The sequence below is a fragment of the Mauremys mutica genome, chromosome 1, assembly GCF_020497125.1.
Source record: "Mauremys mutica isolate MM-2020 ecotype Southern chromosome 1, ASM2049712v1, whole genome shotgun sequence".
NCBI classification, from domain to species: domain Eukaryota; kingdom Metazoa; phylum Chordata; order Testudines; family Geoemydidae; genus Mauremys; species Mauremys mutica.
In genome coordinates, this window is record NC_059072.1 from 360,283,020 (window position 1) to 360,354,312 (window position 71,293).

Below are 71,293 nucleotides of genomic sequence, written 5' to 3' on the forward strand. Positions count from 1 at the left end.
TGGACTGTGTGACCAGAAACGCCCACTAAGTAACCCTCAGTGCCTTTGTTTGAGGGTGCTCAGCTTGAGAGACAGCCAGCAGCACCAGCTCCTGGGATTTTATTGGGAGATTCGCACTATTTCCTGTCTCTCTTATAGCCCCAACTTCTGGGATCCAGAGACTGCGGAGGAATCTCAGGTTTTTATTTTCTTAAAAGAGTTTATTTTAAAAAGTGACTTTCAGAAAAGCTAGAATCTCTGTACCACGTGCACCACAAAGGCTCAGAAACCAAAGGCACATGAAAACAAACCCCACATTAGTGTATTTTTAAATCTCATTATTTTAATCCAATCTCATTGCTTTCTTTGTGGGGGGTGACTCATACTTGTTGAACCGCGCTGGGCGATACCGCATACCTAGTTGAAGAGATCTAAAGGGCAACTACCAAAAGTCACAAAAAATAAAAGCAATTATTTTTCAAAGTACATCAGAAGCAGGAAGCCTGCCAACAATCAGTGGGGCACTGACGACTGAGGAGCTAAAGCAGCACTCAAGGAAAATGAGGCTGTTGCAGAGAAGCTAAATGAATTCTTTGCATTGATCCTCACTGCAGAGGATGTGAGGGAGATTCCCACACCTGAGCCATTCTTTTTAGGTGACAGATCTGAAGAACTCTCCCACATTCAGGTGTCAGTAGAGGAGGTTTAGGAACAAATAGATAAATTATAAAGTAAAAAGTCACGAGGACCAGATGGTATCACCCAAGATTTCTGAAGAAACTCAAATGTGAAATTGCAGAGCTACTAACTGTGATATGTAAATTATCACTGAAATCAGCCTCTTTGTCAGATGACTGGCAGATAGCTAATGAGATGCTGATTTTTTAAAAAAGGCTTTAGATGTGATCCTGGCAATACAGGCCAGTAAGCCAAACTTCAATACCAGGCAAATTGGTTAAAACTATAGTAAAGAACAAAGTTTTCAGATACATAGATGAACACCCTTTTTTGGGCATGATTCAACATCGCTTGTCAAAGGGAAATCATGAATCACCAATATATTAGAATTCCTTTGGGGGCCAACAAACGTGGGCAAGGGTGATCCATTGGATATAGTTTATCTGAACTTTCAGAAAGCTTTTGACAAGGTCCCTAACCAAAGGCTCTTAAGCAAAGTAAGCAATCACGGGATAAGAAGGATTGGTAACTGGTTAAAAGATAAGAAACAAAGGGTAGGAATAAATGATCAGTTTTTAGAATCAGAGGGGGAGCCGTGTTAGTCTGGATCTGTAAAAGCAGCAAAGAGTCTTGTGGCACCTAATAGACTAACAGACGTTTTGGAGCATGAGCTTTTGTGGGTGAATACCCACTTCGTCGGATGCATGTATTCACCCACGAAAGCTCATGCTCCAAAACATCTGTTAGTCTATAAGGTGCCACAAGACTCTTTGCTGCTTTTACAGTTTTTAGAAGCGAGAGAGGTAAGTAGTGTTGTCCCACAGAGATGTGTACTGGGATCAGTGCTGTTCAACATATTCATAAATGATCTGGAAAAATAGGTAAACCGTGAGGTGGCAATATTTGCTGATGAGACAAAACTACTCAGTATACTTAAGTCCAAAGCAGATTACGAAGAGTTACAAAGAGATATCACAAAACTGGGTGACGGGGCAAGAAAATGGCAGATGATATTCAGTGTTGATAAGTGAAAAGAAATGCACATTGGAAAACTTAATCCCAACTATACATAGAAAATGATGGGATTTAAATTAGTTGGTACCACTCAAGAAAGAGATCTTGGAGTCACTGATGATAGTTCTCTGAAAACATCCACTCAATGTGTTGCAGCAGTCAAAAAGGCGAACAGAATGTTGGGAATCATTAAGAAAGGGATAGAGAGTAAGAAGGAAACATCATTTTGCCTCTATATAAATCCAAGGTAGGCCCAAATCTTGAATCCTGTGTACAGATGTGGTCCTCCCATCACAAAAAAAGATATATTGGAATTGGAAAAAGTTCAGAAAAGGGCTATAAAAATTATTAGGGGTATGGAATGGCTGCCATATGAGGAGAGGTTAATAAAACTGAGACATTTCAGCTTGGAAAAGATGACTAAGGGGCGATATGATGGAGATCTACAAAACCATGAGTGGTGTGGAGGAAGTGAATAAGGAAGTGCTATTTACCCCTTCACAAGAACCACGGGTCACAAAATGAAGTTAAAGGCAGCAGATTTAACACAAATTATAGGAAGTGTTTTTTCACACAACACACAGAAAGCCTCTGGAACTCATTGCCAAGGGATGTTGTGAAGGTCAAAAGTATAGCTGATGCAAAAAAATCAGATAAGTTGATGGAGGAGAGGTCCTTCAATAGGTATTAGACAAGATGGTTTTGAATGCAGCTCCATTCTCCGGGTGTCTCTAAATTTTGTATTGCCAGAAGCTGGGAGCAGACAACAGGGGATGGATCACTCGATAATTGCCCTGTTTTGTTTATTCCCACTGAAGTATCTGCGCTGCCCCCTGTCAGAAGACAGGACACTGGGCTAGATGGACCATTATTGAAATATGGCCATTTTTATGTGCTTAAATTATTCTCCTGATGGATGGGATGCTGTAGACAAGCCTTTTCCAAGGCTTCCCTCTGCTACAGAGATGGCATAGCTACCCTGCCAGATGTCCAGGGCAGGCTCAGTGTGGGAGGCTGATGGGAAGGCTGGAGTTGCCACTTAGGGGAGTGGTCCTGTCGTATGAGGGAAAGAAGCTCATAGGTTGAGCTAGAGCTGTGCTGGAAAACAGAGAGATTCCCCCCAACCCATCAAAAATGTTGACCCAAATTGAAATGTTTCCTTTTCATCCATTTTTTGGGGTGAGTTTTCATAGAAAATGGATCATTTTTTGCTAAAAGCAGCAAAGAATCCTGTGGCACCTTATAGACTAACAGACGTTTTGCAGCATGAGCTTTCGTTGGTGAATACCCACTTCTTCAGATGCTGACAGCTCGGTTGCCATGATTCTGCCCAGCTGCAGCTGCCTGGATGCCCAAGAGAAATTGGAAGCTTTTCATCTGCCTCTTCCTCATAATGTAAATGAATGTTGCACTGACGGAGTCTATGGCTGCACTCTGGGTATGGAAAGGTCGAAACCTCCTCACCAGCATATGCCTGGCGTATTGTGTCCATCCACTTGTATACACAGCCTTCACCCTCTGTGCAGGCCTCTCCACCCTGTACAACAGAGCCTTGTGGAAGCTCCCTTCCCTGGCCTGCACCCGGGCTTTGTAATGCAGGAAAGGGGGCTGTTGGGGAAAAATCTGGACCTATATTATTATTATATATTTTTTTTATTTCAACAAGATCACAGCTGTGACAGCATCATCGATACCACTTGGATGCACCCGAGGTAGCCATGTGACTAATCAGAACCATCGAAATAGTGATGACGAACCCAGACTCCAGTAATAGAGCCTGCAGGAGAGCTGGGCTGCAGTCCAATTAGGTAGGATCACCACACATCCCCTGTGATTTGGCCTCCTGCAGTTTGCCTTGGCCGTGTTGGGGTTAAAGTTAGTGCACATTATGCCAAGCAGCTGAGGTTCCCTGATGGCCAAGTGGCCCCCAAGGGAATGTGCAGACATGCTTCATAAAGACAGTTCCCTCCCTATCTGAACAGACACTGCCTGCTGCCTGTGCAACCTCTCCGATGACTCCTTGTCCTTTAGGGTGAAGCCTTCTCAAGTCAGCGGCTGCACATCTAGCAGTAATTGGGTACATTGGCAGGTTTCACTATCTCTAAAATGCAAAGTGAAGGGGAAAGGCTGAAAGCTGTTTCCATTTGCAGATATTCTGTGTAGTAGCAGAGGACTCAGATGGGCTGTTGGGGTGACTCAGTGACAGGGCTGGAGGGCAGGCAGTGCTAGGTAGCTTGGGAACCCCTCCCCTACATCTGCCTGGGCCCCACAGTGCGTTATTCAAGCTTTACGGAAAACTGACTTTCAAAGAGAGCTTGGAGTGATAAATCCCCAATGCCCCGAGTCAGGATTTATCAAGGGGTACCATTTCTCGAAGTGCAGAGTGCTATGGGTCCGATCCTGCCAGAGGCTGAGGGAGGGGAGACCCCACAGAATATCAGTGACTAGTTCACAAATTGCCTCAGGTTTATTTAATACTGGAAATTTAATCAGCAAATGCTTTTTCAGCGATTTTATTCTCTGGCTTGATTGTGAACACAGGAATTCAGAGCTGCCGTGGTCTATAGTAATGGGTCTGACAGGGCGTATGTTAATTTCCTGACTGGATGAGGGGTCCTCCTCAGAGCTACAGCGCTGCCGGGATCTCTGCCCCCTCTCTGGTCTCCGAGTGCCTCATGTCACACATAAGACCCTGCCTCTCATGGGGTGGAATCCCACGACCCTCCCACCCTCAGACTGGGCCCTGGGCTACTGCACACTGCCGGTCGATTGTGCTTGCCCAGCAGTTCGCAGTGGGTTTGGCACCTGAGGTTCTTCCCTCTGGGATTCTGTGACTAGTGGTGAGACGAGTGACCAGTCAGCCTCCTTGAACCAAAATACTGGATAATCTGAACAGTAGAAATAATGTGTAACATTAGAGAATAAGAGGGTTTTCAAAGAAGAGTCTGTACACGTCTCTGATCTCCAAACCCTCCCACTCTGACGAGGACCCAGGTAGTTCGAGGGCCTTCAGATTTCCCCGGTGCTGTCTGTGCCTGTCAGTCTGAAGAGCTTCCCATCCACAGCTTTTCCACTTCTGGAAAGCCTCTGAGTGCTGCCAAAACAAGCTGTGTGATGTGGCTGGATCTCAGAAATAGGCTTTTCCCAACTTGTAGCTCCAGTGTTGTCTCTCCACCTGCCTGAAGTGCTGACTGAGCGATGGCTTTATTGAGCTGTTGCTTCCCTTCTTGCTTGTTTTTCAGCGTCTTGCTACTAAACTAAGATAAGCCATGAAAGTTTCACCCAATAGAGCCATAACATAAACATCCCAATAGTTAACCAATGTAGCTCTACAGCAAACATCCCAAGAACTGGGTTGAACATTATGGCAGCTCAGCTCCATGTCTGTCCCACTGCCATTCCCGGAGGCTAAGCATTTTATAAATACTGAAGCTAGACTGTGAGAGAGAGAGATTTCAATAGATTACTTTCCTGTGTGAAATGAAGTTCCATGTCCATGAATACTCATGCATATGACTTTGAAATCCGCTTTCTGAAAACCCTCATCATAGCTGAATAACAAGTGCTGGAGTTACTATGTACTAGAGAGCGAGAGCTCAGGGAATTAATATTTTCTATACTGATCCCAATGCCTGTTACCACTCCAGATACAGGCTACAGACTGACAGAACAGAACCTGAGGAGAACCAGTCACCTATTAACCCAGGGACAGAGGAGCTACTAGACTTTGGTTTGCTGACAAGTGACTGAATGAGGGGTGAGACGTTGGGATCTTTTCTGTTTCTGAAGAAATCCTGATCACAGACGTTACATTGTAAGTTCCACTGTAACCTGAGAAATCATCTCTGAAAGCAGATCAGAGGGGAAAGGATGGGTTGACATGTGCATACCAAAGTACAGATATGTAAATGTTATGCCGAATCGTTTCATTGTAATACAAATATTATAAACCAAACTTTCATGACATGCCTGTATGTTGAAAGCCAGTAGGAGAGTTGTTGGAATCTCTACAGGAAGAAGCAGTGGTAACTTTACTGCTTAATGGCTTTTGCTTTGGAAATATCTCAGAAGCACTCCACATATTGTTGGCAAAGGGTTTATGCTATGAAATCATTTTCAGTGAATAGTTGTATGATACTGTCTCTTAGTAACAGACAAGAAGCTGTTTCTAACGCTTACATTCCTGGTCATGCATTCAATCACTCTTAAAGACTTGTGCAAGTCTTTGCAAAAATTCCTGGGAGAACAGAACCATTGGTGCAGGGCCGTCCTTAGGATTTATGGAGCCCCCTATGCAGTTTTGTTAAACTGGTACCCCTATGCCTGACGGCAGCCTGGCTCGCATGTGTTTTTTAGATAAGATGGGTCTTTTGAAGGATTTATTGAAAAAACTGTATGTCTGAAGGTTCAAGCATTTAAGGCTAAAGATGAATCCTCAGCTTGTGCATCTAAAAATCTATGCAAGGATTTTTTAGTGATCTGATTATATAATCCTCAAGAACACACTAATGAAATATTTTTAAAGCAAATTTTAAACTAAGGTCCTGTAGACTAATATGTTCTGATTAAATACTACAGTAACACACAACAGGTTTTGTCAGTAAACTCAGAACCAGACAGTCTATGGCAAATGCCTGTTAAATGGCTTAATTACCCCTTGAATGGCTCTTTAACAGTTTCAGTGTTGAGCTAGTAGGGCTGCCAGGTTGGAGGCTTTTTCACTTTTAAGTACTAGATCCCAACCAGAGGAAGACTCACCAGGCTGCAGCTGTGGTGGGAGTCTGCAGGAAGGGTCAGAACAGGGATAGGAAGAGGCAGAAATGTGGACACTAAGACCCAGGGGTGCCCCAAATTTTCCAGTGCTGCTTATGCTTAAAAACAGCCCTGCTCTGCTGTGTGTTTCAGCAAAGAGTCGAGCTGAGGTATAGGAAAGGGGAGTGTAATAGTGGTTGAATGTAACTTGGGCCCATCACCTCTTACAGGAGCATTGCTCAAGTAAATTACACACTCAACTGGATATTAGTACAAACACTAGGTTTGCACTATTCTCCCATTTGTGATGCCGTCCCCTACCCTGGCCAGTTGAAGTAACTCTCTGTGTTACCTTGTAACTTGCCAAATATCAACAAAGACCTGCATGGGGAGAGGATATAGGTCCTGTGAGGATGAAGAGAAACCTATAGGATGAGCAAACTCTCTGGAGTCAGTCTACTTTGACCAAGGAAGCACTTACGCTTCTCTTGGAGGGATTCTTGGGGGTCAGAGTGTATCACTGGGAGCATCTGGTAAGGGAAAGTAAATAAAGCCCAGTTCTGACTGAATTTACACATGTAGAGCTGTAGTGATGCCGTTAAAGTCAATATTATTCAATTAAGAAAATGGCAATAAGAATTTATCTCATGTACTGCAAGGCAGTGGAGAAAATTATATATATATATATATATATATATATATATATATAGCTTCACTCCAGGACACATAGGTACAGAACCATTTTCACCATGAACTGGCCATGTGTTTAGACTTCTTTCATGATACAATGGGCCACACTCAGAATTGGAGGGCCAGAAAGGGTGTCTGTGGGAAGGTCATAATTGCAAAATCACACCGTGCTCAAGTAGGCTGCAGAATTCCCGACCACAAGATATCAAGGGGGCCAAGAGTTTAGCAGGATTCAAAGAGGGACGGGATGTTTATATGGGCAACCAGAAAATCCAATTATAGTAGTGAGGATTGTTTTTAAAAGTCTTGGAAGGGCTCTAAACCTTCCTCATTTACACCACTACATATGTTTATCTAGTGACTGTCATGGAGATATTTTCCCTGGGAGCAGGATATCTCACAGCTGTCTATTTCAGGGCTTCTTCCAACCTTCTTCTGCAGCATCTGGAACTGGTCACTGGATACTGGGCTAGATGGAATGTAGGTCTGATCCAGTCTTGCAGTGCCTATCTTCCTGTTGTTGGTGTAAATCCAAGACTATGTTTTTGCTGATTTTCCTTGAGCTCCCGGGAGTCTCTAAACTTGCACCGAAAGCAGAAAGGTATCTTTTTAAATATCATTTAGTCTCCTGTTTTTTTCCCTTTCAGGAAGGAAAGTTCAAAACTCCTCAGACCTGCCCAGTACATTATGTCATCTGTCAATGACACCAAATTCAACTCTGCAGTGTTCCTGCTCACTGGGATACCTGGAAAGGAAGACGTACATCGCTGGATCTCTATCCCCTTCTGCTTAATATATGTTATTTCAATATTAGGAAATGCAGTCATTCTATTCATTATAAAAACAGATCGAACCCTTCATGAGCCCATGTACATTTTCCTTTCCATGTTGGCCGACACAGACCTTGGCATATCAATATCAACCATGCCGACGACACTGGGCATATTCTTGTTTAACTCTAGGGAGATCAGCCTCGATGCCTGTTTTGCCCAGCTGTTCTTCATCCACTTGCTTCAAGTAATGGAATCCTCCTTCCTCTTGTTGATGGCCTTTGACCGCTACATCGCAATCTGTAACCCACTGAGATATGCTTCCATCTTAACTCCACTGAGGTTAGCCAAAATGGGACTGCTGTGTGTGCTAAGAGGGGTGGTCGTAGTATTACCACTCCCTTTTCTGCTGAAGCGGTTCCAATACTGTCGAGCTAATGTTCTCTCCCATTCCTACTGCGTACATCAGGAAGTCATGAAGCTGGCTTGTTCAGATATCACAGTCAACAGAATCTATGGCTTGTCTATTAATCTCTTAACGGTGGGGTTGGATTCATTGCTCATCTTTCTCTCTTATGTGATGATCCTCAAAACTGTGCTGAGTGTCACATCCCACGCGGAGAGCCTCAGGGCCCTGAATACCTGCGTCTCCCACTTGTTCGCCGTACTGCTCTTCTACATACCAGAGATTGGCTTGTCTGTGATACACAGATTTGGGAATAGCTCTTCTCACTTGCTTCAGATTCTCCTGGGCTACGTCTACCTGCTGGTCCCACCCCTGATGAACCCAATCGTGTACAGCGTGAAAAACAAACACCTTCGTGCGAGGATAATCAGGATGTTCATCAAGTGAAGGGTCAATTCATCGCCTGGCTCCAGTGCTGGTGACACGGGTCACCTATTGCATTCTAGACACTTAAATCCAAGACAACATGAGCTACTGATCTCCACTCTGTAGAGAGAGGGTCAGATGGGGTCTAAGGCCTGGAACAATGGGAGTGGGGCTGACCCCAAACACTGGTGAGGGAGGACAGTGCATGGGGAAAGGAGACCAAGGCAGGCAGCACCATTTATAAATTGACGGTGTTCATGGAGAGCCGGGAGACCAGTGGGATGTTGGCTAATAAAGGGCCATACTGGTGGCTGATCCAACCTCTGAATTCCTGTTGATGCTGTCAATAAAGAGAAGGGATGTGGATGTTGTTTCCCATTAAACCTGCCTGGGCACTGTCCTGTCTCTGGTTAAATATCCACGGGCCATGAAAAAAAGCTGCAGAGCTGTTGTGGAGTCACAGTTCTGGTATTTCCTGAGCGCTCTGGATGCTGCGTGATCCATGGAGGTGCAGCTACTGTGGACAGGGGCTATTCAAGGGGCACGAACACCCACCCTTCCCCTACGCCCTCAGCCAGGGGCTTGTGACTGAGTCCCAGGAGGAGCCATTCACGCAGCCCCCACTCCCCATTGATGAATCTGCACCCGTGCACCTGCTGAACCCACTTTCCACAGCGGCAGGGCAGAGCTGCGTGTGTGAGGGAGGATCTAACACACAGGAGTCCTGGCAAGAGACTCAGGCTCAGATTCCCTCCTCCTCCCCTCGGTTTATTCTTCCCCAGGAATGTCAAGGAGTGGAAGAGGGACAGTGAACGTTTCAGTGAGCCTCTGAGTAATGGCTGCTGTGACTCAGCAGAGCATGCATGGGCATGTGATCAGACCACATGACACTGAACTCCATTTTGGTACCTGTATTTCGCCACAAACTGGTCTGGGTACTTAGCTTAGAACAAAGGGTTCTTGCCATATGGAAAAACTTTATAAAGTGTTGAGTGACATCATCTGTTGACCTACCTCTCCTCATCTCCCCAAAAGAGGCACAGCTCTCTCTGATCCCAGCCCAGCCCACTGATTGTAGGTTAACCCCTTTCAAAAGGTAAAAGCAGGACACATGCAAGAGACCCATCCCATCTGTGACCCAACCCTTCTACTCTTCTTTCCCCTTGAGGCCCAACCCCCTGCTCCTCCAAGGCCCCTTCCTGTGCCCCACCTCGTCCTCCAAGACCCCACCACTTGCTCCTCCTCATTACCTGAGGCTCCAACCACTGTCCAGGCCAGAAGCCAGAGCCGGGCTATGATAAAAGCTTCCCAGGGAGCTAGAACCACTGTGAGGTGCCCCAGATACTCCACAGGGGATGGGTGGCCCAGTTATTTCTTCACCTGTCACTAGCTTGCCTACCCCATTCAGTAAGGGTCCCGTATTTTCCCTGACCTTTTTGCTAACATACCTGTAAAAACCCTTCTTGTTACCTTTCACATCCCTTGCTAGCTGCAACTCCAATGATGCCTTGGCCTTCCTGATTACACCTCTGCATTATCTAGCAATATTTTTATACTCGTCCCTAGCCATCTGTCCAAATTTCCACTTCTTGTAAGCTTCCTTTTTGAGTTTAAGCTCACTGAAGATTTCACTGTTAAGCAGAACTAGTTGCCTGCCATATTTGCTATCCTTTCTGCACTTCACAGTGGTTTGTTCCTGCACCGTCAATAAGGCTTCTTTAAAATACAGTCAGCCCTCCTGGATTCCTTGCCCCCTCATATTAGCTTCCCTGGGGATCCTGCCCATCATTTCCCTAAGGGAGTCAAAGTCTGCTTTTCTGAAGTCCAGGATCCGTATTTTGCTACTCTCCTTTCTTCCTTTTGTCAGGATACTGAACTCATCCATATTATGGTCACTGCTGCCTAGGTTGCCACCCACTTCTACTTCCTCTACCAATGCTTCCCTGTTTGTAAGCAGCAGATAGAGGGGAGAACAGCCCCTGGTTGGTTCCTCTGTCACTTGTACCAGGAAGTTGTCCCCAGCACACTCCAAAAACTTCCTGGATTGTCTGTGCATTGCTGCATTGCTCTCTCAGCAAATGTCAGGGTGATTGAAGTTTGGGCAGAGGGCAGGGCCTCAGGGGAAAAGGTGGAGCAGGGGATCCAACAAGCCTAAACCAGTGCAGACCTCAGCAAGGAGGTCGGGGAGGGGGAGCGGAGGACTTGTGAGTAAAGGAGGAAGTGGGGCTGGAGGGTATAGAGCCAACCTTCAAATACAAAATGCAGATAGCACAACAATAACCAGCAAATCATAACTTTTTCATAGACATCTTACATGTCACATGTTGTACAAGATTTGTTTCAAATATAGAACAGTGATTCCAAAGTGATCTCTAGATATATGGTCATATTTTGATCAGAGAACATCACAGAAGCTCTTACCATGGCCCAGCTCTGGTGTGGCCAGGAGGCAGAGCCCCAGGGGAAGTGGAAAGTCTGAAGCAATGCAGACACCAGCAACAAGAATGATAGAGTATTCATGAGTAAAGGAGAGTGGTCACGTTGGAGGGTAGGAGACCTTGTGCTTTGGAGAAGACTGAATAAATGCAACCCCGCAAAGGGGAATCTTGTTTTAAGTATCCCAGGCTGAGAGTAAGTCAATGCAAGGACTTTATAAGGAATGTAAGGGTGATGCAAGGTTACCTCAGTACCCAAATGGGCACTCTGGGGTGGTCCCTATCTTCACGGATTTGGCCAGAGTGGGCTGTGCTCCTGGAAGCTGTTACCAATGGGTGGAGGTCAGCCCAGCCCCTGAGGCTGCGGGAGAACAGGCCAGCAAATCAAACCACTGTAACTGGCTCCTTGCCATCCCCGCTGTCTGCAGGTTGGTACTGTTCTCTGGGCACTGCTCTGCGACTCAATAGATCTGGGTTTGATTTCCTTGCTGTGTGCCTGTGTGCAAGCCATGGGCTGTCTCTGAGCCTCTGCCCAGGTGGGTAGCAGCACTGCCCTACCTCACAGCAGTGGTGGGAGGATGAATACATTCAAGGTGCTCAGATACTCTGAGACCCCAAGATCAGGGCGAATCAGTGTCCCACAGAACAACAACTTTGACATTTGTCTATAAATGGCCTCTTACCACAGCCTCCTGTGACAGCTGCTTCTGGGAAGCCCCATGACTCCAGCACCTTGGTGTCTGTGGCAAATGTGGGGGTGCTCGGGGGTGACAGTGAGGGGTAGGTAGTGGATTTCTGAGGGGAGTGTTGGAGTGTCATGGGGTCAACGGGAGTTTCAGCACAATCACCAGAGCGGCGTTTGCAAGCCATAGAGGCTGAATTGGTCTAACCGACAAGCAATGGAGCAATGGCCATGGGAGACTCATCTTAGACAATCTGGCTGGGAGAAAGCAGTTTTAAGGCAAAAGTCAACTCCACAGCTTGGCCCTGAAACAAGGACACTGCTGAGCACTTTGGTTTCCAAAGTCTTCTTCCAAAAGAAAGGGGCAAACAGATGGGAAGATGCTCTCAGAGACACAGGGAAAATAAGCTGGGCCCCAAGAACTCCTTGGCTTCCCAGAAGTTTAAAAGTTGGGCCAGTTCTGTTTCTCTGTCTCCAGAGCAAAGCCTGTCTACCTTAGCTTGGAGTGACACGTGAGATAGATGAGCGTAGACGTATGGTAGCTGCCTGGTATTTTATAACCATTTTCTCTAAAGCTTTGTGCTGTTTGCTAATAAACCTCCTAGTTTTAAGGAGGGTGGGGGTGACTGTATAGCCCTGGTCACAAACTCCCTACAGAAGTGACTGAGGTGTCCAGTCAGAGCTGCTTGGTGATAAACTTTAATCATAGGTGGGATGTTGTTCCCAGCTCGAAAAGTGGGAGTATTGCGAGATTCGCCCCCAGGACATAAAAGGACCTAGTATAAAGTGACCATATATCCCAATTTTACTGTGACAATCCCAATTCTTCTTGGCCAGCGTCTGTCCTGGTTAAGTGCCTGTCAGCATTCAGAGGAGCAACTTGTTCAAGTTTCATCCAAGATAATGATCCACTCAAGCCTGTGGTTCCAAGTGGTGGCAGATGACATAACAAGGAGCAATGGTCTCAGGTACAAAACTGAAGACGCTAGACAGTGCTGATGGGAGATCGCAAATTCAAAGCAGACCTTAAAGAGTTACAAAGGCATCTCACAAAACTCAGTGACTGGGTGAATGACAGATGAATTTCGGTGTTGATAAATGCAAAGTAATGCACACTGGAAAACTTAATCCCCACTTTACATACAAAAGGATGTTTCCAAATTAGTTGTTACCACTCAGGAAAAAGATCTTGGAGTCATTGTGGATGGTCTCTGAAAACATCTGCTCAATGTGCAGCAGCAGTCAAAGAAAGCTAACAGAATATTGAGAACCATAGTCGGAGGATGTAATAGGTCAGGACAGGCTAAGACTCCAGTGGTGCAGCTGTGGATGCTGGCCACCAGTTGCGGGATTTACACAGGGAAGTTTTTGCTTATTATTATGCACATGCAGGTTCCAAGGTGGCCGAGGATGCAGTATGTGGTACTTAGCTTCCCAGGTTCAGGGAGATTACTGATGAATAGTGGAAGCTGTATAACACTTTCCACAGTGACAAGTTGTCACCCTCACGGTGCAGTCTGGGAGCTGTGGGAACTGCTGTGCCCCTCAATCCTCCAGCTGGGCTGGCCAATCATACACTGCTCTGCTGGTGACACAGCCAGCCTCTGCAAGCCTTGGTATCACCCAACACGACAGCAGTTAGTGCCATAAAACCAGCTGAGCTGCCTGAGTGCTTTACCTAAGCCTCTCAAAGAAAGCCAGGAGACAACAGCCAATTTCCCAGCTTCTCCACCTTGCTCCCTTTCTTGAGTATGAACCCCGAATTGTATCGTCTTGCTCAGCACTGGTGTCTGTACAGCGTAAGCTCATTAATAGAGGTCACTTTCCCCCTGCTGCGGGGAAGATATGCAACAGCCTTTGTACATAGACTTGAGATTTTCCCAGACACTGTACCCAAAACATGCTGGTAAAGATAAAGCATAAAAAAAATCTACAAAAAGATGGATTTTAAGAAATTATAAGTGATCGCAAACAGATCAAAGTAGATTACCTAGCAAATAAGCAAAAAAACATAAATTAAGCCTAACATACTAGATAGGCTGGAGGTGAATTACCAATTTCTCACCCTGACTGATGAAACAAGCAGTCCACCAAGTTTCCATACGCAGGCTAGAAATCCCTTTAGGCTGGGACCAGCACTTCCCTCCATTCAGTCTTTGTTCCTCAGGTGTTTCCAGGAGTTCTCTTGTCTGGGGAGTGAGGCCAAGAAATGGCCTCACACTCTGCGTTATATATTGGAAAAATACACATACCAAAATGGAGTTTCGTGTCATGTGGTTTGGTCACATGTCCTTGCATGCGCTGCTGAGTCATAGCAGCCATTATCCATAGGCTGCCTGGAGCATTCTCAGGAAGGGTCACCGGATGTGGGGATAAGCTGCCCCTCAGACCTACTGTTTCCCTTAATGTCCCATTACTCTGAATAGGCCCCTCACAACCAGCTGTCTTGACAGGAAGCATTTTGCCCAGGTGTAGCTACATTTGAAATACAGATACATAGTCAATATTCATGACTTCTGATACAAAAATGATTCATGCATAAATATAGTGTTATCATATTTCGCAAATCATAACATTTCCATAGGCACCTCACCAGACACATTTTGTACAACATGCATTATAATGATATCATAATCATATCATAATGATACCACTATGCTGAATACTGAAGGCAGTGTCATAACTGCTTCCTCAGCTGCTCTGGAACATGCATGGCACATTTAAAATGTTCAGGTTCTTCAGAAAGAGACATACTTTCCCCGTGGGGCAGATTGGGGTCTCAGGAGGGGAGGCACGGAAAGGCTGAGGGGGCTCTGTCCAGCCCAAGGCTCCTCCATCCACGAGGTGTAGGAGGGGAGATCAGGGCTACAGACATTGGTGGTGGGCAGGCCCTGGGTTCTCCAGGATGGGGAGGTTCAGTGCTCCAGCCGTGGTGGGGGAGAGCTTCTGGCAGAAGGTGTGGGGCCAAGGGGACCTCCCTCCCCGAAGGGGGGCTCCACCCACCATTCATGTTGGGAACCATTAGGAAAGGAATAGATAATGAGAGAGAAAATCCCATATTGCCTCTGTATAAATCCATGGCACACCCACATCTTGAATGCTGTGTGCTGTTTTGATTCCCCCATTTCAAAATATATATATATACTGTATGTGAATTGGAAAAAGTACAGAGAAAGGGTAACAAAAATATTTACGGACATGGAGCAACTTCCAGATGAAGAGATTAAAAAGACTGGGACTGTTCATCTTGGAAAAGGGATGACAAAGTGGGGATATGATAGAGGTCTGTAAAATCATGAGCGGTGTGGAGAAAATGAATAAGGAAGTGTTATTTTCACCTACACAATAATCAGTGGTCACCCAATTAAGTTAATAGGCAGAAGGTTTAAAACACACAAAAGAAAGTACTTTATCATACAATGCACAGTCAGCCTGTGGACTCATTGCCAAGGGATGTTGTGAAGGCCAAACGTATAACTGGTCCAAAAAAGAATAACATAAGTTCATGGAGGAAAGGTCCATCAATTAGCCAAAATGGAGGAGACGGAGGGGATGGATCCCTTGATAATTCCATGTTCTCTTCATTCCCTCAGAAGTATCTGCACTGGGCAGGACAAACCATTTGTTCAACACAACAAGGCCGTTATTATATACTTTAATTGTTCCACTGATGGATGGGCTGCTGCTGACAGGCTATTTCCAGGGGCTCCCTCTCTTATAGAATGGCGTATCCACCCCAGCAGATGTCCAGGTGCTGCTCACTGTGGAAGGCTGATTGCAGGCTAGTGCTGCCAACTAGGGGTGTGGTCCAGTAGCACGAGGGACAGAGGCTCATGGTTTGACCCAGAGCTGGGCTGGAAAACAGAGAGATTTTCCCTCCACGAAAAATGTTGAGCAAACTAAAATGTTTCCTTTTCATCCATTTTTTGGGGTGAGTTTTCACAGAAAATGGATCATTTTTCTCTGAAAGCTCAGCTGACATGATGCTGCCCAGCTGCAGCTGCCTGCATCTCCAAGAGAAACTGGAGGCTTTTCATCTCTCACTTCTTCATAACATAAATGAAGGTGGCACTGACAGAGTCTCTGGCTGCACTCTGGGTCTGGAAAGGTCAAAATTTTCCGAACAGTCTCTGGCTGGGGTATTGTGCCCATCAGCTTCTCTAACCAGCCCTCCCATCTCTGTGCAGCTCCTCTGTAGCCCTGAGGATTAATCTGTTGGTCTGTATAAAATGTCTTTTTGATAAAAGTGTGTAGGCTGCATAGATTATAGAATTTTTATAAGCTGTAATGCAAGATACCGATAGACATCCAGGCCAGACAGTCTGGCCAATTTCCTGCGTGACGCCGAAAGCAACCTTTAAGACCCTTACTCAGAAAAGTAATAATAGAATACAAACCCACGTAAATGTCTGAGGACCTTTTGAATGTCTGCTAACCTTTCACCTAGATAGGGTGAAAAGTGGGGGATTTCTGCCCACAAATCTCACACGTACACCACAGACTGCGTACATATCTGTCACTCATACGCATATCTAGTTGGCCTATGAGGGATAGGTACCCTAACATTTCCGTGGGGGAAAGACAAATTTGGGCATAGGAGGAAGGATTTCTCCCTATAAAAAGGGTGACAATCCACCATTAGGCAGGCGATACATCTTTCTATCTTCCATCGCCTCACCCTGCCTACACCTACGAAAGCTGTCAAACTACTGATAAGTCGTGGGGTTATTTCTTTTCAAAGCTGTAAGTATAAAAAGGACTTTAATTTCTGCTTTACCTCTAAGCATTATAGGGTTAAAGCTCATAACCATTTTTCATCACTTCCTCTATCTATCAGAGGTATGAACACTCTAGTGCTACTGCACAGAGTGAATTTAGAACTGTGTATTATCATAGATTTATATCTCTTAAAGAACTGTGATATTTTGTAACTTTGTAATCTCAAACTGCTTTTAACATTTTGCATTTACTTCTTGTTTCATTGATTTTAAATAAAAGGTCTTGATTGACTAATTTTGTCTCAGTGGAATTTCCTGTCAGATACCCCAATCTCCCTGTATAAATTCTGTGAAGCCTCATTCAAGACGAAATTTATCTTCTGATCACACATATTGGCGAGCCATACCCATATTATTAATATCTATTAATTATTATTATATTGCTAATTAATTAGAAAATTAATTATTAAATAAAACTAAATTAAGTGGATAAATTCCACTGTCCCTACTAACCCACCCCAAATCAGGCTACACCTCCCACCCTGTACAAGGCCCCTTCAGCAGATCCCATGGGCAGTGGCTTCTGTGACAGGCCCTGGTAGCACATCTCTGATGAACCTGTGCTAGCAGGGAGCTGGAGAGGGTCTTAGAGCAGTTGTGGAGTTACAGAGATGGTGGGTGGGCCTAGGTACCAGTGAATCACTGAGATCTGTGCATAACTTTGGATCCTGGGTCCCTTTTCATTCCTCAGGGAGAAGAATCCACATCCTGGAACTATCCAAGGGAAATTTCCATGTACAGATCCATGTGGAATCTACACCCCTGGCCTGCACCCTGGGTTTGTGATGCAGAAAAGGGGGCTGCCAGGTAGAAAATGGGTCCTATATTATTCTATTATTTATTATTCTATTTTATTTTATTTTAGCAAAATCACAGCTGTGACAGCATCGCGGTAGCCATGTGACTAATTGGAACCATGCAAACAGATATGACAAGCCCCGAGTCCAGGAATAGAGCCTGTACCTCGGTTTCTGCTGCAGTCCAATTCGGTAGCATCACCTCTCGTCTCCTGTGATTTGGCCTCCTCCAGTTTGTCATTGGCTGTTATGGTGGTTAGAGCTGGTGCCAACTAAGCCAAGCAGCTGAGGTTCCCTGATGGCCAAATGGCCCCCAAGGGAATATGCAACATGCTTCATAAAGTCAATTGCCTCCCTGTCTGAACGGATACTGCCTGCTGCCTGTGCTACCTCTCTGATGGTTCCTTGTCCTTTACGGTGAAGACCTCTGGTGTCAGCGGCTCCCCTTCTAGGAGGAATTGGGTACGTTGACAGGTTTCACTATCTTTAAAATGCAAAGTGAAGGGGAAAGGCTGCGAGCTGTTTCCATTTGCAGATGTTCTGTGCAGAGGCAGAGGACTCAGGTCGGCTGTCGGGATGACTCAGTAATGGGGCTGGGGGCAGGCAGCGCTAGGTAGCTTGTGAACCCCTCCCCTACATCTGCCCATGCTCCACAGTGCGTTATTCAAGCTTTACGGAAAACTGACTTTCAAAGAGAGCTTGGAGTGATAAATCCCCAATGCCCCAAGTCAGGATTTCTCCAGGGGTCCCATTTCTAGAGGTGCCCTGTAGCTCTGAGGAGATTCTAGACCCCTAAGCCAGTCAGAAAATTAGCATATGCCCTATCAGACTTGTTATCACAGACCACAGAGGTGCCATGTGCTCTGGTCTCCAAAGTGCCAGATGTCAGGACTCAGACCCTGCCCTCCCATGGGGTGGAATCCTGCGATCCTCCCACCCTCAGACTGGGCCCTGCACTACCACACAGAGCGAGTCTATTGTGCTTGCCCAGGAATTCACAGTGGGTTCAGCACCTGTGGTTCTTCCCTTTGGGAGTCTGTGACTAGTGGTGAGATGAGAGACCAGCCAGCCTTCTTGAACCAAAATACTCTTAATCTGAACAGTAGAAATAATGTGTAACATGGGAGAATAAGAGGGTTTTCAAAGAAGAATCTGTACACATCTCTGACCCCCAAACCCTGCCACTCTGGTGGGGACCCAGGCAGGCCGGGGGCCTTCAGACATCCCTAGTGGTATCTGTGTGTGTCAGTCTGAGGAGCTTCTCAGCAGCAGCTGCCCCACCTCTGCACAGGCTACCAACACTGGTAAAACAAGCTGTGTAATGTGGCTGGAGCCCGGAAATAGGCTCTTCCCAGCTTGTAGCTCCAGTGTTGTCTCTCGACCTCCCTGAAGTGCTGACTGAGCGATGGCTTTTCTTGAGGTGTTGCTTCCCATACTGCTTGTTTCCCAGGATCCTGCTACTAAACTAAGATGAGCCGTGCAGGTTTCACCCAATACAGCCGTAACATAAACATCCCAATAGTTAACCCAATGTAGCTCTACAGCAAACATCCCAACAACTGGGTTTAACAGACACATTCATTATGGCAGCTCAGCTCCATGTCTGTCACAATGCTGTTTCTGGGTCCTAAGGATTTTATGAATACAGGGCAGAGACAGTCAAAGAGAGAGAGAGCAAGAGAGCATAATAGACGACTTTCCTGTGTGAAATGAAGTTCCAGTTCCATTAATACTCATGCATTTGACCTTGAAAGGCACTAACTGCATCATGCCTGAATAATAAGTGCTGAGGTTACTATGTACTAGAGAGTGAGAACTCAGGGAATGGCTATTTTCTACCCTGACCCCAATGCCTGTTACCACTCTGGATACAGGCTACAGACTGACAGAACAGAACCTGAGGAGAACCAGTCAGCTATTAACCCAGGGACAGAGGAGCTACTAGACTTTTCTTTGCTGACAAGCGACTGAATGAGGGCTGAGACACTGGGATCTTTTCAGGTTCTGAAGAAATCCCGATGAGAGATGCTACATTTTAAGTCCCACTGTAACCTGAGAAATCATCTCTGAAAGACGATCAGAGGGGAAAGAATGCGTTGACACGTGTGTGCTAAAGTACAGATGTGTAAATGTTATGGCAAAACTTTTCATTGTAATACAGATATTACAAACCAATATTTCATGACATTTTTGTATATTGAAAGCCGGCAGCAGAGTTGTTAGAATCTCTACAGGAAGGAGCAGTGGTAACATTACTGCTTAATGGCTTTTGCTTATGAAAGTATATCAGAAGTTCTCCACATACTATTTGCAAAGGATTTATGCTATGAAATCATTTCTAGTGACTAGTTGTATGATACTGTCTCTTGGTAACTGATCAGTAGCTGTTTCTAACACTTACATTTAGAGTCATGAACACAATCCCTCTGCAGTACCCGTGCAAGACTTTCCAAAAATTCCTGAGAGAACAGAACCGCTGCTCTATGTTTCCGCAAAGAGTAGAGCTGAGGTTTAGTAAAGGGGAGTATAATAGTGGTTCTATGTAACTTACACCCGTCACCTCTTACAGGAGCATTGCTCGGATAATTTGCAGACTCAGCTGGATATTAGTGTAAACCTAGTGTTTTCACTATTCACCCATTTGTAATACCATCCCCTTCCAGGCCTGGCTGAAGTAACTCTCTGTTAACTTTCCAGATATCTAAAAATGCCTCATGGTGAGAGGATGCAGGTCCTGTGAGGATGAAAAGAAGGCTGTAGGATGATCAGACTCTCTGGCTTCAGTCACCTTTGGCCAAGGAAACACTTCAGCTCTCTTGGAGGTATTCTTGGGGTCAGAGTATATCTCCAGGAGCATCTGGTAAGGGAAAATAAATAGAACCCGGTTCTGACTGAATTTACACACGTAGATCTGAAGTGACTCACTTGAAGTCAATATTATTGAATTAAGAAAATGGCAATAAGAATTTATCTCATGTACTGCAAAGAGGCAGTGGCATAATTTTGAAGTGTCAGGAGTGGAGAAATTTATATATAAATTTTATATATAAAATATTAAACACATTTATAAACATCTTCAGTCAAGGACACACAGATGCAAAGACCGTTTTCAACCGGCCATTTCTTTAGGTTCATGTCATCATACAATGGACCACACTCAGAAGTGGAAGGCCAGAATGGGTGTCTGTGGGAAGGTCACAATTGCAAAATCACACAGTGCTAAAGAGGTGCTGCGGAAATCCCAGGCACAAGGGATCGGGGGGGGGGGAAGAATTTAGCAAGATTCAAAGAGGAACGGAATGTTTATATGGGTAACTAGAAAATTCAATTACATTAGTGAGGATTCTTTTTAAAAAGTCTTGGGAGGGCTCTAAACCTTCCTGATTTATACCACAAAATATGCCTAACTTGTGGATGTCAGGGAGAAATTTTCCCTTGGAGCAAGTTATCTCATAGCTGCCTGTTTGGGGCTTCTTCCACCTACCTCTGCAGCATCTGGAACTGGCCACTGGATACTGGGCTAGATGGACTGCAGGTCTGATCCAGTCTGGCAGTGCCTGTCTTCCTATCAGTGGTGTATATCCAATACTATGTTTTTCCTAATCTTCCTTGAGCTCCTGGGAACCTCTAGACTTGTACTGAGAGAAGAAAGATGTTTCATTAAATATCATCTAGTCTCCTGTTTTTTTTCCTTTCAGGAAGGAAAGTTCAAAACACCTTGGATCTGCCCAGGACATTATGTCAGGTGTCAATGACACCAAATTCAACTCTGCAGTGTTTCTGCTCACCGGGATACCTGGGCAGGAAGACGTCCATCTCTGGATCTCTGTCCCATTCTGCCTAATGTATGTTATTTCAATAGTAGGAAATTCAGTCATTCTGTTCATTATAAAAACAGATCGAACCCTCCATGAGCCCATGTACATTTTCCTTTCCATGTTGGTCATCACAGACCTTGGCTTATCAGTATCCACCATGCCTACAACATTGGGGATATTATTATTTAACTCAAGGGAGATCAGCCTCAATGCCTGTTTCGCCCAGCTCTTCTTCATCGACTCTCTTTCATACATTGAATCTTCCGTTCTCTTCTTGATGGCCTTTGACCGCTTCATTGTGATCTCTAACCCACTAAGATATGCTTCCATCTTAACCCCAATGAGAATAGCTAAAATGGGACTGGTGGTTGTGCTAAGATCCGTGGTCCTAATATTCCCACTCCCCTTTCTCCTGAAACGGTTCCGATACTGTCGAGCCAATGTCCTGTCCCATTCCTACTGCCTGCACCAGGATGTCATGAAGATGGCTTGTTCTGACATCACAGTCAACATCATCTATGGCTTGTCTATTAAACTCTTAGCGGTGGGGTTGGACTTATTGCTCATCTTTGTCTCCTATGTGATGATCCTCAAAACTGTGCTGAGTGTCGCGTCCCACGCGGAGTGCCTCAGGGCCCTGAACACCTGTGTCTCCCACCTGTGCGCCATTGTGCTCTTCTACTTACCACATATCGGCTTGACTGTGATACACAGGTTTGGGAACAGCTCTTCTCACTTGCTTCAGATTTTCCTAGGCTACATCTACGTGCTGGTTCCACCCCTCATGAACCCAATCGTGTACAGCGTGAAAAGCAAACACCTTCGTGCGAGGATAATCAGGGTGTTCCTTAAGTGAACAGTGAGTTCATCAGCTAACTCCAGCACTGTTGACACGGGCCGTGTAAAACACACGCCCCCTATTCCATCCCGGACCCATACATCCAAGATGGAATGGGCTAAGGCCTGGAGCAATGGAAGAGGGGTTGGTGAGGGAGGCTACTGCACTGGTAGAAGGAAGGCAACAGCATTTACAAAGTGGATGTGTTTGTGGAGAGCTGGGGGGCCAGTGGGATTTTGGCCCATAAAGAGCTGTATCAGTGGCTTCTCTAACCTCAGAATTCCTGCCTATAGAGTCAATAAAGAGAAGGGATGTGGATGCTGTTTCCCATTACACCTGGCCTGTCACTGTCCCGTTTCTGGTTAAACATCCCTTCCTGAGCGCTCTGGGTGCTGCGTGATCCATTGGCGCTGCAGCAGCTGTGGACAGGGCTATTCAACAGGCTCTTTATTATAGTAGGGAAAGGTATAGTAAGAACGAGTATATGTATTAAGAGGGCATAAACTCTTACAGACACAAAGAAGGGGGTGTGATAAAAAAAGATTGAGAACCACCGATCTAGTCTGACTCCTGTATAGCACAGGCTGGAGAATTTCACCCAGTTACCCCTGTATTGAGCCCAATGACTTGTGTTTGACTAACGCATCACGTGTGTTCCTCTAAAGCGTCTCTTACAGGAATGCGTGCAGGCCTTGTCTGGAGGGATCAGGAGAGTCCACCACCTCACTTGGGAGTTTGTTCCACTGGTTAAGCACAGTTGTGTTTAAAAATGGGTGCCTCATTTCCAAATGTAATTTATCTGGCTTCAGTTTACAGCCAATGGTTCTTGTTATACCTTTCCCTACTATAATAAAGAGCCCGTTAGTAGCTGGTATTTCATCCCTGTGAAAGTGCTTGTTCACTGTCATAAAAAAACAATGAGAAGTACAGTGGCACCTTAAAGACTAACAGAATTATTTGGGCATAAGCTTTCGTGGGTAAAAAACCATTTCTTCAGATGCATGGAGTGAAAATTACAGAAACAAGCATAAATATACTGGCACATAAAGAGAAGGGAGTTACCTTACCAGTGGAGAACCAATGATGACAGGGCCAATTCAGTGAGGGTGGATATGGTCCAATCCCAATAATTGATGATGAGGTGTCAATACCAAGAGAGGGAAAATTGCTTTTGTAGTGAGCCAGCCACTCCCAGTCCCTACTCAAGCCGAAATTAAATGGGCACCAGGCCATAGGAATGGGTCTCAACCACACCCACCCCCGTAGCAGACTGTTTTCCACGGCTATAGAGGCATTAAAGAGACAGTATCCCATTTCCTGAGCAGTTTCTGTGACTTTACTCTTTCCCTCTGGGGTTTCAGCAAAAGATTCCCTGAATAGGCTCTTTATAACCACCTGTCCTGACTGGAAGCATTTTTTCCTAGTGGGTGTCACCCAGTGTAAGTACATTTGAAATACAGATACATAGTAAATATTCATAACTTCAGATACAAAAAGGACACATGCACACAAATAGGATCATCATATTCTGCAAACCATAATTTTTCCACAGACACCTCACAAGACATGTTTTGTACAAGATGCATCATAACTATATCATAATCATATGGGGGTAGCATCACAACCACCTCCTCAGCTGCCCTGGAACCTGCATGGCACATATAAACAACTGAGGTTCTTTAGGAAGAGACAAGCTTTTCCCATGGTGTGGCTTGAGGTCTCAGGAGAGGAGGCACGGAGCAGATTGGGGTGGGGGAGGCTCCAGATAGTCCAGGGCTCCTCTCACCATGGGGTGTGGGATTTGGGGGGATATGATAGAGGTCTTTAAGATCATGAGTGGAGTGGAGAAAGTGAATGAGGAAGTGTTATTTACTCCTTCACAAGAACCCAATGAAGTTAATGGGCAGCATGTTTAAAAAAAACAAAAGAAAATACTTTTTCACACAACGCACAGTCAGCCTTAGGAACTCATTAACAAGGAATGTTGTGAAATCCAAAAGTATAACGGGTCCAAAAAAAATTAGATAACTTCATGGATGATTGGTCCATCAATAGTTATTAGTCAAGATGGTCAGGGAAGCAGCCTCTAAAACCCTGACTGCCAGAATCTGGGAGGAGATGCAGGGAATGGATTGTCACAACCCAATGGCCCCCTCCCCTCAAGGTGTCCCCTGGGAAGGCAGATCAGCACTGTATATTGCTAACGCTGTTGCAAGCATCACAAAGCATTTTGGGGAGGGTCAAAGGTGTGCGAGTGGGGAGTGGAAGTTTCCTTTACAGGGTACGAGAGGCCGAGAAGGGGTGGGGGAAGAAGAAGAGACCAGAGAACGAGTTAATTCAACACTTCAGCCAGCCCAAGGTTGTAGCTCACAGCTGGTATTTGGCTGCGAGCCGAGAAAGTCGGGGGCTTGAAAGTTGCCCGAGCAGCCATGAGAAAAAATCCCACTGCACAGATGTGCACCTGCAAGACAGCAAGGCCAGCAAAGAAGAAAACAAAGCCCAGGGCTGCAGAATCTGAAAACACAGATGGGACGACAAGAGAGGGAGCGGGGCCAAGCCGGGGTGTTTGGGGAAAGGGAAAGAGACCACAGAAAGTGGCTTGGACTGGCACAAAGAGCACCAGGAACAGAGGTCGTGAAATGGAACATGCCCAAAGAATCCCAGGACTTAAAACCCTCCTGAGAGCTAGAGCAATTCGGAGAGCACAGTGGATCCTTGGACGGCCTGGGCCCAGGACAGCCCCCTCGTCCACCCTTCCTCCCCCTTCTTCTTATGTTGCACCCAAATTTGGCCAGTCTGGGCCGTGTGTGTGCGAGTATGAAAGTGGATTAGGGTTTGGGGCATTAACAGTTTTCTTCTTCCTCTGATTGATGTGGGAGTGTTTCCAGCACTCTCTGCTGTGATTTTATTATTTTATTAATAAAGCATTAAAATTTAGACACTTGGTGTGTTATGTCATCTCCTCCCCAAACGATCCTGAGGCATCAGCCTGATCAACTGATGCCACTGGCAGACTGGTAACAGAAATCTGCCGCAGGATCACTCGATAACTGCCCTGTTCTGTTAATTCCCTCTGAAGTACCTGCACTGGCCACTGTCAGAAGACAGGAAACTGGACTGGATGAAAAATTGGTCTGATCCAATATGTCCGTTCTTCGGCTTTTAAATTATTCCACTCATGTATGGTCTGCTAAAGACAAGCCTTTTCCAGGGGCTTCCTGTGTTATAGAAATGGCATAGCCACCTAACAGAGGTCCAGGGGTTGATCTCTTTGGGAGGCTGATGGGGGAGCTACTGCTGCCACCTAGGGGTGTAATCCTGCAATATGAGAGATAGAGGCTCATTGTTTGAGCCAGAGCTGGGCTGAAAAACAGAGAGTTTCCCCCCACCATGAAAAATTTTGACCCAAACGAAAATGTTTTATTTTCATTCATTATTTTTTTGGGGTGACTTTTCATAGAAAATGGATCACTTTTCTCTGAAAGCTCAGCTGCCATGATGCTGCCCAGCTGCAGCTGCCTGGATCCCCAAGAGAAATTGGAGGCTTTTGATCTGCCTCTCCCTCATAGCATAAATTGTGGTTGCACTGATAGAGTCTATGGCTGCACTCTCGGCATGAAACCTCCCGACCAGTCTATGGCTGAGGTATTGTGCCCGTTAGCTACTCTAACCAGCCCTCTAACCTAACCATCTCTGTGCAGCCCCCTCCACCCTGTACAATGCCCCTTCAGCAGATCATGCAGGCAGTGGTGTGATGTTATTGACAGAAACTGTGACCGTATAGATCATTGTTGCTACCACTGTTATACATTTGCAGCAAATATTGTACAAAGCTTGCCATGTGAAGTGTCTATGAAAAGGTTGTGATTTGCTGGTTATGATTATGCTCTCTGCATGCATGTATCATTTTGCATTTAAAGTTATAAGTATTAGCTCTATACTGTCTGTATTTCAAACTTGTGCTGTGCTTCTGGGTGATATCCCAGACAAGTTGGTATCAGCTCTGCCTAGCCTGCTGGATGGCCCATTAAGGACCATCAGCTGTACAACTGACCCATTGAGACAAGGCAGATAGACCCTGTGACTCAGCAAGGTATGCAGGGACAAGCCTATGGACAGAACTCTAAGGTTATTCCATTCCATGTGCTGGGTAGCTTGTCTTTGGAACAAAGAAAACAGAGGCTACATGGCAAGAGACTATAAAATGCTGCTGCATCTCCTCCATTTCATCTTCAATCCTGCTTCTTACTTCTGGAGGAAACTTGTTGCAAACTGAAGCTCTGAACAAAGGACTGAATGATCCATCCCATCTGTGGATGTTCCAGAGACTTGATTTGAACCTGAGTTTATTCCATAACTGCTACAACTCTGAACCAAGAACTTTGCCATTACTGAATGTAATTAATTCCATTTGACCCATTTTAACTCTCATTTTTATTTCTTTCTTTCTATAAATAAACCTGTAGATTTTAGATTCTAAAGGATTGGCAACAGCATGATTTGTGGGTAAGATCTGACTTGTATATTGGCTTGGTTTGATTCTTTGGGATTGGGAGAACCTTTTTTTTTTTTTTTACTGGGGTATTGGTTTTCATAACCATTCATCCCCACAAGGAGTGGTGCTGGTGGTGATACAGGGAAGCTGGAGTGTCTGAAAGAATTGCTTTTATGACTTCTGGTTAGCCAGTGGGATGAGTCCGAAGCCCTCTCTGTTTGGCCGGTTTGACGTGCCTTAGTAATAAAGGACTCCCAGCCTTGGGCTGTGACTGCCCTGCTCTAAGCAATTTGTCCTGAATTGACACTCTCAGTCGTGTCCCATAAAAGGCAGCATCATTACAAATTGCTATTGTGACAGGCCCTGGTAGCACATCTCTGATGAACTTGTGCTAGCAGGGAGCTGGAGAGGTTCCTAGACCAGTTGTGAAGGCCCAGAGATTATGGGTGGGGGGCCTAGCTATCAGTGGATCACTGAGAAATGTGCCTAACTAAGGGGATCCCTGGATCCTCAGTCCCCCTTTTCATTGTTCAAGGAAAAGGGAAGGGACCACCCCTCCTGGAATAATCAAAGGAAATTTCCATCTATGGAGTCTTGTGGAATCGCCCTTCTCTGGCCTGCACCTGGGTTTGTAATACAGGAAAGAAGGCTGCCGGGGGGAGAAATGTGGTTCTATATTCTTATTCTTCTTATTAATTTATTGCAGCAAGATCTAAATTAGCTGTTACTACTCAATAAAGAGATCTTGGAGTCATTGTGGATAGTTCTCTGAAAACATCCACTCAATGTGCTGCAGCAGTCAAAAAAGCAAACAGAATGCTGGGAATAATTAAGAAAGGGATAGATAATAGGACAGAAAATATCATGTTGCCTCTATATAAATCAATGGTCCCCCCACATCTTGAATATTGTGTGCAAATGTGGTCTCCCCATCTCAAAAAAGATATATTGGAATTGGAAAAGGTTCAGAAAAGGGCAACAAGAATGATTAGGATATGGAACAGCTTCCGTATGAGGAGAGTTTAGTAAGAGGAGTCCCTGAAACGTAAACCCTTATCAGAGGCCCTGTATGAGGCCTAAGGCCTGAACTAAAGTAATGGTCAGGACTTTGCCAACATAAAGCAAAGTGAAGCTGTGAGCCAGAGGCAGGCCCTGCTCACAGAAGCTGGCAAGGAAAGGGCTGATGCTGCAAAAAGAGACATACCTAAAAGGTACTGGACACAAGATATCAGAACATTCGCATACTCGTACACTCCACACAGATAACAAGGAACAGGCTGACCCATCCCAATGACAGGGCCAAAAGGGTAATATGATGGATAGAGTTGTTTTGTTCAAACCAACATGTACAATGTGAGAGGCGGCACCTTACTACGTAGAGGGCTTGTACCTTACTGCGTAGAGGGGTTGCACCTCAATACGTCAGGAGTGATGTGTAACTTGTTTGTACCTGTGTATAATAATGCATCCCTGAGTGGACGTCTTTGTCCAGCCTAGGGGGCAGTGGAGAGTCCTGCCACTGACTGAGCTGAGTCCATTGCCAGGGGGCACATATTCGTAGCATGTCCTGTAGAGTAGAGTCTACGGGAAACTATTACTGTGCTTCGTTTGACAATAAACCTGGCCCGGGTGACTTCGTACCTTACTAGAGTCTGTGGTCATTGGGGTTTCTCTCGAGGTCTGCTGTGCCAGAGATCTGCAGAGCCAGGGCAGCACACAGAGGGAACACACACACGCAGCTGATTGATATCAACATTGAACAGAGCAGAGCACCACACCGGGAGCATTGACGACAGAGAGATTAATAAGCCTGGGACTTTTCAGCTTGGAAAAGAGTCGGCTAAGGGGAGAAATGATTGAGGTCTATAAAATCATGACTGGTGTAAAGAAAGTAGATAAGGAAGTGTTGTTTACTATTTCTCGTAACACAAGAACTAGGGGTCACCAAATGAAATTAATAGGCAGCAGGTTTAAAACAAATAAAAGAAGTATTTCTTCACACAATGCACAGTCAGCCTGTGGAAATCCTTGCCAGAGGATGTTGTGAAGGCCAAGACTATAACAGGGTTCAAAAAAGAACTAGATAAGTTCATGGAGGACAGGTCCATCTATGGCTATTAGCCAGGATGGGCAGGGACAGTGTCCCTAGCCTCTGTTTGCCAGAAGCTGGGAATGAGTGACAGGGGATGAATCACATGATTATTACATGTTCTGTTCATTCCCTCTGGGGCACCTGGCACTGGCCACTGTTGTAAGACAGGTTACTGGGCTAGGTGGACCTTTGGTCTGACCCAGGAGGGCCATTCTTATTTTCTTATGTTCTCAGGATCACAGCTGTGGCAGTAGCATCATTACCACGTGGCTGTCCTCAAGGTAGCCATGTTGCTAATCAGAAGCATATGAACAATGATGACAAGTATGAGTTTCAGGAGCAGAGCTTGCAGCTGGGCTTGCGCTGCAGTCCAGGTGGGTAAGATCACCAGGCATCCCCTGTGATTCGACTTCCTTCAGTTTGCCATTAGCCGTGAGGGGGGTTACAGCTGGTGCACACTAAGCGAAGCAGCTGAGGTTCCCTCATGGCCAAGTCCCCCCAAGGGAATGTGCAGACATGCTTCATAAAGACAGTTTCCTCCCTGTCTGAACAGATACTGCCTGCTGCCCATGCAGCCTCTCCGATGACTCCTTGTCTTTTAAGGTGAAGACCTCTGGTGACAGTGGCTCCCCTTCTAGCAGGAATTGGGTAAGTTGGCAGGTTTCAGTAACTTTAAAATGCAAAGTGAAAGATAAAGGCTGCAAGCTGTTCCCATTTGCAGATGTTCTGTGCAGCGACAGAGGAGTCATCTGTTGGGATGACTCAGTGACGGGCTGGATGGCAGGCAGAAATAGGTAACTTGGGAACTCCTCCCCTACATCTGCCCATGGTCCACGGTGGGTTGTGAAAGCTCCACAGAAATATGACATTCAAAGTGAGCTCAGAGTTTTTAAACCCTGATCCCCAAGTAAGTATTTCTCCAGGGGTCCCATTTCTAGAGGTGCTGTGTGCTCTGGGACTGATCCTGCCAGGGGTTGAGGGAGAGAAGACCCCACAAAAAGTCAGTGACTAGTTCCCAAATCCCCTCGGGTTTATTTGCTCCTGGAAATCACATCGGCAAATGCATTCTCAAAGGTTTTATTTTCTGGCTTGATTGTGAATGCAGGAATTCAGAGCTGCGTTGCTCTGTGGTAAAAGGTCTCATAGGGCGTATTACTATATCCTGACTGGCTGAGGGTTTCAGCATTTCTGCCCCATAGATAACTCTCAGAATTACAGGGGTACCTGCATCTCTGGCCTTCAAGTGCCAGATGATAGGACTCATACCCTTTCATGTCATGGGTGGAATCCTGTGATCCTCCCTGGGCTACAGCACATTGTGGGTTGACTGTGCTTGCTAAGCAAGTCTGATTGGGTTCGGCACCTATGGTTCTTCCCTCTGGGAGTCTGTGACTAGTGGTGAGATGAGTGACCAGCCAGCCTTCTTGAACCAAAGTACAGTTTAATCTGAACAATAGGAATAAAGTGTAACATGGGAAAATAAGAGGGTTTTCAAACAAAGAACAATCTGTACACATCTGACCCCAAGCCCTCCCTCTCTGATGGGCACCTAGGGAAGCCAAGGGCCTTCAGACTTCCCCAGTGGTGACTGTGCCTGTCAGTCTGAAAATTTTCTCAGCAACAGCTGACCCACCTCTGCACAGACTCCCAGCGCTGGCAAAACACTAACCTGGCTGGAGCCTTGATATAAGCTCTTCTCAGCTTGTAGTTCCAGTGCTGTCTCTCAACCTCCCAGAAGTCCTTACTGAGAGATGGCTTATCTTCAGCTGTTTCTTCCCTTCCTCTTGTTTTCCAGCAGCCTGCTGTTAAAATAAGAAGATCCATACTGATTTAATACAATGCAGCCAAAACATAAACATCCCAATAGTTAACCCAATATAGTTACACAGCAAACATTCCAAGAACTGGGTTTAATATACACATTCATTTAGGCAGCTCAGCTCCATGTCTGTCCCAATGCTGGTCCCAGGTGCTACGGATTTTTTGAATACAGGACATAGACAGTCAGAGTGAGAGAGAGCAATAAACTACTTTCATGTGGGAAATGAAGTTCCACATGCATTCAACCTTGAAATCCACTTTCTGCAAACCCTCATTGTGCCTGAATAACAGGTGCTGGGGTCACTATGTACTAGAGAGTGAGAGCTCAGAGAAGGATTATTTTCTATACTGATCCCAATGGCTGTTACCACTCCGGATACAGGCTACAGACTGACAGACCAGAATCTGAGCAGAACCAGTCAGCTATTAACCCAGGGAGAGAGGAGCTACTAGACGTTTGTTTGCTGACAAGCGACTGAATGAGGGCTGAGACACTGGGATCTTTTCAGGTTCTGAAGAAATCCTGATGACAGACACTACATTTTAACAGGTTTCAGAGTAGCAGCCGTGTTAGTCTGTATCCGCAAAAAGAACAGGAGTACTTGTGCCACCTTAGAGACTAAGAAATTTATTTCAGCATGAGCTTTCGTGGGCTACAGCTCACTTTTTCGGATGAATAGAATGGAACACACAGACAGGAGATATTTATACATATAGAGAACATGAAAAGGTGGAAGTACACATACCAACAGGAAGAGTCTAATCAATTGAGATGAGCTGTCATCAGCAGGAGAAAAAAAACTTTTGAAGTGATCATTGAGATGACCCATAGAAGGTGTGAGGAGAACTTAACATAGGGAAATAGATTCAATTAGTGTAATGACCCAACCATTCCCAGTCTCTGTTTAAACCTAAGTTAATTGTATCTAATTTGCATATTAATTCAAGTTCAGCAGTCTCTCTTTCAAGTCTGTTTTTGAAGCAACCGCACACCATACAACATAAACACTAACCCAGGAACCTATCCTTGCAACAAAGCCCGATGCCAGCTCTGTCCACATATCCATTCAAGTGACACCATGATAGGACCTAATCACATCAGCCACGCCATCAGGGGCTCGTACACCTGCACATCTACCAACGTGATATATGCCATCATGTGCCAGCAATGCCCCTCTGCCATGTGCATTGGTCAAACCAGACAGTCTCTATGCAAAAGAATAAATGGACACAAATCTGACATCAGGAAGCATAACATTCAAAAACCAGTGGGAGAACACTCCAACCTCTCTAACTACTTAGTGACAGACTTGAAGGTGGCAATTTTGCAACAAAAAAACTTCAAAAACAGGCTCGAATTAAGTATGCATATTTCCACCTTTTCATGTTCTCTGTATGTATAAATATCTTCTGTCTGTGTGTTCCATTCTATGCATCCGAAGAAGTGAGCTGTAACCCACGAAAGCTTATGCTGAAATAAATTTGTTAGTCTCTAAGGTGCCACAAGTACTCCTGTTCTTTTTACTACATTTTAAGTCCCATTCTAACCTGAGAAATCATCTCTGAAAGCAGATCAAAGGGGAAAGAATGTACAGATATGTAAAAGTTATGCCAAAACTTTTTCTTGTAATACAAATATTACAAATCAAACTTTCATGATGTTCATGTATACAGAAAACCAGCAGCAGAGTTGGTGGAATCTCTGCAGGACAGCGTGGTGGTAATGTTACTGCTTAATGGCTTTTGCTTTAGTAATTATTTCAGAAGTGCTCCACTTTCTCTTAGCAATGGATTTGTGCTATTAACTCTTAATTCAGTGAACAGTTGTATGATACTGTCTCCTGGTAACTGACCAGAAGCTGTGTCTAAAACTGACATTCAGGACCATGAACAGAATCCCTCTGAAATACCTGTGCAATACCTTCACAAAAGTCATGCGAGAACCGAACCACTGGTTTCTCTTGCAGCAGAGTAGAGCTGAGGTGCGGGGAAGGGTAGTGTAATAGTGGTTGTACATAATTTACACCTATTTAAACCCATTCACCCATTTGTGATGCCAAACCCTCACTCGACCCGCTGAATTAACTGTCTGTGTTAGCTTGTAACTTGCCATGTAGCTACAGACCCTTGCCTGGGGATAAGATGTGGGTCCTGTGCGGATGAAGAGAAGCCTGTAGGATGATCGAAATCTCTGGATTCAGTCAACATTGGCCAGGCACTTCATCTCCTCTTGGTGGGATTCTTGGGGATCAGAATGTATCAGGGTCAGCATTTGTTAAGGGAAAGTTAATATATCCAGGTTCTGATCGAATATACCATGTAAATCTGGAGTGATGCAGTTGAAGTCAATGTTATTGAATTAAGAACCTATCCCTAAGAATTTATTCCATGCGCTGGAAAGAGGTAGTGGCAGAACAGATAAATACAATGACCATTTTCTCCAAGCACTTTCCATGTACTTATACATGTCATAATACAATGTGCAACATTCAGAAGTGGAGAGCCAGAAAAGGTGTCTTTGGTGAAGTCACAGCTGTAAAATCGCACAGTGTTCAAATGTGCTGCGGCACTGCCAACCAGAAGATATCAATGGGCCAAGAGCTTAGGACTGGATATTAGTTTGGGTAACCATACAATTCAATTACAGTTGTCAGGGTAGTTTTCAAATCTCTTGGAAGGTCTCTAAACCTTCCTGATTTCCATCACAAAATTTGTCTGATTAATAGGTGTAAGGGGGAAGCATTCCCTGGGAGCAGATATCTCATACCTGCCTATTGCAGGGCTTCTTCCACCTTCTTCTGAAGCTTCTGGAAGTGGCCACTGGGTACTGAGCTATGGACTACAGGTCCAATCCAGAGTGGCAGTACCTATCTTACAATTTGTGGTGTAAATCCAAGACTATGTTTTTGCTGATATTCCTTGATATCCTGGGAGTCTCTAGACTTGCACTGAGAACAGCAAGGTGTCTTGCTAAATATCATTGAGTCTCCTGTTCTTTTATGTTTCAGAAAATAAAGTTTAAAACTCCTCAGACCTACCCAGTACATTATGTCAGCTGTCAATGACACCAAATACAACTCTGCAGTGTTCCTTCTCACCGGGATACCTGGGCGGGAAGACGTCCATAACTGGATCTCTGTCCCCTTCTGCTTAATGTATTTTATTTCTATAGTAGGAAATTCATTCATTCTATTCATTATAAAAACAGATCCAAGCCTCCATGAGCCCATGTACATTTTCCTTTCCATGTTGGCCACCACAGACCTTGGCATATCGATAGTCACAATACCTACAACACTGGGCATATTCTGGTTTAATTCTAGGGAGATCAGCCTTGATGCCTGTTTAGCCCAGCTGTTCTTCATCCACTCACTTCAATGCATTGAATCCTCCATGCTCTTGTTGATGGCCTTTGACCGTTTTGTTGCAATCCATGACCCGCTGAGATATGTCTCTATCTTAACCCTGCCGAGAATAGCCAAGATGGGATTGGTGTTTGTGCTAAGAGGGGTGGCCATAATTATCCCACTCCCTCTTCTCCTGAAACGGTTCAGATACTGTCGAGCCAATGTCCTGTCCCATTCCTACTGTGTGCACCAGGACGTCATGAAGATGGCTTGTTCGGATATCTCAATCAACAGCATCTATGGCTTGTTTACTACACTCTTAACAGTGGGGTTGGACTCACTGGTCATATTCTTCTCTTATGTGATGATCCTCAAAACAGTGCTGAGCGTCGCATCCACTGCAGAGTGCCTCAGGGCCCTGAACACCTGCGTCTCCCACCTCTGTGCTGTCCTGCTCTTCTACACACCAATGATCGGCCTGTCTGTGATACACAGATTCGGGAAGGGCTCTTCTCCCTTGCTTCAGATTCTCTTGGGCTACATCTACCTGCTGGTTCCACCCCTGATGAACCCAGTTGTGTACAGCGTGAAAAGCAAACACCTTCGTGCGAGAATAATCAGATTGTTCATCAAGTGAAGAGTCAGTTCATCACCCAGCTTCAACACTGGTGACATGGTAGCCGAAAAACACGGGCCATCTATTCCATCCTGGACCTGACATCCAAGACGACATGAGCTACTCATCTGCACTGTGTAGAGAGAGGTTCAGTTGGGGTCTAAGGCCTGGAGGATTGGGAGAGGGGCTGGTAAGAGAGGACAGTGCATTGCGGGAAGAAGACCAAAGCAGGTAGCAGCATTTACAGAGTGACTGTGTTCGTGGAGAGCTGGGATACCGGTGGAATATTGGCCCGTAAATTGCCACATTGGTAGGTGCTCCAACCTCAGGATTCCTTTTGATACACTCAATAAAGTAAACGGTTTTAGAGTGGTAGCTGTGTTATCTGTATCAGGAAAAACAACAATGAGTCCTTGTGGTACTTTTGACACTAATAAATTTATCTGGGCATAAGCTTTAGTGGGCTAAACCCCACATCATCAGATCCATGCGTAAAATGAAGGGGGTTGGATGATGTTTCCCATTAAACCTGGCCTGTCACTGTCCCGTTTCTGGCTAAACATCCGCAGGCCATGAAGAAAGCTGTTCTGCAGTCACACCCCTGGCCTTTCCTGAGCACTCTGGGTGCTGTATGATATATGAGAACTGCACCAGCTGCGGACAGGGGCATTCAATCGGCACGGACACCCACCCTTCCCCCACGCCCTCAGCCACATACTTGTGACAGAGTTGTGTCAGAGACATGATTAACATGGGATCCCTTGGAGAAGCCATTCAGGGAGCCCCGTCGATGGCTGTGCACACCACATACCTGCTGAGCCCACTGCCCACCAAAGCATAGGAATGCTGAGTGTCTGAGTGAGGATCTGACACACCAGAGAACTGGCAAGAGACTCAGGGCAAGATTATCTCCTCCTCTCCTCCATTTGTGCTGCCCCAGATGCTTGAAAAAAGAGTGGAGACGGTCCTCAACTCCCCCACAGAGGCACAGCAAGCTCCTTTTCCAGCCCAGCCCATTCAGTGTAGGGTGACCGCTTTTCAAAAAGCAAAAGTGTGACACGTGTAGGATCCCCGTTCCCTCTGTGACCCCACCCCTGCTCCTCTTCTTCCCCCTTGAGGTTCCACACTCTGCTCCTCCTCTTCCTCTGAGTCTGCACCCTCTGCCTCATCTCTTCCCCCAATACCACACCCCTACTCCTCCTCGTTACCCAAGGCTCCACCCTCTCTCCAGGCCAGAAGCTAGAGCCGCAAGGTGGTAAGAGCTGCCCAGGGAGCAAGAGACACTGTGAGGAGCCCCAGACCTTCCACCTGTCCTAGACAAGGGGGATGCAGAGTGCAAGAGAAGCCCCCAGCCTGTGTCCCTACCCCAGGATGCATGCCCCAGAGGAAGGTGGAGAGTCTGAGGCTCCCCGCAGCAGCCTGGTATCCCGGGGTAGCTCTTACCACAGCCCAGTTTCAGCCTGTCTGGGGGGCGGAGCCTTGGGGAAAGTGGAGGAGCAGGGGGAAGGGATTAGTGGGAAGAGATGGGTCAGGGGGTGGGGCCTCCGGGGAAAAGGAGGAGAATGTGGTGTGACAAGCCTGAACCAGCAGTGACCCCAGCAAGGAGGTCGGTGGGGGGCTCCTGAGTAAAGAAGGAGGATGGGGCCGGAGGATAGGAGAGCCTGTGTTTCGGAGAAAACTGAATTAATGTGACCCCACAAAGGGGGATCTTGTTTTTAGTATTCCAGGCTGAGAGTAAGTCATTGCAAGGACCCTAGAAGAAAGCTCAGGGTGCCTACAGGGCTTCCTCAGACCCCCAGGGAACAGTCGGGGTCGGCACCTGTCATCAGGGACTTGGCCAGAGTGTCTGTTACACGGGATTCTTGCAACCCAAAACTTTTACTCTGTGTGAGGAGGTCCCAGGAAATAAATCAGGGGAGACACGGCCGTCCGACCGATAGATGGCTGCACAAACAGGACAACACAAGAGTGCTTTCACTTAAAGCTAAACTTACTTAGTCTCAAGCACTTACACACGTCCACAACAGGTTAGTAACACAACCCCAACCCTCGATAATTACTCGAAGCTGAGTATGGCTCTCAAGTGGCACAGTGGCAGCCCGTCTGCCGGTGGGGAACACAAGATGCATCCAGAGGGAGAGTCCAGTCCCAAAGAGTCCCACTATCTCAAGCTTTCGCCCCTTATTTATACATTAGTAATAGAATGACATGTCCCTTACAGAAAACTTGTTAAGCAAGCAGTTCCAATGGTAAAGCAAGAGGCTCCTTCTGATTACTGATTAACCAGGTGTGGGTTTTTCCAGAGTTTGCAGCCTGGAGACCCCAATAGGCATTCCTGGGGCACATCCTGCTCTTCTAAAGTGTATCAGCAACTTCAACACTACTCTTATCAGGAAGGACGCGGGGTCAAGCTGCCCTTTCTGTGGCAGCCAAAACTCCCTCCCCTCCTGCCTTGGTGAAGATGAGTTTGCTACATGGCCACTTTTAGCAATAAGCCATAATGGTTTCAGGCACTTTACTGGTTTGCCAAAATCTCCCCGTACATGTGATGTGATCTTGGAAGCCGTTACCAATGGGCGGAGGTCAGCCCATCCCCTAGGCAGCTCTAAACTCCACTGAGGCACTTGGAGAACAGGCCAGCAAATCAAACCACTATAACAGGCTCCTTGCCATCCGCACTCTCTGCAGCGCAGAAGGGAGCTCTGCTGTCACAGCTGAGAATCCAGCCAGGCCTGTCACCACTCGGAAGGCTGGTCCTGTGGTCTGGGCACTGTTCTGCGACTCAAGACAGCTCGGTTTGATTCCCTTGTGGTGCATGACCGTGGACAAGCCATTGGCTGTCTCTGAGCTTTTGCACAGGTGGATAAAAGCCCTGCCCTGCCTCACAGTGGTGCCGGGAGGATAAATACATTCAAAAATTGGCTGTTGTCTCCTGCTTGTCTTTGAGTGGCTTAGGTAAAGCACTCAGGTAGCTCAGATGGGTGTGTGGCACCACCTACTGTCGTGTTGGGTGATAACACAGTTTTCAGAGGCTCATTGAGTCACCCAAAAAGCTGTGTTTGATTGGCCAGCCCAGCTGGAGGGTTTAGGGGCACAACAGTCCCCACAGCTCTCAGACTGCACTCTGGGGGTGACAACCTGACACAGTTGTATGTGCTATTCAGCTTCCTGGGTTCATCAATAATCAACATGGAGCCCAGGGAGATCACTGATGAACACACGAAGCTCAGTACCTCACATTGCCTCCTCAGCCACCCTAGAACCTGCAGGCGCATAATAATAAGCAAAAAATTCCCTGTGCAAACCTCACAACTGGTGCCTGGCGTCTGCAGCTGCATCGGGGCGCTCAGCCTGTCCTGGCCTATTACATCTGCCACCCATGGTTCCCAACATTCGGTTCACTTGTTTGACTGCCGCTGCACATTGAGAGGATGTTTTCTGAGAACGAGCCACAATGACTCCAAGATCTCTTTCTTTAGTGGTAACAGCTAATTTGGAACCCTCATTTTATATAGTGGGGATTATCTTTTCCAGTGTGTATTACTTTGCATTTATGAACACTAAATATCATCTGCCTCTTTGTTGCACAGTCACTAATTTTTGTGAGATCCCTATTTAACTCCTCACAGTCTGCTCTGGTCTTAAGTATATTGAATAATTTTATACCCTCTGCAAATTTTGCCACCTCACTGCTCACCCATTTTCCAGATCATTTATGAATATGTGGAACAGCACTGGTCCCAGTATAGACCCCTGTCGGACACAACTAGTTAACTGTCTCCATTCTGAAAACTGACCATTTATTCCTACCCTTTGTTTCCTATCTTGTAACCAGTTACTGCTCCAGGAGAGAAGCTTCCTTCGTCTCCCATGACTGCTTACTTTTCTTAAGAGCCTTTAGTGAGGGATCTTGTCAAAGGCTTTCTGGAAGTTCAAGTACATTATTGTTAGGATATACATATTCAAGCTTGTCTGGCCTATACTTTAAGAATTTAGGTGTATTCTTATCACTTAGCTATTTATAGAGGTATAAAAGAAAGAATCAAAAATCACTGTCTGTGTAATGGCCTTCTCTTACTGTGACAGTCTGAGGCCCTGTTTAGTCATATTGAAATAAGGCAATCTGGGGCTGTTAGGAAGGGGATCCGATCTATCACCTCCAGAGAAAGGGAAGAGCCTAGAAGATGTAAAAGGAAACTTAGTTTGATAGCATCCTGTCTGGTAAGAACTCACTTATCAATAGACACAGCTGGAAAACCCTTATGTCTGTATAGATGTAGTTGTGAAATCCTCACTTCTGTATTTTTTGTATGTTTATTTGCATGGTCTCTGTCTGGTTCTGTGATTGTTTCTGTCTCCTGTATAATTAATTTTGTTGGGTGTAAACCAATTAAGGTGGTGGGATATAATTGGTTAGATAATCATGTTACAATATGTGAAAATTGGTTAGTTGAATTTCAGTAAAACGATTGGTTAAGGTAGAGCTAAGCAGAATTCAAGTTTTACTATATAGTCTGCAGTCAATCAGGAAGTGTTGGGGGGGGTTGGGAACAGGGATTAGGGATGGGGGTGGGGGAATTGGGATCATGTTTTGCTAAGGAGGGGAATGGGAACAGGGACACAGGCAAGGCTCTGTGGTGTCAGAGCTAGGAAGGGGGACACTAAGGAAGGAAACTGGAATCGTGCTGGCTGGAAGTTCACCCCAATAAACATAGAATTTTTTGCGCCTTTGGACTTCGGGTATTGTTGCTCTCTGTTCATGCGAGAAGGACCAGGGAAGTGAGAGGGTGAAGAAATAAGCCCCCTAACAACTATATCTTCTGGATCAACCTTGCCCACATTTGTGTTGACCCATTCAAATAATTCTTATAGATTAGTAATGTATGATTTCCCTTTACAAAAGCAATGCTGACTCTTCCCCAACAAGTCATGTTCCTGTATGTGTCTGTTCTTTATTTTACTTTCAAACAATTTGCGAGGTACTGACATTAGGATTAGTGGCCTGTAATTTCTGGGATCACCTCTGAAGCCTTTTTAAAAAAAATCAGTATCACATTAGCTATTTGCGTCATCCAGCAGAGAGGCCGATTTAAATTACAGGTTTCATACCACATTTAGTAGTTCTGCAATTTGATATATGAGTTCCTTCTGGTCCTGGTGACTTTTCCTGTTTAATTTATCAGTTTGTACTAAAATCTCTGTGGCCAGTTATGACCGGGGTGCAGCCTGGGAGCCGGTGACACTGCTAAGCCCCCAACAATTCAGGAGGGCTGGCCTCTCTCACGCTGCTCTGGGGGGGGGGAACAGCCAGGCTCTCCAGGCCCTGTTATCACCCGGCACGACAGCAGGTGGCACCACCCACCTATCTGAGATAACTGAGTGCTTTACCTAAGCCACTCACTCACAAATACGAGACAACAGCCAATTTACCAGCTCCCCAGCCTTGCACCCTTCCTGGAGTATAAATCCAGAATTATACTGTTTTACACTGCACAGGCATCTGAACAATGCAAACTCATTAATAGATGTCATTTTCCCCTCAATGAATCATAGAATCATATAGAAGATTAAAAACCTCTAAAGATGGAGATTGAACCACCTCCCTAGGTAACCCATTCCAGTGCTTCACCACCCTCCTAGTGAAATAGTGTTTCCTAATATCCAACCTAAACCTCCCCCACTGCAACTTGAGACCATTTCTCCTTGTTCTGTCTTCTGCCACCACGGAGGACAGCCAAGCTCCATCCTCTTTGGAACCCTCCTTCAGGTAATTTAAGGCTGTTATCAAATCCTCCCTCACTCTTCTCTTCTGCAAAGTAAATAAGCCCAGTTCCCTCAGCCTCTCCTCATAAGTCATGTGCTCCAAACCCCTAATCATTTCCTTTGCTCTGCGCTAGACTCTCTGCAATTTGTCCACAACATTTCTGTAGTGGGGGGCTCAAAACTGGATACAATAGTCCAGATGTGGCCTCAACAGTGATGAATAGAGTGGAATAGTCACTTCCCGCGATCAGCTGGCAATGCTCTTACTAAGGCACCCCACTGCTGCCTCATATCCAGCTTCTCATCCTTTGTAAGGCTCAGGTCCTTTTCTGCAGAACTGTCGCTTAGCCAGTCGGTCCCTAGTCTGTAGCAGTGCATGTGATTCTTCCGTCCTAAGTGCAGGACTTTGCACTTATCCTTGCTGAACCTCATCAGATTTCTTTTGGCTCAATCCTCCAATTTGTCTAGGTGACTCTGGACCTGTAACAGTATGAGACTCACCGCCACGGTGCCCCCGACTGGCTTTCCAGGGAATTAGCTTTCCAGCCTCCGGAGCACCCCCTGTTGGACAGTGTCTCACCTTTCACTGGCCCCCATGTCCCTCCCGGACCCCAGTGCCCCTTTCTTTGGGGGATGCCCCCTGGCAGTACCCCCACGGTTTCTGGGTCTTCCCTCCCAGGGGAACCCCCACCCACTATCCGCACCTTGCCTTAGCATAAGGCTACTGCCAGTCACCATCTAGCCCGTTCACTGGGGCAGACTGCAGTGTACAAGCCACTCATCACAGCCGAGGGGAGTTTGAACCTGCTACCTCCGCCTACCCTTGGGCTGCCCCCTGCAACCCTAGTAACTATTTGGCCTTGCACAAGGCCAGCAGCCTGGGGAGTTGCCAGGCAGGAGCTCCCCAGCCCCTCTCGCCTTTCCCCAGCCCTGTTCCACCTCAGGTACCCTGGTGCACTCCCCAGCAGCCAGGCCCGTCTCCCTCCACAGCTAGAGGAGACTCTCACTGAGTGCCTGGCTCACAGCCCTTTTATAAGGGCCAGCTGAGGTCTATAGGGGCCATGGCCCCCAGCTGTGCCTGCTTCCCCATTCAGCCTGGGAGCTCCTCTCCTGGGCTGTTTTAAGCCCTCCAGGGAAGGAGCAGGTGACCACCCCGCTACAGGACCCTATCCCTACCCTCCAGTTTATCTACCTCTCCCCACAGCTTAGTATCATCCGCAAACTTGCTGAGGGTGCAGTGCACCCCAATGTGGGATCGATAGGGAAGGGCTTTTGTTTACAGAGCTGATGCTTTGGATCCCCAAGAGAAACTGGAGGCTTTTCATCTTCCTCTCCCTTGCAACACAAACAAAGATTGCGCTGACTGAGTGTATGGCTTCACTCTGTACATGGAAAGGTAGAAACCTCCCAACCAGACTATGGCTAAGGTATTGTGCTCCTCTAACCAGTCTTCCCATCTCTGTGCAGCCCCCTCCACCCTGTACAAGGCCCCTTCAGCAGATCCTGCAGGCAGTGGCTACTGTGACAGGCCCTGGTAGCACATCTCTGATGAGCCTGTTCTAGCAGGGAGCTGGAGAGTGTCCTAGAGCAGTTGTGGAAGCCCAGAAATTGAGGGTGGGCCGAGCTACCGGTAGATCACTGAAATCTGTGCATAACTTTGGGGATCCCTGAATTCTGGGTCCCCCTTTTCATTCCTCAGGGAGAAGGGAAGAGACCTTCTCTCCTGGAACAATCCGAGGGAAATTTCCATGTATGGGGCCTTTTGGAATCTCCCTTCCCTGGACTGCACCCTGGGTTTGTAATACAGAAAAGAGGTTGCTGAGAGAAATATCGTCCTATATTATTATTATTACTATTATTTATTATTCTATTCTATTTTATTTTAGCAAGATGACAGCTTTGACATCATGACTGTTAGCACTTGGCCACCTCAAGATAGCCATGTGACTAATCAGAACCACACAAACATTGATGACATGCCTGGATTCCAGGAATAGAGCCTGCAGCAAGGCTTGCACAGCAGTCCAGTTGGGTAGGATCACCATCCATCCCCTGTTAATTTGCCTCCTAAAGTTTGCATTGGCCATGATGGAGTTAAAGCTGCTGCACAGGAAGCCAAGCAGCTGAAGTTCCCTGATGGCCAAGTGGACCCCAAGGGAATGTGCAGACATGCTTCATAAAGACAGTTCCCTCCGTGTCTGAACAGATACTGCCTGCTGCTTATGCAGCCTCTCTGATGACTCCTTGTCCTTTAGGGTGAAGACTTGTGGTATCAGCAGCTCCCCTTCTAGCAGGAATTGTGTAAGTTGGCAGGTTTCGCTATCTTTAAAATGAGTAGAGGAAAAGCTCCAAGCTGTTCACATTTGCAGATGTTCTGTGCAGCAACAGAGGACTCAGCTGGGCTCCCTGAGTGAGTGAGTGATGGGGTTGGAGGGCAGGCAGCACTAGGTAGCTTGTGAACCCCTTCCCTACATCTTCCTAGGCTCAATGGTCGGTTATTCAAGCTACACAGAAATCTGAGATTCAAAGCAAAGTCAGAGTGCAAAAACCCCGATGCTCCAAGTCAGGATTTCTCAAGGGCTGCCATTTCTAGAAATGCTGTAAGTTCTGGGCCCCATCCTGCCAGAGGCTGAGCGATAGGAGACCCCACAGAATATCAGTGACTAGTTCCCAAATTGCCTCAGGTTTATTTGCTTCTGGAAATTTAATCAGCAAATAATTTTCAAAGGTTTTATTCTCTGGTTTGATTGTGAATGCAGGATTTCAGAGCTGCATTGCTCTGTGGTAACAAGTCCGATAGGGCATATTTCTGTTTCCTGACTGGCTGAGGGCTCTATAATTTCTTCCCTGTGGAGACCCCTCAGAGTTACAGGGCAACCAGCATCTCAACCTCCTCTCTGGTCTCTGAATTTCAGATGTCAGGTCTTGTACCCTGCCCTCTCCTGGGGTGGAATCCCATGATCCTCCCACCCTGTGCTACAGCACTCTATGTATCCGAGAGGCTTTGGTGCCCGTGGTCCTTCTCTCTGGGAGTCTGGGAGCAGTGGTGAGATGAGTGACCAGCCTTCTTGAACCAAAAGACTGTTTAATCTGAACAGCAGGAATAAAGTGTAACATGGGAGAATAAGAGGATTTTCAAACAACAGTCTGTACACATCTCTGACCCCAAGCCCTCCCAATCTGACGGGGACCCAGGCAGGCCGAGGGCCTTCAGACTTTCCCAGAGGTGTCTGTGTCTGTCCATCTGAAGAGCTTCTCAGCAATAGTTGTCCCATCTCTGGACAGGCTCCCAGCCCTGGCAAAACAATTTCTGTAATGTGGCTGTAGCCTGGAAATAGGCTCTTCCCAGCTTGTATCTCTGCTATTGTCTCTCAAAATCCCTGAAGTGCTGACTGAGCGATGGCTTTTCTTGAGTGGTTGCTTCCCTTCTTGCTTGTTTTCCAGCAGCCTGAGATTAAACTAAGAAGAACCAGACTGGGTTAAACCAATATAGCCATAACATAAACATCCCAGTAGTCAACACAATATAGCTAGACAGGAAACATCCCAAGAACTGGGTTTAACACATACATTAATTATGGCAGCTCAGCTCCATGTCTGCCCCAATGCCTACAGGACATAGGCAGAAAGAGAGAGAGAGAGAGCAATAGACTAATTTCCTGTGTGAAATGAAGTTCCATTTCCATGAATACTAATGCATTTGACTTTGAAATCCACTTACTTCATGCAAACATTCATAATACCTGAATACCAGGTGTTGGGGTTGCTATGTATTAGAGAGTGAGAGCTCAAGGAATGAATATTGTATACACTTACCCCACCCAATGCTTGTTACCACTCTGTATATAGACTACAGTCCTACAGAACAGAACCTGAGGAGAACTGGACAACTTTAAACCCAGGGGGAGAGGAGCTACTAGACTTTTGTTTGCTGACAAATGATTGACTGAGGGCTGAGATGCTATGATCTTTTCAGGTTCTGAAGAAATCCAGATGACAGACGCCACATTTTAAGACCCACTGTAACCTGAGAAATCATCTCTGAAAGAAGATCAGAGAAAGAATGCATTGACATGTGTATTCTAGAGAACAGATGTATAAAAGCTATGCCCAAACTCTTCATTGTAATTTAAATATTACAGACCAAACTTTCATGATGTGCATGCATATCAAAAGCTAGCAGCAGAGTTGTTGGAATATCTACAGGAAGGAGCAGTGGTAACTTTGCATCTTAATGACATTTGCTTTAGAAAGTATTTCAGAAGTGCTCTACAAACTGTTTGCAATAGTTTCAGGATATTTTCTAACATTTACACTTAGGGTAATGCACACAATAACAATACTGCAATACTTGTGCAAGACTTTCCAAAAAGTTCTGAGAGACCAGAACTGCTGGTCAATGTTTCAGCAAAGAGTAGAGCTGAGGTGCAGGAAAGGGGAGTGTTATTTATGCCCATCACCTCTTACATGAACATGGCTGAAGTAATTTGCACACTTAGCTGTATATTAGTGCAACACCAATGTTTGCAGTATTCACCAATTTGAATACACATTTGTGATGGCAACACCTCCCCTGCCCAGCTGAAGTAACTCTGGTTTAGCTTGTGATTTGCGAGATATCTACAGACCACTAAATGGGGAGAAGACGCTGGTCCTGTGAGGATGAAGAGAAGTCTGTAGGATGACTGAATTCTCTGGATTCAGTCAACATTGGCCATTCAAAGCAATTCAGCTTCTCTTGGAAGGGTTTTTGTGGGTCAGAGTGTACAACTGGGAGCATTTGGTAAGGGAAAATGAATAGATCTCGGTTCCGATTGAATTTACACATGTAAATCTGGAGTTATACTTTTGAAGTCAATGTTACTGAATTAAAAACCTGGCCCTAAAAATTTATCCATTGTACTGCAAAGAGGCAGTGGCATAATTTGAACTCTCAGGAGTAGAGAAAATTTTATATCTATATCTATAGATATATTATATATATAGATATATATAGATATAGATATAGATATAGATATAGATATAGATATAGATATAAAATGAGGTATTGAAATATGTTTATAAATAGCTTCAGTGCAGGATGGATAAATACAATGACAGCATTCACCATGCTCTCACCATGTGTTTACACACATGTCAAGATAAAACAGGCCACACTCAGAAGTGCGAAGGCCAGAAAGAGTGTCAGCGTGAAGGTCACAACTGTAAAATCACACAGCGCTCAAGTAGGCTGTGGAATTCAAAGCCACAAGATATCATTGGGGACAAGAATTTAGCAGGATTCAAAGAGGGACTGTAGGCGCATATGGGTTACCAGAATATTTAATTACAGCAGTGAAGATTTTTTTTTAAAGTCTTGGAAGGGCTCAAAGCCTCCCTGATTTAGAACACAAAATATGTCTAAGTATTATGTCTCAAGGGGGAGGGGAATTTTTCTCTGGAAGCAGGTTATCTCATAGCTGCCTATCGCAGGGCTTCTTCCACCTTCCCCTGCAGCATCTGGTACTGGTCACTCGATACTGGGCTAGATGGACTACAGGTCTAATCCAGTCTGGCAGTGCCTATCTTTCTCTCGGTGTTGTAAATCCAAGACTATATTCTTGCTGATCTGCCTTGAGCTCCTTGGTGTCTCTAGACTTGCACTGAGAGCAGAAAGATGTCTCATTAAATATCATCTAGTCTCCTCTTCTTTTTTCTTTTCAGGAAGGAAAGTTAAAAATTCATTGGACCTGCCCATTATATTATGTCAGCTGTCAATGACACCAAATTCAACTCTGCAGTGTTCCTTCTCACCGGGATACCTGGGCAGGAAGACGTCCATCTCTGGATCTCTATCCCCTTCTGCTTAATGTATGTTATTTCGATAGTAGGAAATTCAGTCATTCTGTTCATTATAAAAACAGATTCAAGGCTCCATGAGCCCATGTACATTTTCCTTTCCATGTTGGCCGTCACAGACATAGGCTTATCGATATCCACCATGCCGACGATACTGGGCATATACTTGTTTAACTCTAGGGAGATCAGCTTCGAAGCCTGTTTTGCCCAGCTGTTCTTCATCCACTCGCTTCAATTCATTGAATCCTCCGTGCTCTTGTTGATGGCCTTTGACCGCTTCATCGCAATCCGTGACCCGCTGAGATATGCTTCCATCTTAACCCTGCCAAGAATAGCCAATATGGGACTGGTGTTTGCGCTAAGAGGTGTAGCTGTAATATTCCCACTCCCATTTCTACTGAAAAGGTTCCAATACTGTCGAGCCAATGTCCTCTCCCATTCCTACTGCCTGCACCAGGAGGTCATGAAGATGGCTTGTTCAGATATCACAGTCAACAGCATCTATGGCTTGTTTGTTACACTCTTAACGGTGGGGTTGGACTCGCTGTTCATATTTCTCTCTTATGTGATGATCCTCAAAACAGCGCTGAGCATCGCGTCCAATGCAGAGTGCCTCAGGGCCCTGAACACCTGCGTCTCCCATCTCTGTGCCGTCCTGCTGTTCTATTCACCAGAGATTGGCTTATCTGTGTTACACAGATTTGGAAAGGGATCATCTCCCTTGCTTCAAATTTTCCTGGGCTACATCTCCCTGCTGGTCCCACCCCTGATTAATCCAATCGTGTACAGCGTGAAAAACAGACACCTGCGTGCAGGGATAATCAGGGCATTCGTCAAATGAAGGTTCAGTTCATGAACCAGCTGCAGCCCTGCTGACACAGGAGATGATAAACATGGACCACCTATTCCATCCTGGAGCTTTACATCGAAGACTACATGAGCTACTGATCTCTACTCTGTAGAGCAAGGTTCAGATGGGGTCTAATACCTGGAGCAATGGAAGGGGGGCTGGTGCGGGAGGACAGGACACTGGGGGAAGGAGACCAAGGCAGGCAGCAGCATTTTCAAAGTGACTGTGTTTGTTGGGAGCCAGGGGACCGGTGGGATGTTGGCCCATAAATTGCCACATTGGTGGCTGCTCCAACCTCAGAATTCCTCTCTATACTCTCAATAAAGAGAAGGGATGTGGATGTTGTTTCCCATAACACCTGGTCTGACCATAGGCGGCAGGTTTGTATAATTTTTGGTGGTGCCCAAAATGGTGGTCCCCCCCCCACCTCTTGCCCTGTAAGCCGATATAAAATGAAGCTACAACTCGTCAGCACCACAAGATTACAAGGGTCAATTAAAAGTGGAAAGACAGAAGCAGCACTTGCCTGCTTCAATATATGGTACTAAATTTTGTTGTACCTGTTGTGACACATTGGGAATGTTCTTAATCAGGGGTCTCAAACTCAAATGACCCCGAGGGCCGCATGAGTACTAGTGCATTGGCCCGAGGGCCGCATCACTGACACGCCCCCTTGCTGCCCCTGGCCCCACCCCCAATCCACCCCTTCCATGAGGCCCCGCCCCTGCCCTGTCTCTTCTCCACCTTCTCCCCTAAGCGCGCGGCTCCCCGCTCCTCCCCCCTCCCTCCTGGAAAGTGCTAAGCGCCACCAACAGCTGTTTGGCGGCTTGGCGGCGGGAAGCGCCTGGAGGTAGGCAGAAAAAAAAATGAAGAGTAATATAGTAGTATAGTATTAAAATATAGTATGCTATTAAAAGTCAATTTATTAACTTTTTTATTAACTTCTTTAACTGTAATGTGAAACGTCAGTGCTAATTTTGACAGTCATTTCATTTTTGGCCACTTAGCTGGCAGCGTTTTGCATCAACCAGAGCATCAATATTAGGTTTGATATCCTGAGACGAAACCAATCTCAGTGTTGCTTGCAAATGTTCATCAGTGAGCCTTGACCTTAACACAGATTTGTTAATCTTCATGGAAAAGAAAAACTGTTCACATATATATGTACTTCCAAACATTGCCATTATCCTTGCAGAAGCAGAGAATAACATGGGAAATCTTTCTTGTGAAAGAAACCTGTAGAATTCTGGAATTCCAACATCTGTATACTTCTGCTTCAAAATCGTGTCACACTGAAGCTCCACTAACTCCATCTGCATTTCCTCTGCAACATTGTCAATTTCAACAGCAAATGGTGTGGAAAAAAGTTGAAAATGTGGTTCAAGTGCTTTGAAATCTTTAAACCGCACATCAAACTGTTTGTGTAAGTTAGAAATGATCTCTGCATATTCTTTCAAGGATTTGGGTTCAACTTTTCCTAAGGAATTCAGAGTTGAGAAATGGACCAAATTGCCAGCAGTCAGCTGTTTCCCCCATAAAGTAAGCTTGACTTTGAATGACTTAATACTGTCATACATCTGTGTTATCACCTGTTTTCTACCCTGAAGTTTCAAGTTCAGTGCATTCAGGTGTTCAGTTACATCTGTTAGAAAAGCAAGGTTGCAGATAAAAGTGGAATCAGCGAGCTGTGGAACCTCCTTGTTTTTCATTTCCATGAAGGAATCAATCTCCTCTTTAAGTGCAAAAAAACGCTTCAAAACATTTCCACGACTCAGCCATCTAACTTGAGTGTGATACAGAAGTTCCCCATATTCACTGTCCATCCTTGCTAGAAAAGAAGTGAACTGTCTGTGATTCAGCCCTCGTGCACGTATAAAATTAACAGTTTTAACAACTACATCCATAACTTCTTTCATTTGTAGACTTTTACTACACAGGGCTTCTTGGTGCAAAATACAATGTATACTGGTGAAGCTAATTCCTGGTATATTGAGGCTGTTCAGTTTGGTCTTCAATAATCCAACCACACCAATGTTTTCAGAGCACATTGATGGCACACCGTCCGTAGCCAAAGATATGAGTTTGTTCCATGGCAGCGCAGCTTTTTCAATGCACTCTTCCAATCCTTGAAATATGTCACGTCCCGTTGTGGTACCCTTCAGTGGCATTAAGTCTAGCAATTCTTCAGTTATATTCAAATTGCAGTCCACACCTCTAATGAACACTGCACACTGTGCGGTATCTGATACATCTGTACTCTCATCAAGAGCAATTGAAAATACTTCAAAGTCTTTTGTCATTTGAATCAATTGTTTTTGCACATTATCAGCTAAATCTGTTATCCTGCAGGCAACTGTATTTGCAGACAAGCTTATGCCTTCAAAAACTTTCTTCCTATCAGGACATAAAATTTCACTGGCCTTCATAAGACATTCTTTTATGAATAAGCCTTCTGTAAAAGGTCGCGATGATTTAGCTATCATTTCGCTTATCACAAAACTTGCTCTTACTGAATCTTTGCTAGACTTGTTAATCCCTGAAAATAAATGTCTTTGCTTGGCAAATGCTGCTTTAAGTTGCTGAACTTTTTCCTCTCGGATTTTTCCGGTGAATGCATCATATTTTTCACGGTGCATCGTGTCATAGTGCCGACGCACGTTATACTCCTTGGGAACAGCAATCGTTTGCTGACAAATAAGGCATTGAATTTTATCTTTTACCTCTGTGAAAAAATATAAATTCTCCCATTTGTCTTGGAAAACTCTCTTTTCTTCCATGAGTGTTCTTTTTTTTTGACGAAGTCATTTCCAAGCAGTTTTAATAAATATATACACTCAGTAATGCACCTCACTCAAAGGACAAAACACGCACTTAGATTTACTGCCTAAGGCTCTGGGAGGGAGTTTGGGTGGGGGAGGGGGTCTGGAGTGCAGGCTCTGTGCTCGGTGCAGGCTCCAGGCTGCGGCAGGGGGTGGGGGTGCAGGCTTTGGGACGGAGTTTGGGGATAGGAGGGGGTGTAGGGGTGAGGGCTGTGGGGCTAAGGGTGAGGGGTTTGAGGCATTGGAGAGGCTCGGGGCATTGGAGAGTCTCAGGACTAGGGCAGAAGGGCAGGGGAAGGGCAGCCTGCCCTGGCCCTAGTGCAGGGGGGTGCTAGGACCCTGCGGCAGCAGGTGATGCCGGAAGCCGGCATAGCGGAGGAGGAGTGGAGTCAGCGTGAGCTCCCAGGCAGGCTCCCGGGCGGTGAGGGGGCAGCAAGTGGGGGCCGGGAGACACTGGGGGGAGGCGCGTGGGGGCGGCAGGTGGGGCCAGGGGAGAGACCCGGCCCCAAACATTGGGGAGCAGCGCGCGGGGAGCTTAGGCACAGAAAATAACTCGGGGAGGGGGGCAGGGGTGAGGGGAGTTTGGTGGCGACAGGAAGTAACTGGGGGAGCTCCGCGGGCCGCAGGGAAGAGCTCCGAGGGCCGCATGTTTGAGACCCTTGTTCTTAATGTTTTCTCTGAATACTGTGTGGGTGCCTCAGTTTCGCCTGCAAGGTGCCAACTGAAGGTGTTGGGGACAAAGAGATCAGGTGGCCTCCTTGTCCGGAAGAGACACAAAGGCCAGAGGAGGGAGTGTCAGTTTGGAGCTGGCTGGGGAAATGGGGAGAGGCCCAGAACTTGGGTCTAGGCTCTCCACCCTCCAAGATGGTCCTGACTGAGGGGTCCTGTTTTCTGTACTTACAAGCTCTGTTTTAGACTGTGATCCTGTCGTCTAATAAACCTTCTGTTTTACCGGCTGGCTGAGAGTCACGTCTGACTGCAGAGTTGGGGTGCAGGGACCTCTGGTTGCCCCAGGACCTGCCTGGGCACACATGCTGCGGAAAGCGCACAGTGTGGAAGGGCATGCTGAATGCTCCAAGGTCAGACCCAGGAAAATGTGAGCTTCTTGCCCTGGAGACAGTCTGCTCAGAGAGAGGAGGCTCCCCCGGAGTCCTGACTGGCTTTGTATGGAGTAGTTCCAAAGCATCCCAGCATCCCCTTCCACACCATGCACTTCCCGGAAGTCCGCACAGGCACTGACACTCCCGCCTCTGGCCTTTGTCTCTTTTCCAGGAATTAGGATCTCCAATTATTAGGAGGCCACATGATCTCTTTGTTCTCCAACACCTTCAGTTGGCAGCTTGCAGGAGAGCGGCCCAGGCCATCAGTTGCCCGGAGACAAGGTTTCAGCCATTCTCTGTGCAGACAGCATCACACTGGCCCTCTAGGGCTCTACAACAATCACACCCTGTATCCCACCATCTAGATCCTTGAGAAATGCAGAGAGGAAACTGAGGCACCCACACAGTATTCAGAGAAAACATTAAGAACATTCCCACTTTGTAACACCTGTATACGACTAGTTATATACTTTAAAGGGGTGTAAAATAATCAAGTATTGTACTAAACACAATGATACTCCAAACTGACCACCAAATGTAAGTTGCACGTTTTTCCCCTCAGGTGAGGGCTCTGGGGTGGGGCTGGGGATGAGGGGTTCACAGTGCAGGAGGATGCTCAGGGTTGGGGTGCTGGTGGTGCAGGCTCTGGGGTGGGGCAGGGCTGGGGATAAGGAACTTGGGATGCAGACAGGCTGCCCCAGGGCTAGGGCCAGAGAGGACCCCCCCCACTCCGTTACCGGCAGCAGCTAGCTCCAGGGGAGGGACCCCTCCTCTCCCCCTTCCTCCCCCCTGCAGCACACTCATTCTGCACCACAGTCACTGCACATGCTCCTAGGGACTCTCTCAGGTCCAGAAAGCCCACTTGCCTCCCCTATGGTGGGTACCGGGTGTCACGGAGTCCCTGGGCGATGCTCTGGAACTGCTCCTCACAAAGCCAGTCAGGACTTTGGGGAGCCTCCTCTCCCTTGGAGCAGACTTTTTCAGGGCAAGAAGCTCACACAGCTTCACCTCCTGGGTCTCTCCTTGGAGCATTCAGGATCCCCTGCCCCTCCGTGTGCTTCCCACAGCGAGCCCACCCCAGCGGGGTCCTGGGGAAGCCACAGGGTCCTGCACCCCCACTTTGCAGTCAGACGTGACTCTCAGCCAGCCAGTAATACAGAGGTTTATTCGATGACAGGAACACGGTCTAAAACAGAGCTTGTAGGTACCGCAAACCAGACCCCTCGGCCGAGTCCATTCTGGGGGCAGTGAGCCAGACCCCCACGTCTGCACTTCACTCCTCGTCCCCAGCCAGCTCCAGACTCCCAAACCCCCTCCAGCCACTCCTCTCTGCTCAGCCCTTTTCCCGGGCCAGGAGGTCACCTGACCTCTTTGTCTCCAACTCCTTCAGCTGGCACCTTTGCAGAGGAGGGGCCCAGGCCATCAGTTGCTAAGAGACAGAGTGCCAGGCATTTAGGTGCACTGACCCTTTGCTCTGCAGCAATCACACACCCTGATCCACCACCTAGATACTTAAGAACTGCATAGGGGACACTGAGGCACCAACACAGTATTCAGAGAAGACACTAAGAACATTCCCAGTTTGTCACACCGGGGCGGGGGGTTGCCATCATGTGTGGCATCCCCACCCCTGCTGCTGCCCCTGGGTGCCGAGGGGGGAGGCGGGGGAGAGAGCTCCCAAGCACCTGTGTGCCTCCTTCCTCCTACTCTCTCCCTCTTCCCCTCCCCTGGTGCTCCTAGAGGCTGCAGGCCGCTGATCTCTATAGCCTTAGGCAGAAGCAGCACAAACAAAGGAGAGAGTCACTGGCTGTTTTCTTTCAGGCAGGGAAGCTCCGAGGCGGGGGCAGGGGAGAAACCCAGCTCCAAATATTGGTGGAGCAGAGCCCTCAGCCTTGAATATTCCTGGTGCTTAAGCACCTCGAGCCCATATAAGCTGCCGCCCCTGGGTCTGTCACTGTCCCGTCTCTGGTTAAACATCCAGGGGCCATGAAAAAAGCTGCAGAGCTGTTCTGCAGTCACAGTCCTGGCCCTTCCTGAGGGCTCTGGGTGCTGTGTGATCCATGGGGGCTGCTCCAGCTGTGGTCAGGGGCATTTCATGGGGCACAGTCACGCATCCTTCCCCTACGTCCTCAGGAAAGGGCTTGTGACTGAGTCATGCCAGAGACATGATTAACACAGGAACCCCAGGAGAAGCCATTCAGGCAGCCCAGCCCCTCCACGACTGTTGATAGCTCTGCATTCAGCATTCAGCACAACTACAGAGTGCACCCCCATCTAGCCGCAATGCCCCAGATGTGGAGCACAGCTGTGTCTGTGAGTGAGGGTCTGACACACAGGAGTCCTGGCAAGAAACTCTGGCCCATTATCGGGGCCGTCTTTCCCCTCCATTGGTGCTGCCCCAGCAATGCAAAGGGGTGGAAACAGGCCTCAGCTCCCTGACAGAGGCACTGCTAGCTCCTATCCCAGCCCAGCCCACTCAGTGCAGGATGGCCCCCCTTTCTAAAGGGAAAAGCGGGACAGAGGCAGGAGCCCCATCCCCTCTGCGACCCCACCCTTCCCCCTCATCTTCCCCCAAAACTCGTCCACTAGAGAGGCCGGAAGCCAGAGCCAAGCCACGGTAAGTGCCGCCCAGGGAGAAAGGGTCACTCTGGGGAACCCGGACCCTCCAGCTGCCCTGGGCGGGTTGTGGGGACTTGGGGGAAAGAGGAGCAGGGCCTCGTAGTGAGGGGAGCTAGGGCTGTCTCATCCTCCTCCCCACTGAGCAGGGGTGGCTCTAGATATTTTGCCGCCCCAAGCACGGCAGGCAGGCTGCCTTCGGCACCTTGCCTGCGGGAGGTCTGACGAAGCCGCGGGACCAGCGGACCCTCCGCAGGCATGCCGCCAAAGGCAACCTGCCTGCGACCCTTGTGGCGACCAGCAGAGCGCCCCCCGTGGCTTGCCACCCCAGGCACGCGCTTGGCATGCTAGTGCCTGGAGCCGCCCCTGCCACTGAGAAGAAGCTCGCGCCACCCATGAGCTTCAGGTATTCACAGAGCGGCACCGCAGGGAATTCAGACTTGGCCGGAGTGATCTGTGCTCCTGGAAGCCGTTCTCAATGGGCAGAGGTCAGCCCAGCCCCCAGGCTGCTCTAAACTCCACTGAGGAAGACAGAGAACAGGCCAGAGAATCAAACCACTTTAACTGACCCTTTGCCATCCCCACTCTCTGCAGCGCACGGGGAAGCTCTGCTGGCACAGCAGAGAATCCAGCCGGGCCTGTCAAAACTGAAAGGTGAGATTGCCAAGCAGTGTCTTGATTCCAGAAGTTGGGGCTTTAAGAAAGACGGGAAATGGTGCAAGACTCCTGATGAAATCCCAGGAGCTGGTGCTGCTGGCCGGATCTCAAGCGGAGCACCCACAAACGCAGGCACTGAGGGTTAGTGAGTGGTCACACAGTCCGTCAATTGCAGAGATGCTGTTTCCCTCTGCAATTGGCTGCAGAGCCCCATGTTTTAAGGAACAGGATTACACCACAGACAGCCAGACATACCAGTGACGGGCTGGGTTCCTGAGGCACAGCTCAGAGGGTCTCCTCCCCTAGTCAGGTGTGAGACATGCACACACTGGGTAAGGTCATGCACATTCTTAATCGACATGGGAGTGACCCAAGCCAAGCTCCACATGCCTGCTGCTAGCTCTCTATGGGACCCACACAACTTCTCCCCCAATCTAAGTGCCCCCAAACTTGATGATGTTGGAAATTTGGATGCAGGGTGTGAGGTCTCTCTCCAGTGCTACAGAAGTTCTCAGTGCTCATGGAGCAGGTGAGGGTCAGGATCAGACTGAGGGGCAGCCCAGCAGGGCTCTGTTCGGCCAGGCAATGCTCTCCAGATCCTTCGCTCTCTGAAATCACGTCCTGATTCCCCCTCTTACTGCCGAGCTGCAGGATGGGCCCAGAACTCCCTCGTCAAAGGGGGCCGTGCTAATGACAGGCCGCATCACCAAGGGGTGTTGGGAAGAGTTCAAGTTCTCCACCCAGTGCCTCAAATTGCCCTTATGAGGCACACAGAGCTGAATTCTCTAAGGCACATAGCTCTGACCCCAATTATTGTAGCGTCCGAGCACCTCGCAATCACTAACATACCGGTATTTATCAGTACAACCCCCTGTGTGGCAGGGCCGTGCTACTAACACCAGTGTCGAATTCTTTTTTTTTTTGGACCCAATTAACTTTTGGCCTTTACAACATCCCTTGGCAATGAGTTCTGCAGGCTGGATGCACGTTGTGTGAAGAAATACTTCCTTTTATTTGTTTTAAACCTGCTGCCTATTAATTTCATTTGGTGACCCCTGTTCTTGTGTTATCTTAGAATATCAGGGTTGGAAGGGACCTCAGGAGGTATCTAGTCCAACCCCCTGCTCAAAGCTTATGAGGAGGAGTAAATAACACTTCTTTATTTACTTTCTCCACACCAGTCATATCCCCACTAAGTCGTCTCTTTTCCAAGATGAAATGTCCAAGTCTTATGGGTCTGTTAATCTCTCCTCATATGGAAGTTGTTCCAGACCCCTACACATTTTTGTTGTCCTTCTCTGTACTTTTACAGTTCAAATGTATCTTTTCTGAGATAGGGCAACCAGAAGTGCATGCGGTATTCAAGATGGGGGCGTGCCATGGCTTTGTACTGAGGCAATATGATATTTTCTGTTTATTATCTATCCCTTTCCTAATGGTACCTAACATTCTGTTCAGTCTTCTTTGACTGCTGCTTCACTATAAATGGAGGATTTCAGAGAACTATCTCCAGTGACTCCAAGATTTCTTTCCTGAGTGGTAACAGCTAATTTCGATCCCATCATTTTGTATGTCTTGTTGGCATTATGTTTTCTACTGTGCATTACTTTGCACTTATCAACAGTGAATTTCATCTGCCCTTTTCTTGCTCAGTCCCCCAGTTTTGTGACTTTGTAAGCTGAGTTACTGGGTGGACATTTGAATATCTGAGTTCTCATGTATTGACAGAAACCACTGTCCTTGGGGCTCTAAAGCATTCCTGCCTGATCTGCGGTTTCTGCCTTAGCTGTTAGCTAAACTTTAACTCTTGCTTGACATACACTAGACAATAAAAATCAGGATTGTCACAGTAGAATCACAGAAGATGAGGAAGAGAATCCCAGACTCTTACCTTCCCTGGGGGGTGCCTCCTGGGAGGCAGGGGAACGGGATTGGGGCTGCTCTTGGGCCCTCCATCCCCCTGCCCAGCGCAGGTGGAAGGTCTGGGGCTCCTCACCGTGGCTCACTGTGCAGCAGTTATGATCCTCGGGCTCTAGCTTCCAGCCTGGCCTGTGAGCAGAGCCTTGGGGGAAGCGGATGAGCAGGGGGCAGAGCCATGGGGAGAAAAGATGGGGCAGGAGCCTCAGGAGAAGAGGGGGTGCAGGGGGGAGCCTCAGAAGAAGAGGGGGTGCAGGGGGGAGCCTCAGGAGAAGTGGGGGAGCAGGAGTGGAGCCTTAGGAGACGAGGGGGAGCAGGGGGGAGACTCGGGAGAAGAGGAGGAGCAGAGGTGGGGCTCACAGAGGGGGCTCCTGCCTCTGACTTGCTTCTGCCTTGTGAAATGGTGGTCACCTAACACTGCATGGGCTGGGTGGGGCTAGGAACTAGCTGTGCCTCTGTGAGGGAGCTGAGGCCTGTTTCCACCCCTTTGCGAGCAACTGGGGCCAGGGAGGGAACCTGGGCCTGAGTCTCCTGCCAGGACTCCTGTGTCTCAGACCCTCGTTCACACGTCCAGCTCTGCTCTGCCTTGGGGGCATTGCAGTTGGCTGGGGGTGGGCTCAATAGGTGTGTGGTGTACACAGCCATCAATGGGGGAGGGGCTGCCTGAGTGGATTCTCCTGGGGTTCCTGTCTCTGATACGACTCGGTCACAAGCACTTGGCTGAGGGGATAGGGAAAGGGTGGGTGGTCCGTGCCCTTCGAATAGCCCCTGTCCACAGCTGGTGCTAGGAGCTATTCAAGGCACCAGCGCACCAAGCGTGTGCCTGGGGTGGGAAGCTGCAGGGAGGCAGCCTGCGGGTCGCCGTGAGGGCGACAGTCAGTCTGCCTTCAGCGGCATGCCTGCGGGAGGGCCGCCGGTCCCACGGCTTCGGCAGCAATTCAGCAGTGGACCTCCCGCAGGCAAGCTGCTGAAAGCCGCCTGGCAGCCGTGCTTGGGGTGGCAAAATACACGGAGCCGCCCCTGGCTGGTGCAGCCCCCAGGGGTCACTGAGAACCCAGAGCCCTCAGGAAGGGCCAGGACACTGACTGCAGAACAGCTCTGAAGCTTTTTCATACTCCTGGGATATTTCACCTTAAACGGGACAGAGACAGGCCAGGTGTATTGGTAAACAACATCCACGTCCCTTCTCTTTATTGACTGTATCAATAGGAATTATAAGGTCAGAGCAAACACCGACATGGATCATTATGGACGAACATCCCACCAGTCCCCTGGCTTTCCACAACCACAGTCACTCTGTAAATGCTGCTGCCTGATTTGGCCTCCTTCCCCAAATGCACTGTCCTCGCTCACCATCCCCTCTCATTCCACCAGGCCTTAGACCCCTTCTGAATCTCTCTCTACAGAGTGAAAATCAGTAGCTCATGTTATCTCAGATGTAAGCGTCCAGGATGGAATATGACAGGTTTCAGAGTAGCAGCCGTGTTAGTCTGTATCTGCAAAAGGAACAGGAGTACTTGTGGCACCTTAGAAACTTCTTTTTCTGTTCTTTTTTCAGGATGGAATAGGTGGTCTGTGTTTTTCATCTCCCATGTCAACAGTACTAGAGCCGGATGATGAAGTTACACTTCACTTGATGAACACCCTGATTATCCTTGCACGAAGGTGTTTGCTTTTCACGCTGTACACTATTGGGTTCATCAGAGGCGGGACCAGCAGGTAGACATAGCCCAGGAGAATCTGAAGCAAGGGAGGAGAGCTCTTCCCAAGTCTGTGTAAGACAGAAAGGCCGATCATTGGTGTGTAGAAGAGCAGGACAGCGCAAACATGGGAGACACAGGTGTTCAGGGCTCTGACACGCTCCACGTGAGATACAATGCTCAGCACTGTTTTGAGTATCATCACATAAGATAGGAGGATGAGCAGCGAGTCCAACCCCACCGTGGAGACTATTATGAACAAGCCATAGATGCTGTTGACTGTGATGTCAGAACAAGCCATCTTCATGACCTCTTGGTGCAGGCAGTAGCAATGGGAGAGGACATTGGCTCGACAGTATCGGAACCGTTTCAGGAGAAAGGGGAGTGGGAATATTAAGGCCACCCCTCTTAGCACACACACCAGTCCCATCTTGGCTGTTCTTGGCAGGGTTAAAGTGGAAGTATATCTCAGTGGGTCACGGATCGCAACAAAGCGGTCAAAGGCCATCAACAAAAGCACGGAGGATTCAATGAACGAAAGTGAGTGGATGAAGAAGAGCTGGGCAAAACAAGCATCCAGGCTGATCTCTCTAGAATTAAACAAGTATATGCCCAGTATCGTCGGCATGGTGGCTATCGATAAGCCAAGGTCTGTGATGGCCAACATGGAAAGGAAAATGTACATGGGCTCATGGAGGGTTGGATCTGTTTTTACAATGAACAGAATGACTGAATTTCCTACTATCGAAATAACGTACATTAAGCAGAAGGGGATAGAGATCCAGAGATGGACGTCTTCCAGCCCAGGTATCCCCGTGAAAAGGAACACTGCAGAGTTGAATTTGGTGTCATTGACAGCTGACATAATGTACTGGGCAGGTGCCGAGAGTTTAGAACTTTCCTTCCTGAAAGAAAAAAGAACAGGAGACTACATGGTATAGAATCATAGAAGTTTACGTTTGGAAGAGACCTCAGGAAGTCATCTAGTCCAACCCCTGCTCAAAGCAGGACCAACACCAACTAAATCATCCCAGCCAGCCTGACCTTAAAAACCTCTAAAGATGGAGATTCCACCACCTCCCTCGGTAACCCATTCCAGTGCTTCACCATCCTCCTAGTGAAATAGTGTTTCCTAATATCCAACCTAGACCTCCCTCACTGCAACTTGAGACCATTAGTCCTTGTTCTGTCATCTGCCAGCACTGAGAACAGCCAAGCTCCATCCTCTTTGGAACCCCCCTTCAGGTGCTTCTCTTCGTAAGTCATGTGCCCCAGCCCCCTGATCATTTTCGTTGCCCTCCACAGGACTCTCTCCAATTTGTCCACATCCTTTCTCCAGTGGGGGCCAAAAACTGGATGCAATACTCCAGGTGTGGCCTCACCAGCACCGAATACAAGGGAATAATCAGTTCCCTTGATCTGCAAACAGTGCTCCTACTAATGCACCCCAGTATGTCATTAGCCTTCTTGGCAACAAGGGCATGCTGCTGACTCATAAAGAGCTTTTCATCCACTCTAATCCACAGGTCCTTTTCTGCAGTACTGCTGCTTAGCCAGTCGGTACCCAGCCTGTAGCAGTGCATGGGATTCTTCCTTCCTAAGTGCAGAACTCTGCACTTGTCCTTGTTGAATCTCATCATATTAGTTTTGGCCCAATCCTCCAATTTGTCTAGGTCACTCTGGACCCTATCCCTACCCTGCTGCGTATCTACCTCTCCCCCCAGCTTAGCGTCATCCGTTAACTTGCTGAGGGTGCAATCTATCCCATCGTCCAGATCATTAATAAATATTTAACTAGACATCTTTCTGCTCTCAGTACAAGTCTAGAAAGTCCCAGGGGCTCAAGGTACATCAGCAAAAACATAGTCTTGGATTAACAGTACTGATGGGAAGATGAGCACTGCCAGAATGGATCAGACCTGTACTCCATCTATCCCAGTATCCAGTGGCAAGTTCCTAATGCTTCAGTGGAAAGTAAAAGATGCCCTGCAATAGGCAGCTATGAGATAAGCTTCTCCCAGGGAAAATTTCCCCCTGACACCCACTAGTTGGACATATTCTGTGGTATAAAACAGGAAGGTTTATAGCACTTCCAAAACTTTTTTAAAGGAATCCTCAGTACTGTAGTTTCTGATTACTCATATAAACATCCAGTTCCTCTTTGAATCCAGTTGTAGCAGATGACAGAACAAGGAGCAATGGTCTCAAGTTGCAGTGGGGGAGGTTTAGGTCGGATATTAGGAAAAACTTTTTCACTCAGAGAGTGGTGAAGCACTGGAATGGGTTCCCTAGGGAGGTGGTGGAATCTCCATCCTTACAAGTTTTTAAAGGTCAGCTTGACAAAGCCCTGGCTGGGATGATTTAGTTGGGGATTGGTCCTGCTTTGAGCAGGGGGTTGGACTAGATACCTCCTGAGGTCCCTTCCAACCCTGATATTCTATGATTCTATGAAACTGTTGGCCCCACAGACAGCTTGTGGCTGTGAGTTCCACAGCCTACTTAAGCACTGTGTGATTTTACAATTATGGCCTTCACACAGACTCCCTTTCTGGCCCTGCACTTCTATGCATGGCAAGTGCATAGTGGAAACAGTCATATTTATCTTTGCAGCACATAGGATACATTCTTAGTAGCAGGTTCTGAATTCAATTACAGTGACTTCAAAGGTGTCACTCCAGTATTACATGTGTAAATTCAGTGAGAACCTGTCTCTGTTAATTTACCCTTAACAAATGCTCCCGGTGTTACACTCTTACCCCCAAGAATCCCTCCAAGAGAAGCTGAAGTGGTTTACCTGCGCAGCGTTGGCTGAATCCAGAGAGTTTGATCATCCTATAGGTGTCTCTTCATCCTCACAGGACCTGCATCCTCTCCCCATGCAAGGATCTGTAGGTATCTGGTAAGATACAAGCCCACACAGACAGTTGCTTCAGCTGGGCAGGGGAATGGTTGGCGTCACAAAAGGGTGAATAGTGCAAACACTAGTTTTGCACTTATATACAGTTGAGTGTGCAAGTTACTTCAGCCATGTTTGTGTAACAGGTGTTTGGATTAAATTATTTATAATCATTATTACACTCCCCTTTCCTGCACTTCAGCTCTACTCTTTCCCGAAACACAGACCACTGGTTCTGTTCTTGCAGGAGCAAATAAACCTGAGGTGATTTGGGAAGTATTTACTGATATTCTGTGGGGTCTTGTCTCCCTCAGCCCCTGGCAGGCTCGGGCTCAGAGCACACGGCATCTCTAGAAATGAGACCCCTGTGAAATCCTGACTCGGGGCATCGGGGTTTTAACACTCCAACCTGACTTTAAATCTTAGATTTCTGTGTTGCTGGAGTAATCCAAGGACAATGGGGACATGTAGCGGAGGGTTTCCCAAGCTACCTAATGCTGCCTGACCTCTACCCCCATCACTCCGACAGCCCAGATCTGTCACGGCACAGAACATCTGCAAATGTAAACAGCTTTCAGCTTTACCCTTCACTTTGCATTTAAAATATAGTGAAACCTGCCAACGTACCCAATGCCTGCTAGAAGGGGAGCCGCTGACACAAGAGGTCTTCAACCTAAAGGACAAGGAGTCATCAGAGAGGTTTCTCTGTCAGCAGGCAGCATGTGTTCAGATAGGGAGGGAACTGTCTTTGTGAAGCCTGTCTGCACATTTCCTTGGGGGCCACTTGGCCATCAGGGAACCTCAGCTGCTTCTTTTAGTATGCACCATGTTTATCGCCCCTCACAGCCAATGGCAAACTGCAGACGGCCAAGTCACAGGGGATGCCTGATGATTCTTCCCAACTGGAGTGCAATGCCAGCCCTGCTGCAGGGTCTATTCCTGGAGTCCAGGCTTGTCATCACTGTTCCTATGGTTCCGATTAGTCACATGGCTACCTCGGGGGCAGCTGAGTGGTAACAATGATCACGACTGTGATCTTGTTGAAATAAAATAAAATAGAATAATAATAATAATATAGGATGAGGTTGCTCCCCGGCATCCCCCTTTCCTGCATTACAAACCCAGGGTGCAAGCCATTGAAGGGAGATTCTTCAAGGCTTCGTACATTGAAATTTCCCTCTTTTCAGTAGGGGAAGTCCCTTCCCTTCTCCCTGAGGAATAAATAGAGGCCACAGGTTCCCCGGGGAGATTTTTTTGAAGATTTTTCAGAGCAGGTTAAACAAACGCCTGTCAGGGATGGTCTAGATAATACATAGTCCTGCCATGAGTGCAGGGGTCTGGACTAGAGGACCACTTGAGGTCCTGTCCCGTCCTACAATTCTCCCTGAGGAATAACAGGGAGCCCCAGGATCTAGGGGGCCCCAAAGTTATGCACAGATCTCAGTGATCCAATGAGATCTAAGCCCACCAATGCACAATCTCTGGGCCTCCACAACTGTTCTAGGACCCTCCTCAATTCCCAGGCTAGCACAGGTTCATCAGAGAGGTGCTACCAGGGCCTGTCACAGAAGCCACTGTCTGCAGGATCTGCTGAAGGGGGCGTTAGAGTGGCTGATGGTCATAATACCCCAGCCATAGACTGGGCAGGAGGTCCCAACCTTTCCATTGCCAGAGTGCAGCCATAGACTCAGTCAGTGCAACCTTTTTTTGTTATGAGGGAGAGGCAGAAGAAAAGCCTTCAATTTCTTTTGGGGATGCAGGCAGCTGCAGCTGGGCAGCATCATGGCAACTGAGCTTTCAGAGAAAAGTGATCCATTTTCTATCAAAACTCATCCCAAAATAATGGATGAAAAAGGAAACATTTTAGTTTGGGTCAAAATTTGTATGGGGGGAAAAAAAACAATGTTTTCCAGCCCAGCTCTAGCTCAAACCATGAGGTGGCAGCACTAGTCCCCCAATAGCCTCCCACATTGAGCAGCTCCGGGAAGTCTGCTAGGGTGGGGCTATGCCAGCTCTGAAACAGAGGGAGCTTCTAGCCGACAGAGCTTTAGAGACACCCAGAGCATGGGGCTGCGTCCCTGACCATCTCGTCTTGGCTAATAGCTATTGATGGACCTATCCTCCATGAACTTATCTAGTTCTTTTTTTGATCAGTAATACTTCTGAATTTCACAACATCCATTGACAATGAGTTCCACAGGTTGACTGTGTGTCGTGTGAAAAAGTGCTTTCTTTTTTTTTTTAAACCTGCTACCTGTTGACTTCATTGGGTGACCCCTGGTTCTTGTTATGGGGTAAATAACACTTTCTTGTTTACTTCCTCCACATCACTCATGACTTTATAGACCTCTATCATATCCCCCATTTGTCTTGTCTTTTCCCAGCTGAACAGTCCCAGTCTTTTTAAGCATTCTTCACCTTGAAGCTGTTCCATACCCCTTAAACATTTTTGTCGCCCATCTCTGAATGTTTTCTAATTCAAATATATATTTTGTGAGATGGGGCATCCAAACTGCACACAGTATTCAAGGTGTGGATATACCATGGGTTTATACAGAGGCAATATATTTTCTGTCTTTTTATCTATGCCTTTCTTAATGGTTCCCAACATTCTGTTGGCTTTTTTGACCGCTGTGGCACATTGAGTTGACATTTTCAGAGAACTATCCACAATGACTCCAAGATCTTTCTTGAGTGATAACAGCTGATTTAGACCTCATCTTTTTTTCTGTATAGTTGGGATTATGTTTTCCAATGTGCATTACTTTGCACTTATCAACACTGAATTTCATCAGCAATTTAATTGCCCAGTCACCCAGCTTTGTGAGATCCCTTTGTAACTCTTAATAATCAGCTTTGGACTTAATTATCTTGAAGAGTTTTTTTTAATCATCTGGATATTTTGCCACCTCACTGTTTACCCACTTTTGCAGATCATTTATGACTATGTTGAACAGCACTAGTCCCAGTACAGATCTCTGTGGGACATCACTATTTACCTCTCTCCATTCTGAAAACTGACCATTTATTCCTACCCTTTGTTTACTATCTCTTAACCAGTTACTGATCTAGGAGAGGACCTTCCTTTTAACCCCCTGACTGCTTACTTTTCTTAAGAGCCTTTGGTGAGGGACCATGTCTAAGACTTTCTGAAAGTCCATTGCACTATATGCCCTGGATAACCCTTGCTCATATGTCTGCTGACCCACCCAAAGAATTCTAATAGATTGTTCAGGCATGATTTCCCTTTGCAAAAGCCGTGCTGATTCTTCCCCAACAAAGTGTGTTCATCTATGTGTCTGATAATTCTATTCTTTACTATAGTTTCAACCAATTTGCCTGGTACTGAAGTTAGGCTTACTGGTCTGTATTGCCAGGATCACCTCTGGAACCTTTTTTTAAAAATCAGCCAATCACTCACTCCCTTCCTCTTCGGCGGCACTTCGGGGGAGCTGAATCATTTTTTCCCCCTTTTTTTTCGCCACTTGGGACGGCAAAAAAGCTGGAGCCAGCCCTCAGCACAGCACCATTTGACAAGGGAGATCTGGGTCCCTTCTGCAGCTCGGCAGTAAGAACGAGCATTAGGATGTGCTTTCAGAGAGTGAAGGATCTGAAGAGCACTGCCTGAACGGACAGAGCCCTGCTGCGATGCCTCTCTGTCAGCTCTTGCCCCCAACTCTCTCCATGAGCAATGAGAGCCACTTTGGCGCTGCAGATAGACCTCAAACCCTGCATCCCAATTTCCATCACCAGAGAGTTTGGGTTCACTCGATCTGGGTAGGGGGTTGTTTGGATCCAATAGAGAGTGAGCCGCAGGCACTTGGAGGTGGGTTTGGGTCACTCCCCTTTCTATTAATAGTGTGCACGGCCTTGATTACTGGGTATGTGCATATCTCATGCCTCAACAATGGGAGAGAACATATGAGCTGTACCACAGAATCCAGTGACTCTTCAAGACTATCACTGTTATGTCCAGATGCCTGTGGCATAACTCTGTTCCTTACCCCAGGGGACTCAGTACCCCCGTACAGAGGGAAAACTCATCTCTGTCAGTTTGTGACGAGAGATATCCACTAACTAAACCTCAGTGCCGTCCTTTTGTGGGTGCTCTGATCGAGATACGGCTATCAGTGCCAGCAACTGGGATTTTATTGGGATTCTCACACTATTTCCTCTCTTTCTTAGAGCCCCAACTTCTGGAATCTAGACACTGTGCAGGAATCTCAGCTTTCAGTTTTCCAAATAATTTTTAAAAAATGAGTTGCAGAAAAGCTAGAAATCCTGAATCAATTGCACCCCAAAAGGCTGAGAAATCAAAGACACATGAAAACAAACCCCACATGGGGCATGGCGATGCTGCGTACCTAGTTCAAAAGATCTGAAGAGCAAGCAGCAAAACACACAAAAATCAACAGGATATTTTTTATAAAGTACATCAGAAGCAGTAAGCCTGCCAAGCAATCAATGGGGCCACTGGACGATTGAAGTGGTAAAGGAGCAGTCAAGGAAGATGAGGCTGTTGCCAAGGGGCTAAATGAATTCTTTGGATTGGTCCTCACTTTAGAGAATGTCAGGGAGATTCCCACACCTGAGCCATTATTTTTAGGTGATACATCAGGGCCTCAGATGAATGGAGAAGATGCACTTGTAAGGTGAGGTGGTGGCCTTGGGGGCAATAGGTGGTAAGTGGGAGGAGGCAATGGGGTGAAAAGATGGGGTGGGGGGAATTTGGGATGTTCAGGACTGTGGTGGCCAGAGAAAGAGGCAACGTTCCCCAGCTCCAGAGCTGCACCTGCTGGGGAGAGATGGCCCTCCTTCCCAGCCTCAACTGGGTGGAGAAGTGAGGGCACATCCACTGCATTAGAAAGGTAACACTACTGATATTAAAATATGAATTGCGTGCTCTTATTTGCAGAACAAAAAATCATTAATTATTTTTTATATAGCGCTTCTATCCAAGTAATGGTCTCAAGTGGCAGTGGGGGAGGTTTGGGTTTATATTAGGAAAAACTTTTTCACTAGGAGGGTGATGAAACACTAGAATGGGTTCTCTAAGGAGGCGGTGGAATCTCCTTCCTTAGAGGTTTTTTAGACCCAGCTTGACAAAAGCCCTGGCTGGGATGATTTAGTTGGGGATTGGTCCTGCTTTGAGAAGGGGGTTGGACTAGATACCTCCTGAGGTCCCTTCCAACCCCATGTTCTATGATTGTATGATTCTAAGATTATCTATTTGTGTCATATGGTAGAGAGGCATTTTACTGTTTAATTTATCAGTTTGGACTAAAAGCTCTGTGGCTGGTTATGACCGCGGTGCAGTCTGGGGGCCAGATTAACTGATGAGCCCCCAACAATTCAGCTGGGCAGGCCTCTCTCACTTTGCTCTGGGGGCAGGGCCGGCTTTAGGAAGTCCTGCAAGCAAAGGACCCGCTGCCAAAGTGCTGCTGAAGACCCGGAGCGCGGCCAGGTGAGTAAAAATTAAAAAGGTGCCTCTAGCCAGGGAAGGGATTCTCACTGGGCTTGGGGCCGTCTTAGGCGCGGGGCCCGATTCGAGGGAATTGGTGGAATAGGCCTAAAGCCGGCCCTGCCTGGGGGTGACACAGCCAGGCTCTCCAGGCCCTGTTATCACCCAGCACGACAGCAGGTGGTGCCACCCACCCAAATGAGCTACCTGAGTGCTTTACCTAAGCCACTCATGCACAAATAGGAGACAACAGCCAATTTACCAGCTCTCCTGCCTTGCACACTTGCTGCAGAATAATCCCAGGATTATACCATCTTGCACTGCACAGGTATCTGTACAATGCAAACTCGTTAATAGAGGTCACTTTCCCCTCAATGAATCATAGAATCATAGTGGATAAGAGTTGGAGGAGACCTCAGGAGGGATCTAGTCCAATCCCCTGCTCAAAGCAGGACCAACCCCAACTAAATCATCCCAGCCAGGGCTTTGTCAAGGTGGGCATTAAAAACCTTTAAGGATGGCGATTTCACCACCTCTCTAGGTAGCTCATTCCTGTGCTTCACAACCCTCTTAGTGAAATAATGTTTCCTAATATCCAACCTAGACCTCCCCCACTGCAACTTGAGACCGTTAGTCCTTGTTCTGTCATCTGCTACCACTGAGAACAGTCGATCCCCATCCTCTTTGGAACCCCCCTTCAGGTAGTTGAATGCTGCTCTCAAATCCCTCCTCACTCTTCTCTTCTGCAAACTAAATAAGCTCAGTTCCCTCAGCCTCTCCTCATACGTCATGTGCCACAGACTCCTAATCATTTTCTTTGTCCTGCACTATACTCTCTCCAATTTGTCCACATTCTTTCTCTAGTGGGGAGCCCCAAACTGGATGCAATAGTCTAGATGAGGCTTTACCAATGATCACTTCCCTCAATCTGCTGGCAATGCCCCTTCTTATACAGCCCAAAATGCCATTCGCCTTCTTGGCAACATGGGGACACTGTTGACTCATATCCAGCTTCTCGGCAATTGTAATCCCCAGGTCCTTGTCTACAGAACTGTCGCTTAGCCAGTTGGTCTGCAGACTGTAGTGGTGCATGGGATTCTTCCATCATAAATGCAGGACTCTGCACTTCTCCTTGTTGAACCTCATCAGATTTCTTTTGGCCCGGTCCTCCAATTTGTCTAGGTCACTCTGGACCCTATCCCGACCCTTCAGTGCATCTACCTCTCCCCACTGCTTAGTATCATCCGCAAGCTTGCTGAGGGTGCAGTACACCCCAATGTGGGATAGATAGGCAGAAGCTTTGGTTTACAGAGCTGACACTTTGGATCCACAAGAGAAACTGGAGGTTTTTCATCCAGGGCTGCCCAGAGGATTCAGGGGGCCTGGGGCAAAGCAGGACAGCGGACGTAAAAAAAGGCACCACCTGCTGCGGCGCTCCAAGTCTGTGGCGGCGGCGGGTCCTTCACTTGCTCCACGTCTTCAGCAGCACTGAAGGACCCACCGCCGAAGTGCCGCCGAAAACCCAGAGCGAGTGAAGGGGCCGCTGCTGAAGTGCCGCTGAAGACCCAGACTGCCGCCGAGTGAGTAAAAATTAAAACGGCGCCTCTAGCCAGGGAAGAGATTCTTGGCCAGGGCTCGCGGGGCCCCTGCGGGGCCCGGGGCCTGGGGCAAATTGCCCCACTTCCCCCCCACCCCCTCTGGGTGGCCCTGTTTTCATCTTCCTCTTCCTTGGAAGGTTGCACTGACTGAGTTTATGGCTTCACTCTGTATATGGAAAGGTAGAAACCTCCCGCCCAGTCTATGGCTAAGATATTGTGCACATCAGATCCTCTACCCAGCCTTCTCATCTCTTTACATCCCCTCCGCCTTGTAAAACATCCCTTCACCAGATCCTCTGGGCAGTTCCTACTGTAACAGGCCCTGGTAGCACATCTCTGATGAACCTGTGCTAGCAGGGAGCTGGAGAGTGTCCTAGCGCAGTTGTAGAGGCACAGAGATTGGGGGGTGGGTGGGCCTAGCTACCAGTGGATCACTGAGATCTGTGTATAACTTTGGGGATCCCAGGATCCCGGGTCCCCCTTTTCATTGCTCGGGGAGAAGGGAAGGGAACCTCCCTCCTGGAATGATCTAAGAGAAATTTCCTTGTATGGAGCCTTGTGGAATCTCCCTTCCCTGGCTGTTCCCTGGGTTTGTAATGCAGAAAAGAGGCTGCCTAGAAAAGTCTGGTCCTATATAATTATTAATTATTATTATAACTACTACTATTATTATTATTTATTTTATTTCAGCGAGATCAAAGCTGTGACATCATGACCATTACCACTAGGCCACTCTCGAGGTAGCCCTGTGACTAATCAGAACCACATGAACAGTGAAGACAAGCCTGGATTCCAGGAATAGAGCCTGCAGCAGGGCTGGCACTGCAGTCCACTTGGGTAGGATCACCACACATCCCTTGTTAATTGGCCTTCTGAAGTTTGCATTGGCTGTCACAGGGTTAAAGCTGGTGCACACTAAGCCAATCAGCTGAGGTTCCCTGATGGCCAAGTGGCCCCCAGGGGAATGTGCAGACAGGCTTCATAAAGACACCTGCCTCCCTGTCTGAACAGATACTGCCTGCTGCCTGTGCAACCTCTCCGATGACTCCTTGTCCTTTGCGGTGAAGACTTGTACTGTCAGCGGCTCCCCTTCTAGCAGGATTTGGGTAAGTTGGCAGATTCCACTTTAAAATGCAATATGAAGGGGAGAAGCTGAAAGCTCTTTTCATTTGCAGAGATTCTGTGCAGCAGCAGATGAGACAGCTGGGCTTTCTGAGTCACTCAGTGACAGGGCTGGAGGACAGGCAACACTAGGTAGCTTGGGACCCCCTCCCCTACATCTGCCTATGCTCCACGGTGGGTTATTCAAGCTACACAGAAATCTGACATTCAAAGCAAGGTCAGAGTGCTACAACCCCAATGCCCCAAGTCAGGATTTCTCAAGGGGTCCCATTTCTAGAGGTGCCATGTGCTCTGGGCCCAATTCTGCCCAGGGATGAGCAAGAGGAAACCTCGAGGAATATCATTGACTACTTCCCCAATGGCCTCAGGTTTATTTGCTCCTGGAAATATAATCAGCAAATAATTTTCAAAGGTTTTATTTTCTGGCTCGATTGTGAATACAGGAATTCAGAGCTGTGTTGCTCTGTGGGAACAGGTCTGATGAGGTTTATCTCTATTTCCTGACTGTCTGAAGGCTCCAACATTTCTACACAGTAGATACCCTTCACAGTTACCTGCATTTCTACTCCCTCTCTGGTCTCTGAGTGAAAGACATCAGGCCTCGTACCCTGCCTGTTACCCGGGGTTCTTTCAACCCAAAGCTCTTGGTAACTTTACTCTGTGCAAGGAGGTGTCAGGAAATAAATCAGGGGAGACACGGCCATCTGACCGATAAAGGGCTGGCACAAACAGGACAATACAAGAGTGCTTTCACTTATAGCTAAACTTTACTTAGTCTCAAGCACTTACACACGTCTGCAACAAGTTAGTAAAACACCCCCAACCCTTGATAATTACCAAAGCTGAGTGTGGCTCTCAAGTGATACAGCGGCAGGCCGTCTGCTGCTGGGGAACAGAAGATGCATCCAGAGGGAGAGGCCAGTCCCGAAACGAGTCCCACCTGTCTCAAGCTTTTTCCCCTTATTTATACATTAGTAGTTAAAGAAACCTTGTTAAGCGAGCAGTTTTAATTATTGAGAAAGAGGTTCCTTCTGCTTATTGATTAACCAGATGTGGGTTTTTCCAGAGCCTGCAGCCTTGAGACCCCAATAGACATTCCTGGGGCACATCCTACTCTTTGAAAATGCATGTATCAGCAGTTTTAACACAAAATTCTTATCAGGGAGGACGTGGGGTCAAGCTGCCCTTTCGATGGCACGCTAAATCCCCCTCCCCTCCTGCCTTGGTCAAGCTGAGACTTGCTTTTAACAGCTTGCTGACTAGGCTGTCTTTAACCATAAGCCATAGTGGTTTCAGGCACTTTACTGGGTTGCCAAAGTCTCCCCGTACATGCCCATTCATGGGGTGGAATCGCGCCATTCTCCCACCCTCAGACTGGGCTCTGGTCTACAGCCCTCTTTGGTTCAACTGTGCTTATCCAGAAGGTCAGAGTGGGTTTGGCACCTGCGGTTCTTCCCTTTGGGAGGCTGTGAGCAGTGGTGAGACAAGTGACCAGCCTGCCATGAACCAAAATTCAAAATAATCTGAACAGTAGGAATAAAGCATAAAATGGAGATATAAGAAGGTTTTCCAACAACAGTCAGTATTTGTCTGTGACCCCAAACCCCCCCACCCTGATAGGGGCACAAGCAGTCAGAGAGGCTTCATATTTCCCCAGCAGTGTCTGTGCATGTCAGTCTGAACAGCCTCTCAGCAACAGCTGCCCCACATCTGGACAGACTCCCAGCCCTGGCAATACACGCTATGTAATGTGGCTGGAGCCCGGAAGTAGGCTATTCCCAGCATGTAGTTCCAGTGTGGTCTCTCAACTTCCCTGAAGTACTTATTGAGAGATGTTTTTTTCTTGAGCTGTTGCTTTGTTTCCTGCTTGTTTTCCAGTAGTCTATTAAACTAAGAAAAGCCATACTCATTTCACCAAATATAGCCATCATGTAAACATATCACTAGTTAAATCGATATAGTTATACAGCAAACATCCCAAGAACTGGCCTTAATATGCACATTCTTTATGGCAGCTCCGCTCCATGTCTGTCCCAATATGGTTCCTGGGTGCTACAGATTTTATGAATACAGGACAGAGACAGTCAGAGAGAGAGAGAGAGAGAGAGCAATAGACGACTTTACTGTGTGAAATGAAGTTCCATTTCCATGAATACTCATGCATTTGACTTTGAAATCCACTTCCTGAAAACCTTCTTCATGCCTAAATAACAGGTGCTGTAGTTACTATGTACTAGAGAGTGAGATATATACTGATCCCAGTGCCTGTTACCACTCCGGATACAGGCTACACGGCAGACTGACAGAACAGAACCTGAGGAGAACCAGTCAGCTATTAACTCAGGGACAGAGGAGCTATTAGACTTTTGTTTGCTGAGAAGTGACTGAATGAGGGTGGAGACACTGCAATCTTTTCAGGTTGTGAAGAAATCCAGATCAGAGTTTTAAGTCCCACTCTAACCTGAGAAATCATCTCTGAGAGAAGATCAGAGAGGAAAGATGTGTGTACGAAAGTACAGATG

At 47.1% G+C, this 71,293-nt stretch overlaps 5 protein-coding genes across 5 annotated transcripts; 4 read left to right on the forward strand and 1 right to left on the reverse strand.

Moving 5' to 3' along the window:
- Positions 1 to 7,800: 7,800 nt before the first annotated feature.
- LOC123355225 (olfactory receptor 51G1-like) lies at positions 7,801 to 8,736 on the forward strand. Its single transcript, XM_044997451.1, has one exon. It carries the CDS (start codon positions 7,801 to 7,803, stop codon positions 8,734 to 8,736), a length of 936 nt encoding a protein of 311 aa, XP_044853386.1.
- Positions 8,737 to 21,145: 12,409 nt separating this feature from the next.
- Positions 21,146 to 22,081, forward strand: LOC123374346 (olfactory receptor 51G2-like). The gene has a single exon (XM_045024217.1). The coding sequence runs from the start codon at positions 21,146 to 21,148 to the stop codon at positions 22,079 to 22,081; it is 936 nt and encodes a 311-aa protein (XP_044880152.1).
- Positions 22,082 to 33,519: 11,438 nt separating this feature from the next.
- Positions 33,520 to 34,455, forward strand: LOC123374336 (olfactory receptor 51G2-like). The gene has a single exon (XM_045024188.1). It carries the CDS (start codon positions 33,520 to 33,522, stop codon positions 34,453 to 34,455), a length of 936 nt encoding a protein of 311 aa, XP_044880123.1.
- An 11,485-nt stretch (positions 34,456 to 45,940) lies between these two features.
- LOC123374344 (olfactory receptor 51G2-like) lies at positions 45,941 to 47,106 on the forward strand. Its single transcript, XM_045024201.1, has one exon. It carries the CDS (start codon positions 45,941 to 45,943, stop codon positions 46,874 to 46,876), a length of 936 nt encoding a protein of 311 aa, XP_044880136.1. The 3' UTR covers positions 46,877 to 47,106.
- A 10,517-nt stretch (positions 47,107 to 57,623) lies between these two features.
- LOC123374352 (olfactory receptor 51G2-like) lies at positions 57,624 to 58,562 on the reverse strand. The gene has a single exon (XM_045024229.1). It carries the CDS (start codon positions 58,557 to 58,559, stop codon positions 57,624 to 57,626), a length of 936 nt encoding a protein of 311 aa, XP_044880164.1. The 5' UTR covers positions 58,560 to 58,562.
- Between the last annotated feature and the right edge of the window lie 12,731 nt (positions 58,563 to 71,293).

Bases quoted from the DNA above. Each gene is read 5' to 3' on its own strand.
- LOC123355225 (XM_044997451.1), top strand. From the start codon at position 7,801: ATGTCATCTGTCAATGACACCAAATTCAACTCTGCAGTGTTCCTGCTC.
- LOC123374346 (XM_045024217.1), top strand. From the start codon at position 21,146: ATGTCAGGTGTCAATGACACCAAATTCAACTCTGCAGTGTTTCTGCTC.
- LOC123374336 (XM_045024188.1), top strand. From the start codon at position 33,520: ATGTCAGCTGTCAATGACACCAAATACAACTCTGCAGTGTTCCTTCTC.
- LOC123374344 (XM_045024201.1), top strand. From the start codon at position 45,941: ATGTCAGCTGTCAATGACACCAAATTCAACTCTGCAGTGTTCCTTCTC.
- LOC123374352 (XM_045024229.1), bottom strand. From the start codon at position 58,559: ATGTCAGCTGTCAATGACACCAAATTCAACTCTGCAGTGTTCCTTTTC.